Genomic DNA, 71,653 nt, shown 5'->3' with positions numbered 1-71,653 from the left:
AGGATCTTTTTTTTTTCTCTCTCCTGCACATTCTGGAAAAGCGCAAACAATGGGACTTATCAATCTGAATTAATTGCAGAGGCTCGGAGGTCGGGGGGGGGGGGGGAGAGAAAACTCGCTCGACCGGAATGTCGATCTCATGATAGGCGGGAGGAGTAGTGTATAGCCACGTTACCATGGCGATGACAGAAAGAGAGAAACAACCCCCGGTGTGGATCTGGATCTGATTGGTCCAGACAGGTTGAATTACACAGGCTCTACTCCTTCAGCGAGGACGTGCCTGTATGACAGACTCCCAAAACGTGTGTGTCGAATCACCGGCCCACACGACGAACCAAACACACGGCTTGTATTTTCCTCACATGGCAACTGTGCTGTATACAGCCGTAGTCATGGCGAGTCGCGAGGCAACATCTGGGTAGCCACGGGGTATTTGGTTTGGGCCCACTCTGCTGCAGCCCGCATGGCACAGGCACAGTCTGGTGTGGTGGGGGGGGCCCTGTTTCCCCCCGGGCAGAGCCACCGTCTGCCGGGCACCGGTTCGTGCCCACAGATGACGGTTCCAGCTGGAGGGGGTTTACGAGGACATGTCCCAGCTCGGAGCAACAGCGAGGCCGCTGTGAGAGGGTAGATGAGGGAAGGGAAGAGCCACACCTAGAAATGTGACAGAGACACTCTGGCGGAGAGCAGACGTAAGGAAACAGCTGGAACGGAGTGGACAGACGTTGGAAATACAGAGGGAGAGTTTGGGAGGGGGGGGGGGGGGGGGGGGAGTGAAGCGTGTTCCAGGACCTTTTATTGGAAGTAAATGAGAATGAGTGTGTACCACGGCTTCCTATGAAGATGTCCATGTGGTCTAACTTTGATCAGTGTATTTCTCAGGCCAGTGTTACAGACATTACAATAACTACAGTTTGTCTGTTGAACATTTCTAATAAGTTAAAGAATAAAAAATGATGACATTTTGTTTCTTATTCTCATCAAATTCTACGAACAGGCTGAGTCCGAACACACTCACGGAAATCATTAAATCCTATATAGTGAACTCATCGTTTCCCACAATGCATCGTGAAAAGTAGAGCACAACCGGTGGTCACTAACCACAAGCAAGAGGAGAGAGGGGCAGCTAATCTCCGCCTCTGGTAATTCTACTCCTTCTTATTAAAAATGTCTGAATTATCATGAGGATAAAAAGCGACACGTTTATATTTGCCGGCCTTTTCACAGACCGATTTGAAAGCATTCAGGTTTTCTAACGTACGTCCCTAATTTTTCCGATTGGCATAGTTTGCTAGATGTCTAGACCAATCAGAGTTGTGGCTGTAAACAGGTAATAGAAGCGCAGAGAGAATGCACTGAGTAGTGTCCAAAAGATCTGTACTTAGAAGTCACTATATAGTGAAGTAGGGGATTAGTGAATGAGTGGATCTCAGACACTGCCTAAAATCAACAATGCTGCTATAACAGCCATTGAATCCCAAAGGCACAGGACTTTACAAAGGATTCACAAGTACATACTTATAAAACTTATATATATTTTTTAACTACTTTTACTCAAGGAGTACAGGAGAGCACTGGATGTGTCTCAGTTTAAGTGCTTTTCATAATGTTTGGATAACAGTGGCGGTTAATAGCACGATTTTAAATACCAGAACTCTTGTGACTGACCCTGCTGGGGTCAAACTGTCTGAGATGTTTGTGGTTGTGGGAATAACACATAACACTAACCACTTGTTACTACATTAAAGAAAAAGTTCTTTGAGATGGTTCCACAATCATCGTGGTTTTTGGTTAGAAAGATCAGATTCTTGTTGGTTTTTACTCTTTCATGTTGAAGATAAGGAAAAACTAGAGTCGTTCTTAAAGTTAAATCATTACATCATTTCCCATGTGGATGCTATTTTTAGCCAAAAATGTCCCATGAGCACCCATTGTGTAACTGTTTCTTTAGAGTTCTCATTGTCAGTGGCACAGTCTGGTGGGATTGGCGGCTGGTGTGGCGGTAATTCAACCATGAAAAAAACTGTTCACTATCTTCGTTATTAAAAGAATTTTCGCAAATTCGTTTCAGTTCAGCTGAAGCGGTTAAGGTGTGGTCGCTTCCCCCGGTGGTTCATAGGGGTATCACTTTGAGCAGAATCATGTGTCCCGACACCTGCTATTACCACCAGTCACCAGAGGGGTCACCACATCAACCAGGAAGGAAATCTTGATAAGTTAAATTGATCGGAAGAAAGATTGCACTAATCTGACTAAATGAGGGCAAATAGTGGGGAAAAAATTCCATCTCTCTAATGACCTGGAAAAATTTGGCCCACCCGAGCAGGTGCTAGAGACATGTCCTACTTTAAGTGTAAAGAATGCAAGATATGGCTGAAAATAGAGATATAGATTACAACAAGCCCAGTCTCCCCCCAAATCTCCCCCTTGGTGTAGTATCAGCTGAGAGGAGGAGACAAAGGCTGTGTCTCCCACAGCTGGGCATCACACCCCCGACTGCAGCCCTGAGCCGCAACAATGAAAACTAGACGGAAGGCGATTCGGACTCGCACACACACACACAAGAGGCAGTGGGTGAGGTTTCTCTGCAGTTGTAACACACACCGACACCCGGCCAGCTGACTGTGCAGCACTGCAGGGCTGTGTCACCACTGATGGCCGGTCCACCTCCACCCTGGATGCTGTGACAGGAGTCCTGATGCTTTCTCCTGCAGGAGCGGCCTCACTACAAGGCTGGCTGCTCACAGCTCATGACAAATGGGCGTGTACACCCCCCCCCCCCCCCCCCCACCTACCAACCACCACCCTTCTCCTCTTCACTCTCCTCTGCAGCAGCCTGCATCATGAACAGAGGCCAGTGTCTGAGGTGTGAAGGGGGGACAGGTTTATTCTATTTATTAACCTTAAAAGAAATAAGGTGCTGTTTGGAACCAATGGGCCCGATGCATAAGAATTACAAATTGTTTTTACTTTTGCTCAATTATTTTCTAGCCAAAATTAACATCTGGCCAGCATAAGGTTATAATATCATTAAGATACTTTGAAGCCTGTTCTATGCAAATTATGTGTGCATCAGGGAAAAGCTCAGTGAAAATGAGAGCAGCGTTAAATTAGGCCCAGATTCATCTCCACAGAGAGAAAGGCCTGAGCACGTTCTTGTCAAAATGGCTAAAACGTTAAAACAAAGCCCATCCATTACGTGTAATAAGCACAGGCCACCAGGGCACATGTAAAACCCGGTGACTGAGCAGCATCACGTCCCTGCAGGAACCTCTCAGTGATGGTTTAAGGGCGAGCCGGCTCCTCTTGCGCGCAGGGATCCGCTCAACAAAGAAGATGCAGGACACCTTTAAGAAAACGCCTCGTCTCCCTGGCTGGCCGTCTCTATGGCAGCGGCTCGTGCCTTTTCATTGTGCAGCATTTTGTTCCCCCCCCCCATCGGCTTCCTGCGGCCAAGTCTGACAATGGAGAGGGAAACGCACCCGCCCGGTTTCTGATCCATGGCGCAGAGAAGCGCAGTGATTTTTATTCATCTTCCCCCCCCCCCCTCACCCCACCAACAGAACAGCATCAAAGTTCCCACAGCGGACGACTAACTCTCTCTACTCACTGTGATCTTCGGGATGTTCTTTTTTCCTTGATAAGACATGTTTTCTTTGATTCGGTTCCACCTTCACAGATTAAGCGGTTCGAAAATGGAGATTCCCTCTGTGCGGATGCTGCAGCCCTCGCCTGGATGGGAGCTTCAGGGAATGGTGGCCCCTCTGTCAGTGCGATGTAAAGTGGCTCAGAGAATCAGGAGCGTCTCTGCTTCTCTCAGCACGGCCCCTCCCTCAATACGCTCCACTGGAAGAGGAGCAGTGTGGCGAGCTTTCCGCTGGAGGGCGCAGTGGTGCAGCCTGCAGCGCTTCATTCTTTATCGATCAAATTGTGGTAATTAGTGAGTCTGGCCAATCAGAGGTCGTTCCTCCCTCATTAATAAATGAATAGAGCTAACCTGAACTAGCTGGTTTAAAAATCCATCCACACGGTGTCTGTTCTGTGTCTGTGTCTCACTGCTGGTCACTGAGAGACTGATAAGGAGGCAATGTCTCTGTGTGTGTGTGTGTTATATTTGTTCCTGCTTTTTATTTATACAAAAAAAAAAACATTTACCTCATTACTGCTCGACAAGGACTCTAGGGCAAAAGAGGTGTTGTGTATCATACGTACCTCTAGGTTAAATAATAGATAAATGAAATACAAATACAAATACTTATTATTGATTGACATCGACATCCGGTGCTGAAATGATTTAGCGTGTTGATTTATAATAAGAGAACAAACTTAGAATAGACAGTATATGTGACCATTAGATAGTTTTTAAAAGTAATTATTTCAAATCTTAGACAAAAAAAATCTGTCTTGTTAAAGAACTATAAAAGAATAACCCTTATATTCAAGAAAGTAAAGAGACTCACACTTCACCAGTCATTCTAAAGTTTTACATAATATATTATTATTATTATTATTATTATTATTATTATTATTATTATTATTATTATTATTATTATTATATGCTATCATTATCGTGGAGATTTACAACTGGTTTATGTTTTTCTACAGAAGGAGGGAAGACATGGTGGAGCAGCTGTCACAGAGGCTGTCCACCACATTACACCCCCCACATGTCTACCCCCCCAACAGACACACACACACCCACGCACACAAAAAAAACCACACACACACACACACACACACACTCCCTCTCTGTGCATGTCCCCACCCAGCCATGTGTCTCTATTGTTTGGACCTAAAGTGGACGACCCCCCACCCACCCCTCTTCACTCCACCAGCCATTTCCTCCAACACTCCCCCCCTCAGCACTAATGCACTCCCAATGATGTGCATGTCAGAGCAGACACGTGACTTAGGGTGTGCCTGTGCATGAACATATGTATGCATCTACACTCTAAAGTGACTTTTGGAAGTTTTCTACAGAAATGTAAACAAGAGTATACTTGTATTTGTGTATATTGGGAGGAGATAAATTGCATAAACAGATAAACAAAGAGCCACTGGTTGTTTTCCTCTCTGCTGACATGTCCTTTCATGGCAGTGAGGCAGCAAGGCATTACCTCAGCATTCCCCGGCAGTGGAGAATGCGTCAACAACACAGTTGAAGTTTGTACGCCTGCTTCCTCTGCAGATCCCATTAACCAGCGGACACTGACAGACAGATGAGGGGCAGACAGATCAAGGATGCAGAAAAAAAGACACTGTCGGATCATCAGACCTGCACCAGCACCCTTTGCACCCCGGTGGCCCGGAATGATCACGTTTAATACTCCTGCTCATGTGTCATCACTTCTTACCCAAGGATGACCCAGAATTTATGAATGCAATGGTGAGTGCAGCCTGGCTGTCTTTGCTGGCTTAGAATTATTCTTGGTGAAAACTAATGAAGAATTAAATTTGGGTTTTGGGATAAATGTGTGTTAGAATTCAAAGGGTGCATCAGCAATTTAGCAACATATTTCCAATATAAACAAAGATTGAGCTGATCCCTGCTATGAGGAGGTGGTATAAAAGACTGGATCCTACATTTCCCACAATGCAACTCAACAACTCTCTTTGTTGTTATGTGGTAAACAAACGTTTTTCACAGCCCTCGATGTAACAGTCGGTCTGATTATACCACCACCACAACTCATAATAATATTTCAAATCATAACTACACAAGTTAAAAAATATATTTATCTACAAGCTAATATATTTGGTTTTATAAGTTAAGGTTCAGGTTTTTTTTAAATATTAGATAAGGACCCTCTTCAGAAAATAGTTCAAAGCTTTTAGAAGTTCAACTGGGAAAAAGACACATTCTTATGAAACAACACAAAAAGGCAGTTTTTTCGACTTGCCATTACTTTGTATGTGACGCTAGACTTAAGTTGCATTATGTCTCTGTTGTCGGTCCAGTGTCCTAACACACTTTCTATACAAACAGAAAACACACTCACACAGTCTAACTCGGTGTCTGGGGATTTCTGCTGAATCACCTTTTAGCTCAGGAGCTACAGAACTGCAGTTCGGGAGCAGGCCACCAGGAGGGAAACAGGCCACCACACCGAAGACAGGCACATTCACACTTAGTGGATAAGATAATAATGTTTGACTACAATGGGCTGTGACATTGAAGGAAAGCTGCAGTTCAGATCCATTGTTCAGAAGAGACAAAATGAATATATAGTTGAGATGACGTAATGATTCAGATTCAGACTCAAAGGTCAGTGAGAGAGTTTGTGCAACAGCAAATCTGGGATCTGCCATAAACATCAACAGAAAGGTTTGTTTTACTGACACTGCGCAATTAGACTTGAATCAAGAAGAATTCAAGTAAAAACACAGAATGTGACTTGCCAGAAATCCATAGAATGAGAACTTTTAGAATGGACCATGCTGTATTCATTATTTCGTTGTTTTCAGTATGCCTACACAGTTCGAATTTCAAACACAGAAAAACTGAATTTATGACATTGGCATTAATATCCTCCAAGGCAAGACAAACCATTTAGCTGAATTAGAGCTAAATGGTTTGAGCTGACATCAGGCGTATCAGCAGACAATAACGTTTCGGTAGATTATATTAACTTCAATATGACGTATTGTATCACAGCAGATGATTTTAATGTTGAACTCTTTTTGGCTCCCACACATTTAAACTTTAAATTGCTCTTTCATTCTTAGGCTAATTTCTAACACTGCACTGTTATTTTCACTCTTATTTCTCATCTTATTTAGGTTTTTATTTTTATATTCAACTCTTTAAATTTCCTTTGAAATGCTTCTTTTATGTATAATCTTATGTTGCTTTTACAATTTGTCATGATGCCTTTTATATTCTATGCCTTTTATATTCTATGCAAAGGACGTTCAATTGCCTTGTTGCTTAAATGTGCTAAACGAATAATCTTGAAAGAGAATCTCCATTTCATCCAGAACGGCCTGAAAAAAACAATTCTCTGCAGCAAAAAGGTAAAAAGAAATCTTGAGGTTTGTCATATATTTTGTTTTTTTAAAGGGTATATAGATTTACAATCGCCCACTCGCTCTTGATTCTATAGAGCTGAAAAGGTCAAACCCTGCCTCCCTCTCCATGGTGCTGAAAGACTAAACCTCGACCTCTCATTGAACCGCGCTCCACGGTGCCACACATACACCAACAGAACATGCAGCTCACTGAACACACCTGTAGCTTGAGCATGTTGTCACAAAGTCATGGTTTAGTGGGATTCTGTAACTGAAGGGAGTTAGATTTGATCCAAATGTACCACAAATTTAATCAGAAATTGCTGAAAATCATCAAAAATAAGAATAAATGTACCCACTGCTGTTTTCTTGGCCCTGACTCTCCCATCAGGTGTCATTAAACTCAGCAGGAGAACAAGGCGTAATGAGATGATGGAATTAACAGAGATTTGTCGAGTCGGATGGTGTCGCTTACTGTTTATCTGAACTTGCTGCATTAATGGATCAACAGTCCGTCACACAAAGATAGCGAGTCAACATAGTTTTAGTGGTGACAGATATACTCATTTGAGGTTTCCCAGGGTTCGATAACAAGATAACACAAGACAAACTAATATTTCTGTATGTTGGCTGTGTCTGTCTACTCCACAGCCATTTTAGCAGACGTGTGTAGTTTCTATCTAAATAAAACAACCTTCAACTTCACTCTCGGCTGCTTGCGTTTGTGTTTCCTACTGTTTGAGATTCTATGACCACGATAGTAAGGCTGGACACATTTTTTACATCAGTCAATATCAATATTATCAGAAATAAATGTCATAACATTGTTTCTTTTGAATTTAAAACTTGATTTTCTGAGTGAAGGTTGGGGTTTTAAACTCTTCTTCATGAGCAGAGAATGACAAACTCCTGATTAATTGAACCTTTGTTGAAAACTATACATACTTATTGATTGTTTTGTTGCTCATACTATCTACTCTGCAAACATATTCTCTGAATTTAGGGATATTTTTCTTCACTATCTGTTGAGTCATATGGTGATGTGCCAGATTTTGGATTTTTATTAAGGTGTGGTCCACAGGATCAGAGTAAATTGGCACAACTACACAGGGATACATTACTCCCATCTTCGATCACAATCTCATTTCATTCTACTTGACATTACTGATATGTACCCGTCTTTAAACCATTAAACTGAGCCTACATGAGGTTTAACAGAGGAGATAGAGCATAATACTTTCACGCACGCACACATAGTGGACAGCAGCCCTGTCATGTTCACATGTCGCAGGGGCACCAGTCTGCAGCCGGTGCGGACAACTTCATCAACTTTCAGCCTCCTCACCTTCTCGTCCTCCAGGTTCTGCAGCACTTCTTTACCGCTGCTGCTTCTTATCTCGACCCGGGCGGACTCTTTACCTCCTCCTTTCTCAGAACCGGTACGGCTCCTGTCGTCCCTCGCCGGGCTCCTCGACTCCTCTCTGCCGGTCCTCGGGGTCCGGGAGCCCCTCTGTCCGACGCTCAGCGCGTCAAAGTCGATGGTTTTACTGTCGAACGCTCCCTCGACGCTGCTGAACAAGCCGCCGTATTTCTGCCTGGGGACCTGGTCGGCCGTGCCGGGCCGTGCGAGGTAAACCGGCAGCAAGTCGTCCTCGGCCCGGTCCCGGTTCACCCTGCGCTCTGCCATGGTGGTGGAGCTCCCTGTGCAATGTGGAACAGATAGAGACGGTGAAAGTGCAGCTGAACTGGAGTGTGTGAGTGTGAGTGTGTGTGTGTGTGTGTGTGTGTGTGTGTGTGTGTGTGTGTGTGTGTGTGTGTGTGTGTGTTTGTGTGTGTGTGTTTGTGTGTTTGTGTGTGTGTGTGTGTGTGTGTGTGTGAGGCAACCAGAGCAGTCAGCCAGGCAGGAGTTGAGTTGAGGTGGCACTGCAGTCTCTGTGGTGCCTGAAACACACAAGTATTTGGTTTTGAGCCCGATCAGTACAATTAGTCCAATTCATCGGATTCATTCATGTTCAGTTTGTTATGACATGTTCATGCTAACATGTGCAGAGGAGCAGTGGCTTGGCCAGGTGACACTTTCATATGGACACAGATAATCAGGATTTAGATGAACGTTGAATGTATTTAAATAGACTGCAAAAGCCAAGTTCATTGATGTGGCTTCTATATCAATGCCGCAGAAATATCTACCTGTTGTTTTGGATGCATACTTTCCCCCTTTGAAAAAAATATATTGTATTCACCTTTTAATAAACCACATTTACCAGTTGCATTAGTCCTGTGACCTCATGTCAAAATGAAGTGTGAAAGGAGCTGTCCACTTTGTCGCTGTCCTTTCAGCACCACATTAAGACATGTCCCCCACCTGCGCTCTCCCTTAAAACCCCCTCGGCTGCCGGCTGAGACACTTTCACTCAGCGGTGGGATAAAAAGCTGATGCTCCCTCCAGCAGCGACACCCTGGGGCGATTAACTGATACGCCAGCACAACTGAGACAGGAGCGCGTCAGCAGCCCGAGGAGACGGGCAGCTTTCAGGCTGCAGGTCTCTTAGAGCTGAGAGACTGCTGAGTCCGGAGTGCAACCGAAGAGGAGGAAACCGGAGTCAACACAGTCTGTAAACAGGGATGTAAGGATGTGAGGCCCATTAATCAGCATGTTTTACAAGAGTGTGAGTGGGACGAGTTCGAAGGAGCTTTGTCTTCCTCTCACCTCCAGAAACTAGACTAGACTTCTGGAGATAGTTAAAAAATAAGAAGAGGAAAATGTTTTTCCACTTCTAAATAAAACAGAAAATTATAATTATAAATAAGTTCACTTTGTGTGCCTTGTCTTCCTTCTCAACTCTGAAACCCCGCTCATAACTGTTGATGCAGACTGTAAGAATAATGAGATACAGTTGTTTTAAAATAATACTGACCAGGAGCAACACTTTTTATGACTCATTTTCCTCTTTACTGATTAAAAGCCCCTCATTATATGTCAGACTGATTAAACTGTGGTAAGATTAGTAAGAGTTCAGTCTAAGGATATATTTGGTTTAACCGAGGAGGGGAACGGCTCGGGGAGATTTGTAATCGGGTGGATCAGAAATAAGATCATGTGGCTGCCGTTGAGATCCCAGTGAAGTGCTAAGTATGTAAGAGTCTGCACTCCTGTTTCTTACCTCTTAAGAACTTTTTCCAGAAGAACCTGAGGACCTCATGGAGTCCAAAGCCGGGTCCTGATGAGGCTCAAAGTCTTTTCTAACGTCCTGGTTAAGTTATAAGTGAATTGTTGTTAGGTTAATGTTAAGGACCAGGTTTTGGTTCCATCAGGTTGTCATCACTGAAATGAAGCATGAGTTGTTTTTACAGGAAGGAAATTCACTGTTTTAAGTCAATATTTGTATTCAACAAATTAAACAAATCTAAAATGTATGTTACCATGAAGGGAATTCCTTCACACCACAATGTCCCATTTGGCTCCAATGTCAAATGAGGCTTGATATGCAGATTTCATTATTTTCTCTTATCTCCTGTGTGGCTGAGCCACACAGAACTCTCAGAGGAAGCCGCAAGTTTGAATCCTTGCAATGATCAGGCATTAAATTCTGAAAAGGAGGCTGGAGTCGGATACAAAAAATATGATAAGCAACTCTATTCCACACATTCCTCGCTGAATACCACTGTCCCAGCTCCTGTCGCTCTGTTGGAAGCAACTGCAGAAATTTCCACTCACATGAATGTGATTAAAGCATCAAGGCTTGTGGAGATGCCAGCAGAAGGAAAGTGTCTTCATCTGTAACTTTCTGAGTCTGCGTTTCTTTAAGCCGTCCGTCCTCTGATACATTTGTTATTCTGTAAATAATGTCGAGAGTAGGAGAACAAAATATATTTAAGATGACCTGCAAATAATAAAATATTGTGTGAGTGAAGACAGACGGTGCTCAGAGGCTCATGCAGAGTGTGTTGGGAATAAACTGGACCCTGTTTCCCTGAGGAAGAGACAAAGCAGACTGGGAGGCGGTGGAGTCACCAGCTCTCACTGTCTGGCTTTCAATGTCAGTGATGTCATAATAGCTGCAAACCATAACGAAAACAATAAATTGCTTATGGCATTTTGGGCGCAACAGAATTTTCCACTGTCACTGTCAAAGCGAAGAAGGAAAATTCACCCGGGGTAGAAGATGATTCGAGTATTACCCCGCAAATAATGAGAAGATTGGAATGACGTGCACAACCCTGCGACACGAGGCTGTCTGGCACTCAGACAAGAAGATCACTAACAGGATATTGCTCTGACTTAATGAGGCTTTTAAAGAAATGACAGCAGCAAGACTGGAACAAAGGAGGAGACCAGACCCCCCATATTCATATTAAATATGTATGTGCACTGTAAGGTTTGGCCAGCTAGTAAAAATGTGTTTTATTTTGCCGCTCGTTCAGGCTCGAGGAGCAACGGCAAAGTTTGGAAAATTCGAGTCTGGGCGTCATCATGGATTTGGCACCAAAGGCCTCATGGCGAGTGAGACGTTTGGTGAAGTGGGGAAGTGGGCCACTGTTCCACAGGCAAGTCAATATGAGTTAATCCAAACAGTCATCGGAGACGCAGAAGGTCTGAGAGACACAAAGTGGTTTCTGTGTTCACTCAAGATAGTGGTTTCTGTGTTCACTCAAGATATTAGATAATATGAGATAGTTCAGAATAAAAAGACAAAATCATCTCCATCCTCAGAAGAAGAATGTTTTTCTTTGAGTTAATGTAAACCCTAAGATTTGTGTTAGTATAAAAACGATTTTGATAAGTCTCACTGTAGATAGAGGTGTACGACATGACAGCTTTCCTGAAGTAAAGCCAGATCATCTGGATCTCCCCCTGGTGGTTGGCTGCAGTATAGGTCATAAACCCTGCCTCCTCTTTGTTGGCAAATGAACATTCAAGTCTTCATTCTTCAGGTTGGATTAAAATTTGCTGATATAAAAGCAGGGTGGGAAGTCGTGTTTGACAACTGACTCATGATGGGTCAAATGCATGTCTCACAGCTCACCTGTCTGCCCTCAAACCTCTGGAGGCTCTAAAGTTTTTTTTTAAAACAGACATCAAACCTTCCCCTTCATAATTTGCAGCAACATGGAGCAGAGGGAGAGCAGCCACAGCAACAGGGAACTTTTGGCAACAAAACGTTACACGATAAAGTTTACACTGTTTCGCAAAATGTTGTCACATATTTAGATTTAAACCAAATCATTCTGGTCCTTTAATGGACCGTAAGAATGGTGCATTTAAAATGTCAGTGTATAGAATTTAGTGACATCTATCTGTGAAGCATAAGAACCATTTTGATGTTTAGTTGCCCCCCCCCCCCCATATGTCCAAACATGAAGGAGGACCTGTGGCAGCTTTTAGTTGTGACACGTTTGTCCAGTCTGGGCTCCTGGCTGACCTGCTCCCAATGTAAATATAAAGTATTTAAATACAAAGGGCCCATCGGCTAAAGAAAACAACAAGTCATACAGTTCGGATGAAACACTTGAGAAAACATCGCTAGGACTATTTCATATTCAATTTCTGCCAATACCGGTAGATCCTTTTCACCTAAAACTTACTCACTGAACCTTTCAGTTGTCCATTTGTTTCTAACTGCTGTTAATAGACGATGCAAACAACTGAGTTTCCATTCTCACATGTTCAATAGGAGTGTGTGTTACTGAAGAGCTGAGGAGAACAGGACCGGGCAGCTGCTTCCGCCTGAGACGGTTTGGCTGCCGACCAGCTGCTGCGGTAACAAGGTTAAGAGCCTCCACGGATGTGCTGTGTACTGTACTCCTGAGGATTTCAGTTGTGTATCTCTTACAGCCAGGCGGGGGTCCCTACAGAGGTTTTCACGTTATCCACAATGACTCATGATTAAAATATGACGCTTTTTAAAACCGTCCACCCTTTCTTTCTCAGCTCTGTCGAAAAAAGGTTTTAGCTCAAGGTCTGCAGCTAGTCAATATTCAGCAGGGGAAGCGGTTTCCATTAGCACACGATGAATATGTCAACGGGGATCATGCGTTCGGAAAAGCAGAGAAACATGCAGAATTTATTGCAGATTGCTGGAATGATGCTGTTCCAACACAGTTCATCAACATTTTTTACATGTGAATAAGTTTTGACAGGCGGATCATTTAGCCAGTAGACACTGTGACCTCTGTGATTGACCTCTGTGTGGACAGGGGGGACAGAGAGAAGAGCTTTCATGACAGACTTCCTGTGGCAGGACTCATCACAAGCTCTGGCTCGGTCCCCGGCTCTCGTCCGGTTTGGCAAGGACAGTCGTGAACAAAGTGAAAAGACAGACTTGTTATCCTGGACTGACTCTGCTCCGGAAAACCCCGCTGTTTAATAATCCTGTGAGATAACAGAGGCATTCACTGCTTCACTGGAGAAAGGACAGTTTTAGGAGTCTTAAAAAGGTTTTATTAAACCGACGACTTGTGTCACTCGGCTGCACTTCTACGAAAAGGTCACACAAATTATGTTATTTCCTTTGAAGAACACAACTGACCTTTAACGGCAAAGGACACATGAGCTTCAGTTCCTCAGGTTCTAAAGCCCATTGATTATGAAACATGTGCCGAGAACATCAGACAGTAGAGGAGCAGATGAGCAGCCACAGCTCGGCCTGTTTCCCTCTTCATGACCTGAACCACACAGGAGAACACAGGCTGCAGATACACACGGACCGGAGTCAATAAATACAAATAAATGGGTGCATATTAAATTAAATCATGTACAGAAAAAAAGAGAATGATATAATTTGGGTGGAGATTTAATTGGTAACCTGGAAAACATGGTCTGTTTAGTAGCTTTGGCTTGTATCACATGATCTTCATCAGAAGACCCTGGTAAATGTAATCTAATTACATCAAATATTTCAGGACAGCAATGAGAGCAAGTCCTTGAAAAAGATTGTTTTATCAACTTCTGCTTCCACCGTCAATAATGCCCTCATAGGTTCAACATCTCAATAAACATAAATTAAAATGCCTTAAAGTGCTAAAATTAGAACTTGTTAATATTCACATTGTCATAACAACAGACCAATGATGAGGCATTTTTAAATATAATCCTTTAAAGGGTTAATTGTATAAAACAATAACTAAAATTCAATGACAGTAACGAATAAATCCAACATCCAACATCTTTTAATGGCTATAATACAAATTTTGTACTTGAATATTTTGCTTTCTTAAACTAATTTATATAATACATAAATTACATTTAATATTTCATTTTGAACTGGAAGATTCCAATGAATTGCTTCTAATTTAAACTCCTGTTCTTCACAATGCTGACAGTTCTATGTGCTCAACATCAACTTTACTCATCGTCCCTGTGATAAAACATGAAAAGATGACGATTTAACCTTCAACGTCAAAGCCATCATTTTTTTTTATTGTTAACAGCATTTCTCCTTTTGTACATTTTATTTAATAATCTAGGCCATAGAAGGGTTTGGGGTTAAATTCTCATTGGAAGACAGACGGGGTAAAGATTTAAATAAAAAAAAAAACATCCTCTGTGAAATAAAAACAAAATATATATATAAATATATACACAATACATTACATGATAAATCAACCGCCTGAGAAAAAACAACTGTTACAAAGGAACATACGAGCGGAGACGAGAGGGGAAAGATCTTTTAAGGCAACTGCATCGTTTTGCTGAGTTTGCACAAAAATAGTCTCCGTCCTTCCCCTCGGTGAGTTGAAGTGAGCGGGTCGTGGTCACCTTGTAATGAGACGCCACCGAGCGGCGCCGCCCTGGACCTGTGAGTGGAGCCAGACGGGGGGGGGGGGGCTGTGGTGGCAGATGCACCTGCTCGGGTACACAGGGAACAAGCGGATTGTAAATATTGCAGGGACTACAGGCTCGTCAGGAGAGAAGTGGAGCGGGTGTAGTGTTGCACTCACTTTCTCCTGTTTCCTTCTGTGGCGGCTGGACGTCGGCACGGTCAGTGATGTGTAGTAAAAGATGAGCGTTAGTATCAAACACATTTTGGTTAGTAAAAAAAGATGGCTCGAGGGGAGAACCTGCAATATTATGGCTGAAATCATGTTTTTTTTCTTCTGTTACATCAAATTTCAAATGATTTTGTACTTGGACTCGACATCACTGATGACAAAATTAAAGCCGACCCGATTGGATGAAGATCATTTTGAACGTTGCTCGGAAAGTATTTACAAGTTGTTTTAAAGATCTCGTCTCTTTAATTAAAGGGCAATTTTAGAGTGGCCCTGGGTGATGACAGCGACACCTGCTGGTCACCAAGAGCCACCACAGATGGAACAGTAGAACCCAGTATACTGCATGTGGGAGAGAGGGAGGGGAACACAAGGGGAACGGGGGAGGAAAAATATTCCAGTATTCCACATTCATATTCCAACGACTCTTCAGTTTTATAATTGAAGGAAATTAAATTGATCTTTGCAGCCGTCACCACAATGAAACAGAGCAATTAAAGTCACTTACGTCAACTGTTCAAGCTGCTTCAGAGAGGAAAAGAAACTATTTACAGAAATAAAAAAAGGGGGGGGGGGGGAGACTACGTAAAATCATTCATTTACATATCAACAAATGTATATATTAGAGTACAGAATAGGGATTTGTTTTTCTCAGTGGAAATCGTGAGACACAGTATCAGGTTGGCGGGAGCTGTAAAAAATAAAAGAGACAGTAAACAGTCCGTTGGAACTCGAGAAGAAGCGGTTTGATAATCTGTAGATAATCTTTTTCGGTGAAGATCCAGGTGGAGTGAAGCTGAATCGGAGAGCTTGACATCTTTTCGCTCAATTTGTGTCCGGAGAAGCCATGTCCCCCTGAGTGTCCTCTACCCCCCCCCCCCCCCCACCCCTTATACTTTAGTGTCTGTACACACCAGCCTCTGCAGTGCACGTCTGTCTTTTTCCAGGGTGTAAACTCCGGGCAGTTTGGTGTGTAGAGCACCGTCCTGGGCCAGCCGGTGAGTCCGGAGTGTTCCTCATCACAACCAGACCCGAGACCAGCACTGTTCAAGCTGCCCCGGCACCCAAGGGCCCTGAGTTCGGCTCGCTTCGATTTCGCCGAGAGGTTTTTTCACTCCTGAATAATGTCCTCCCCGGTTTGAAAGGTAAAGGAATGAAGAGGAGAGACTAGGAGAGGTTTGTGGTCCGGTGGTTTTTGTTTTCCTCGTTGTCTGTGAGTTCTTCTGTCTCACTTATGTCCCCACTGTGGCTAAATGGCTGTGAATGACATATCATTACCCTGCATGGCAGAGAGAGCATTTCCCAGGCTTTGGTTTGGATTTGTCAAAGCATATGTGTGTGTCGAGTGTGAGTGAGTGTGTGTGTGTGTGTGTGTGTGTGCATCTGCATGCTTCTGTTTCCGCATGCCTGTCCGTAACCTGTCTGTTTGCGTCTGTAAGTGTATATGTTCTAGTTGTGTGTCTGTTGCAGTACTCCCAGCTGATTGGAGAGATGTGTAATGTCCAACACGGCTTTAAAAAGTAGATCGTCCAGGGCAGCGTCCTGAGAACCCCCGTGCCCATTTCATAAAAAACACAAGAAGAAGAAAAAGTAAATCTGAAGTGTGAACATCCACGGCCAACGCACGACACATCCACCTTACACTGACAGCAGCCACTGATGTAGTGACACCAGCAGCCACTGCTACACACACGGTTCCACGCTGGTCCAGAAAATAAATAACACTGTGGTCACGAAGGAGACCTCCACGCCGACACACCACCTGAGAGCGGCACACAGAGGGAGGCAGAGGAGTCACGAAGCGAAACACAACAGTCACAACTATTTACAAAACTTAAAAAGAACACGAATGAGAGTAAACATGGGTTAAAACATCAGATGTGACTAAATAACTAAAGTGTGTCGGCGAGAGAGGCTGCAGACCAGGGTCAAACCAGGACAGTATTTTACTCAAATTTGTCTTCATTTAAATGAGATTAGGTGCAAATCCCGAAATTAAATTAAATTAAATATCAACTAAAATTAAGCATTCCTAGTTATTCTAAAAGGTCAGACGTCCATATCGGGAGGTTTTCACAGTTCTGACTACTTGTCGAGGCCGATTCACGCGGAGCAGCCTGAGTGTTCCCACGTTTGAGTTTGGCAGCCGCCCAGAATCGAGAACACTCGCCGTGCCGGTTCCGCTTTAAAAGGGAAACTATTTGACCGAGGTCCAGAGGAGGGAGGGCGGCGGTTTGAACTTTCTACTTCGAAGCCCTCGGGACTCACCTCTGCTACGGGACACGCCAAAGACTTCAAGGCCAAAGGATAAAGGCAAGAGAAAAGAACAAGAACAGAAACAAAAACTGTGGGAAGAGAGAAAGAAATGAAGGAAGAGCAGAAGAAACAGTGAGAGGATTAGAGGAACACTCAAGGTATGTTAGCAGACAGGAACAGATATAGAGAAACTGGAACTGAACCTTATATCTGGATAATACTCATATTGTAGGTTGTTGTTTTCCTTATTCCAGGGCTCATACACATTTTGACCAATGGATTTTCTTGACTTTTCAATAACTTTAAACCAAATTTCCATGACAGAACATTTTGTGAAATCTCGAAAAAGTGACATAATGTAGTATTCAAACTAACAATGAGAATTCTAAGGCATACAGTATACCTTGAAATGAAGTATAACTGCTTACATTTTGAGCGTATTTCTTTAAAAGCTTATGAATTATTTAAAACTCAGTGTAAATGAACGACATGAAAATATGAATATAACAAATTTCCATGACTTTTCCTAAACTTTTGGGATATGATTTTTTTTCCATGACTTGTCCAGGCCTGGAAAAACACATATTAAAATGCCACGACTTTTCCAGGTTTTCCATGACCGTAGGAACCCTGTTATTCCCATTTCCTCAAAATTCTAAGTTAAATTCAACATTGATTCCACAGTTTTTAGGGGAAAATAGCCTTAAATGTGACGACCTCTTAAAACTAACAATTTTAAGCCTTTTATTGTGAGTTTTACGTTGCAGCTGCTGATCTTTAATTATCGTTCGCACCAAACATACCTTTTCCTCCAGATCTTTAATCTGCCTCCTCTGGATTTCCGTCTTGTCTTCGAGGTCACGAATTCTCTACAAAAAATCCAGAGAGAGAAAAAGGTCACAAATGTGTTTCCTGGTTGCAGAACATCCAGAATCCTCTATCGCTGGTGTGACGCAGACGGACCTGGTGTGCCTGGTGCAGCAGCTCCATCCTCTCCTGGAGGATCTGGCAGTCGAACTCGCGACTCTTCCTCAGCATCTGCCTCCTCAGCTTCTCCACCGCCGTCCGCAGCTCGTCCCGCTGATGCTCATCCAGAGGCTCGCCGTACTTTATCACCTGGGAGGAGCAAGTCAGGCAGAGCAGGAACCACGATGAGTTTATAAGAACTCTCAAAAGACGCTTTAATCCTTCTAGAAGTCTTAGAGGAGTTTAATACTGGATTTCTTAGCACTAGTTATAATCTTCATTTGAAAGATGACAGTTTGAATATTATTATCTATTTGCACCCAGATGAAAATAGTCACCTGGCAGCTCATTGCGTTCCAGTCAAAAGATTTGAAATGATTTCTCAATGTTAACAACATGCTATAAACACCTTTCTATCAGAACTCGTCTCATGCACAGAAGTGGTCCAAGTGTTCCAAGTCCAACTAACATTGCTGGCTTTGGACACCTGGCTGCACATAGCACCTTCCTGAAAAGATATTTTGTGAAATTGAGACTAAAACAACCTTGTCCTGCTGCAGGGAGTTGTACAACGTAGCTTCCAACTCCTGGATTTGCTGTTGAGAGAAGAAGAGAAGGGATGTTATTAACTTTAATGTCACATACTTAAAAATATGGGCTGCCTAATGTGATGTGTACATGACGGGTTAACACACAGGCATGCTCACGTACCATGTAGGCCTGGTCCAGGGCCTGTTTTCTGTAGTCCAGCTCTTCTTCTAGATAACCTTTCTGTTTACAGAACATCTCCTGCACAGAATTAGAAGATTGCAGATGTTTAGGCTAGTTACCAAGAGCAGAGAACTAGTGAATGAGCCCTGCCAGACACATTTACTGCACATGTCTGGAAAGCAATGAAGTGCAAAAAGTGTTTTCTCCAGCGGAACCATAAATATTAGTCATCATGATTGTGTATGTTTACTGATCGACATGCGGTTTCCGGTTGTGACTCACCATCTCGATCTCCAGGTCGATCATCTTCTGGTGAAGTGCTGCCTCCGTCCCCTCTATCTGCTGAATCCACTAGTGGGCGACACACAGCAAAACACGGGTCGAGTCAGCCCAGAAATCTTCTGTGTGTTATTTAACATGATCTGATATATTTCCGAAATGTACCTTTTCTGCCAGTGAGAGAACAGTGCTGGCCTGTATAATGGCCACTTGCTCTTCATTCCTTAAGTTCTATACAAAAGGAAAAACAATTAAACTCATTAATAATGTGCCTGTTACAGCATCACAGAATGACATATTAAAATCCATAGGAATTACCCCGTTGTCTCCCAGGATGTCGAGCAGTTTGATGAGATCTGGTATGCACACATCCTGTGAGGAGAAGAAGTGAAAATCAAGAAGAAACTTAACTTTTATTGAATTCTTATAAATATTTGCCTTCCTATCTATATATTTTACTTCAGCTCTGAAAACTGCAGGACGTGTACTAGCCAGATAAGTAAAACCTGCTCTACTTCAAGATAATTATCGACGATAAAGCAGAAGAAGGATTTCCGCTGTGTACCTTCACCCCCTCCTTCATGCAGTAGATCTGGAGAGCGCTGACTCCCTCAGAGAACGGATGCATCCTCAGGTGGTTGAACGGAGGCGACCTCCTCTCACGCTCCTACAGCAAGAGAAAAGCACATTTATCATACAGCGCTAATAAGGGTAATTTGTTTAATCTCTCATCACGAGTCATTCTCCCTCGACTCTGTAGCAGGCCTGGATTAAACTGTATCTTCAGACCGATCACCTTGATTCACTTTATGTCAGGTTTAAAACATATCGTACGGTAAACGACCGAAGATGTTTCAGTTTTCAAGACAAACTGCTGATGCTGCATCAAACACCTGAGAGCAATAGTAAAGGTTTCAAATTCAAAGCAATTTAGCACCAGTTCAACTCAACATTGCACAGAACGCATCCGAGTAACCCCTTGCCCTGTGTGCTCACTAGGTGGCACCGTACACCCTCTCTATAGAACATGTATCTGTTCTTCATCCGAAGAATGTGTTTGTGCATGAATCAGCAAATCCGATCACTGCAGCTGGAAGATAGTTCAAACTTAAGCCAAAATCTGATCTGTTACAGATTTTGGTTGAATTTACTTTAAACAGAATCTCTTTACGAAATAGATAAAAATAAACCATTAAATATTATCAGACATTTTCTAGACTGTCTCCACTAGACTCATTTATTGAGCTATACAGATTTGAAAGGATGTTGAGCTCAGTGTGGAATTTTTCGGATCTCTTTGGCAGGATTGTTTTTTGATGCAATGGTAACGGAGGCTTAGCATGAAACTCACCTCGAGCTCCAGTATCCGGAACTCCAACAGCTCATTCTGGTCTCTGGAGTCTTGAAGCTCCTGCTGCTGCCGACTGCTCTCAGAGTCCAACTTATCCATCTGGACATGGATGAAGAATAAGTGCCGACAGGTTATTGACGCTTAAACACACAGGTTTTCAGCAAATCATCAAGGAATTATTATAAGGAAGAAATAATCTGATCACAGCTCAAAACAATGATTATTTAATACACTTCATTTTCCTTTGATTATTATTATCATCTCCATATTTTAATGTTTGATTATTGGAAAACAAACTAAGTCCAACCTTGTCTAAAAGCTCCTGATTCCTTCGTAAGAAGAGCTGCTTCTCCTCCACCCATTTGGAGTCCTGTCACAGGACACACACACAAACAGTTGATGTTTAATTACTAATACTATTAAATAAAAAAAGCAAAAATATATCTTGATATGTTGAGAACAAGAAAACCTGACCACCCTCAGCCCCACGATGCTGACAGTCAAACCTTTATCGATATTCTCACACATTTGAACCCATATAAAAATAATTAAGCTTTTAGAAATTAAACACATATCATATTTGATCTTCCCCCATGTGTATATGTGAGTGATTGTGTGTCCTACCTGTCCCCTCAGGGTCAGTTCCTTCTCCAGGTCCTCTATTTTGGCTTTGTACCTGAGAACGTCTGCATGGAGCTGCTCCTGAGCCTGAAACGTGACAGAACAGACTCTTAAAGGCAAATAGAGCCCGGCCTCTCTCCACAGATTTGCAAGAACTTGAGCTGAACATTGCTTCGTACATGAGCTGTTAATGTGTTGCTACAGATGTGTCAGGTTATTCTCTTGCTGCACAGGAGAGCAACCTGGTGCAGTTGAAGCTGCATGAGTTTGGGTTTCTCACACAACAAACCACTCCGACTTCCTCTGCATTACACTGAGCAATAAAGATGAAACGCCACAAAACATACTAGGATGAGTCTCACCTCATGAGACCCCTCTCATAACAAATACATGACAACACTTATTATTAAATCATGTGGTAGTATCAGTGTTTCCGGTTTAAAGCTGAAACAAGCTGAATAAATTACCTCAATTCCCACAACCTTATTTGCAGCCATATGACACAAACATAAACATTCTGTGTCTGTACTATGACCTTATAAAAACAATTAATACATATACAAACTGTACCTTACAACAGGGACTGTCAAGGGATTGCCTAGCCAAGTCAGCGTGGGTAAAAATATCTTTAAAGTTTCAGAAACAGCTGTTTCTCTATTTTTTAGAGCTTTATGTTACCAGGTTTTTCTGATATATGATGACTGAGCCATGTTTGTACCTTAGCTTCCATCTCAGCATCCAGGATGCCTCCCTTCTGTTCCTGCAGCAGGGCGTAGGCTCGCTGTAAGGCCTGGTACTCCCTGGTCAGCTGACGGAAACGCAGCTCCGACTCCTCATTGGCTAGACCCTTGTTCGACACACACCCACAGACACACAGCTTTAGACGCCGGGGATGCAGCGGGGTGATATAGGAATGATAAAGGATAAAGGACACATTCTCAGTGACGGACACAAGGGGGAGCGCTCACCTGATCCAGGTCTTCATCAGGAGTAGCAGGAGTTCTGTCCATCCGGAACGAAGCCACCGAGGACGTCTCGGAGTCCATGGACTCCTCGTCGTATCCGAAGAACGTATCTACCACGATGTGCCTCTGCAGAAAGGAAAGAGTTCCAGATGAAGTCCAACAATCACTATGCCTGGTTCACATCACCTCAGGAAACAGAGTTGTCTATGTCCTCACTCTTATGTGTTATATTAAAACTTTCTCTCATGTCCTTGGTTTCTCAAATAATCCTGGGCTTGTTTTGAGGGTAACATCCTCCTCATAATCCCTTTTAGAAGCCAGTTGTACTCGCACCTCTGCAGATTGCGATGGTAATTGTGGTTTTATCCGAGTTGTGCAACCTCTAATGTGGTTAAATATTAATACCATCACGATAAGGAGTCTTTGATATAATCATATTACTTTTTAATAAGCTTTGTGCACCTTAGGATAAAAGGCCCCTGACATGTTCAATTATTTTTACCTTTATTGGCCTGGAACTTCTTTTATGCCTTTTCTTTCTTAGTAGTTTTTCACGATCCTGGAAAAAACAAAAGACAAATGCAAAGAGAGATGACACACGACTGTGAGACTGACTTGTCCTTTTCTTTCTCATCTATTCAAACTAAATAAAAGACAAACCAAAATCTCAACCTCACAGAAATAAGCTGTTGAAGATCAAAACTGTGGACCAAAGGACAAACAGATGTTCAAACACATCATTCACAGAGAAGAAGAAACACACAGACACGGGGAAACATGTGGATTTGATGCAGAAACCTTCCTGCTGGGATCCGACAGAGCTAATGTCCACACCAGAGAAAACCTTAATTAAAAAATGTTAATTTGCACCCTCAGCTTATAATAAATTTAAAAAAAGAATGTACCCTGGTCAGTTCGTCGATCATGTTTTGCTGCTCCAGGACTTGGAGCTTGAGAAAGGCTATTTCCTGGTCATCATGGGCTTGGTCCAGGTCGTTTAGAGACTTGAGCTTCTTCAGTGGAGGATGTGAGCTGATCTTGTCCTTCTGCAGAGACGCAAAGACAGAAAACCTCTCACGTCATCCATCTGTCCCTCTTACAAAATTAATGTTGCTGACGTGACTTTGTGACTGACCATCTCCATGTTCTCCTTGGCCAGGATCTTGAGTCTCTCCTCCAGCTTCTGGATGGTCTGGGTCAGGTCATCGTTCCTCTTATTCAGCAGCTTGTTCTTCTCCAGCAGGGGCTTGCACTGCTTCTCCGACTCTCGGACTCTCTTCAGCTGGTGGACACAGGGACATGTTAAGTGGTGGCCAACATGAGGGAGGTGAAAAGCAACAACAACAAAACAATTATTTTGATCATACTTGTTCGTTCCTCTCGTCGACCAGCAGCGAGTTGCGGTCCTCCAGTTTGCGTATAGTCGAGTTGAGGTCAGCAACGCGCCTCTGGTTTCTCCTCATGTCCTGAAATGAACCAGACAACAACTGTCACCAGGTGAAGAAGATAGAAGAACAATCTTCACAGTACAAACAATGGAATGATGCACTTTGTAACCAAAGGTCAGTGCAACGGTTACTTACTGTGATCAATATTTTGTTATTTGAACCAAAACTACGAAATCAGCTAATGTGGAGTTGGGAAATTAGGAACTAGAAAGTTGTAAGAAGCTACTAAGAATAAATAAAAATTGAAATTAGTACATCTGCTCCGAGCCAAATAACTTGTACTTTATTGTGCTCGGATATCTAGGGCAGTGAATTTAATAGAATAGAAAGTTAAATCTAAATCTGGAGATTCAGTTCACGAGTTGACTTCTTTTTCTGTGTTATTAGGGCTTTGGGTCTATTGCCTTTAAATGTGTTGTGGGTTCTTCGTCTATTAAAACGAACGGAATATTGACACCTCAGCTACAAAGAGAGAGATTAAGGCTTTATGATCTCAAATCACCTGATTGATATCAGTTCTTTGAAAGATTAAGCAGCGTGAGCATGAAACATGTCCTGGCTCTTCTTACCGGGCTGCCGCAGTGCTCGGCTCCGTCTCCAGCTCTGCCTGGGATCTCTCTCTTCGGGCTTCCCAGGCCGCACTCGGCCTCCTTGACGAGGAAGAGCTGATCGTCCAGCAAGTCCTTCTGAAGCTGCAGCTTCTGTAGGTACCCTGATGTCGACTCCAGTTCCCTCTCCATAGAGAAGATGGTGCGGTCTTTAGATTTGATTTCATCCACCTGCAGGGAAGGAGAGAGAAACAGTGGTGTGGTTAAGAAATTGCAGATTTTTCTTGGTGGGTCAATTTTTCAGGTGCCAGTCTACCAACAATCTTATAGAAAGACAAGAACAGTTATTATTTTAACTCTTTAAGTCACTTATTATGTATAAATACCAAATATTTTCAATGTCTGGCTCCTAATTTTTACGCACAACCTTAACGGCTGAAATATTATTTCCCTAAATAATGAACTTAAAGATAATTCCTCATCATATATTGATCAGCTATATCGTCGAAACTTTAGCAGGTCACTGGGGGACTGAATCAAATCCCAGGTGACAACGGGCCAGAGGCGATAACAATACATTTAAGTATTCAGTATTGTAGTATTCGGTACCAGTCTGCGGACGTCCTTCTCGCAGTCCCACTTGATCTTGGAGATCTGCTCCTGGTGCTGCTGGTGCTCGGAGCGCAGGTCCCCGGCCTTCATCTTGTCGGACTGGATCATGTTGCTCAGGGCCTCGTCGGTCTGCTTCTTAACGCTCTTCAGCTCATGTATCTCCTGCAGGAGCTTCACTCTCTCCTGGTCAAAGAAGCGACGCGCCTCCTCTTTGGCTTCCATCGTCAGAGCGGTGCGCACCTGAACACAACGGAGTTAGTCAGATTATTTTTTATTTTGTATTAATGTATTCAGGAACGTGAACTTCCCCCTCAATGCCTTAACCTCACCTTCTCTCCGCTGCCGTCGCGCATGGCGCTCAGTGCCGCCTTCAGCCTCTGGTTCTCCTGGTCTTTGATTTTGGCGTGGCGGGCCAGCTCCTGCTCATGCTGCCGGGTCAGGTTCTCCCTGAGAGCCTGGAGCTCCTTCTGCTTTTCCTCGTGCCACTTGGCCCGTTGCTCTGTCAACGTGGCGGTGTGACGGTGCTGCTCCTGCTCTTTCACCCGCTTCACCTCCTGCACCTTGTCGCGCTCCAGCTTGCTCACCTTTGGCGTGAAGAGGAGAGAGGAATGAGGTTATGTTACCACTGTTTTTTTACCATCCTCACATATTACATCTGTACAGCACCATTATGAGTTCCAGTTTAATTCCACACATACTCCGTTCTCTCTCCAGGCAATACCCAAGGTCAGGTTATAGATAAAGGGCCAACTAGCAGTACATTGTAGCACCAGTGGCAATACTGGGACACCAGTGGCAATACTGGGATGCTGTGGGAGACATCTTCAGACTAAGGAGGGGACAATTGCTAATTTTTCTCTGTTGGCGTTTGTATATTGTTTCACCTGCTGGTCCCATTGATGCAAGTCTACATTAAAATGTTCTGCATAAGACACCAGCTGCTGCCTAAGTTCTACTTTCACCAGCTTCCAAAAAACTTCCACTACAACAAGTATAATTCACTTGCTTACAAACATGGTTTAACTTTATTTGAGTCTTTATTTATGTGTAATCGATTTAAAGGAGTTTAAAGGGTATATTTTATTTATATTGTATATTACATCAACGTAAATGTGTAAGCTTGATTTCAGGTATAAGGTGGGAGGGATCATTAAATCTTAAAAATGTTTAAGAGAAACTAAAACTCAAATTAAATATTTATTTTTAATCCCAACAGGTCTTTTTCAGCCTTGAGTGTCTGTTCTCTCTGGTTGTCTGTAGTCCTCCTACAACCTTCAGAAAAAAGGCTGAGACCAAATGTCCACCCTGCCGACACGCAGAACCAACCCTCACAGACATGTGACCTGTTCCAAGACATGGTCACCCTCATCACGTCAAGTCTGCGAGAGCACAGGGCCACAGGGACACCGAATGTGCCAAGACAGCAATTCAGAGCTCGACCGTTCCATGGATATGAATTGAAACTTTCAAATTATTCAGCCTGTGAAAAAGCAAACCTATCTATCTATAAAGCAAACGTATACATGGAATGAGGAAAATGACAAAATGGCTTATGGTGTGAGGACCTTTTACTTGAAGCCCCTTATGGACCTTGACAGCTCTCTGCACTCACACGGTTCCCAGGAATACAACAGTTAAGCCCATTAGTCGGTAAGCGCTGGGAAGTTTTAGCATCAGGATTCAGATTCCTCAGATAGAACAGCGAGCGTGTTAAACTCAGGGCAAACATTCAAAGGTGAAATTTCCCCTTTAGAATTGGACGAATGCCCTTAACTCAATTTAGCACAAACTCATGATAATGTCAAATAACACAAAGGAAACTAATTCAAACGTTTATTTCTGTACATGTGTCTTATGTACAATGTCTGTATTTAAGGTCATCAGCATACTTCAAAGGGAATAAAGATTGATATTGGCAGAGGCATAATACTTAGAATGTGTTATAATATGTTATATAAACTCCTTCGGCAATATATTATAGTTTAATGTAGGAAGACATCTCAACATAAAGATGTTACACATGATTTGTGATGTGAGCAGGTTGAATTCTGTTATAAGTATTAAAATACTTTAATAAACTTGTTTTTTTAATTAATGAGCCAATGTGTGAGTCACTTTTAAGTATTTTGGGTTATTAAGTTATGCTGTACAGTACCTTGCATTTTTCCTGGTGAAGCTCTATCTGAATGTCCGTCAGCTTGGACCTGAGATCCTCATTGGCTGCCTGCAGGGCAGAGATGAGCGCTTCGGGCTTCTCGCCCTTCGTACGCCCTTTCTTGGCCATTGAGTCAAAAACTAGTCAGTCTCCTCCGATGCTTTCATTGAGACTGGACAGTAACTTTCCGAGGTGCTCCTACGTTCTCCAGATCCTCCTCTTCCTCATTCTCCTGTCAGACAAAAGGGCTGGGGGGGAGAGACAGAGAGAGAAAAACTTAGACGTAGCACAGAATACAGAGGTGATCTAATCGAGTGCATGAGTTTAAATGTGGTAACAGAGAAAGAAGACAGATCGAGAATAATAACTCGATGATTGTTGGTTTTAATTCCTTGGTTACAGCCACGTTGCACTAAGGTTCTATACAATGCTGACAAGTTAAAAAGGACAATGTTAACATGCTAATGTTGAGCAGGCATTATGCACTGTTCACTGTTATGAATTTTATGTGTAGACAACACTAAATCCAAAATAAGTTACATGCTAACGCACATAGAGAGTAGCTGAGGCCAGTGGGTCCGTCAGTAGGTTTGAAGGGATTAAGTCGTCAACAAACTACATTTGAAGGAGTTAGAGTTCATACTGAGGGGAACATACTGTCTGCTCCAAATCGTATGGTAATCCTTCCATTTTTTGAAAAAAACAAAATGTCAACCTCATGGTGTCACTAGAGTTAAGGTCAGAAAATCACTAAAGTCAAAAGGATTCTTCCTCTCGAAACAATAAAAGTCTGTTGGTGACTCGTTTCACCTTCAATGACCTCGGGGGGGGGGGGGGGGGGGGGGCAGGCGACATAATTGAGCAACTCCCGTTTGGAGAGTAAAATTCACAAAAGCTTTTAGCGCAAATTATTGGTTGAATGCGAACGATTAAAGTAATAAAAAGACCATGGCAGCACAAATTGGATAACTTTATTTGAATTTTGACCAATTTCTGTCTCGGCTTCTTTGATGCATCTTTGAAGTCAAAAAAATACATCACATACTAATCAAGGAAACTTTCAAGAATTTGAAAACTAATGATATTTGTATATATTTTATAGGAGGGGAAAAAGGAAATTTATAACATCTATCATGCTTTTTCGAGTTAACAAAAGAATTCTGGATGATTCAATGGTTCCACAGAGATGAGGTCAGAAGAAAAAAACAAAACAATTCATCAACACAAGACATTGTAAAATACATAGATTTATTTCTATAACTCATTGCAGGTTTATTTGGTACGAAGTTGCGCAGTGAAATATACTTCAACTTAAGGCTCATTTTGGAGGCTGTACTTGATGTGATGCTGTTGTACACTACAGCCCACTGGGTCTTACAATCCCGAAAGATGTATTTTCCATTCAGTTGGCCCACAGCAGAAACACCCTTCAGTATAAAGTAAAACATCTGGATGGCACCACAAGCCAGGGCCTGCACAACAACAAGCTCAATCAACACCAGGTTCTTTAAAATCGGAACACAGTGACGTTAAAGGTTAGAGGTGCTACTGCAAGACTGCAGCAGCCCTCTGTGTTTCAGAAGGGCCTCAGACAGTCACTGTTTAAACAGTCTTCAACAGAGGCTTTTCTGACCTCAGGAGGGATGTCATGATTGTGACTAGGAATGTCAAAATAAAGGCATTATGGCCTTTAAAGCAATGCTAAGCTAGAAATTACTACCAACACAAAAGAGCTCAAAAATTGTTTGATGCAAGTTCAAGGAACATGCAGATGGAGGAGCAGATTTGGGTTACTGTGTAAAGCATAATCCCAAAACAACATCAATCCTCCGACTGCTCGGGGGGCGGACCATGAAGTTAAATATAAACCAGCTTATTCATCAGCCAGAATAACTTCATTCACGTCAGCATGGTGAGGGGACACTGGTGCTGAAATATACTCTTTTAACCTTCAGGCTTCAGAGTGAAATTTCTGAATAAAATCAATTGATGAGTGCAATCAACCAGAGAAAGTGATGAACGGAGTGACAAGTTAAATATATGAATTATAGACCATAAATTGACAGCAGTGGCTAATTTTAAGCTATTTTGTGGAAGTACTGAAGGTTCTGGTTCCAAACCAAAGAGTGAGCGTCCAGAAGCCACAAGAATGTTGGTCTCACTACCAGTGGTATGATTCAAATAATTGTGAGGAAGACATCGTCATGATCATTGTGTCAGAGGGATGGTTCTTTGTGGAACAGATGGTTTTCTGGGTAAATGCAGTCTAAATCTGTCCTCTCCCACCATTTGCCTTTTCTTTGTGTATTGTCAACAGAAAGCCAATGACCTGCTTAAGGTCAAACAGGAGGGCTTTTGTTCATCCAAAAGTTACAATTAGCCCATCATCTACGCACCATTATGTCTATGGAGGGGTGGGTTAAGTGTTGGAATCCACAAAAAATTGTGTAAATGTGAAGCAGAAATTGCCTTCCTCAGTATAAGCTTCTAAATTCATCTCCACCTTGCCTGGATCTCTCCCCCACCTTTTCTGGGCCTATCTAGTTTATACTGTTTAGAAGGAAGTAATGCGGGTAAAGAAGTTATAAAAAAAAAAAAATCCTGTCTTTGCAAAATCCATTACAGGTTTGTACATTAGGAAACAGCAGAGCCTGATTTGTTTGAAGTTATTGACGTTTCAAATATACTTTAGCTTTTATCCTTTGGTATTTGTTGTCTGAAACTGGATGCACAGTGTTTGCTGTAAGTGATACTGCTCTCCCCGAGACCACGTCCTTCCACTGAACTTACAGCAACCTTTAAGTCGAACCTGTGACTGTGATCTATGGATAATGTATTTGCCGCAATAAAAGGATTAAAATGTATAGGACTAGACTCCGCTCATGAATTAGCTGGAATTGACCTAGTAAAAAGCATCAGTGATTCATTTTTTCTGCATTTAACCACCTGACACTTCTTTTCTGCACAAGGATATAAAGAAGCCGGTTTATAGTTTTTATAGTTGTTTCCACTCCAAGCAACCAGGACAATGTTGCGTAGACCAGAAGTGGGCAAAACTAATTGTGATATTGTATATGTGATGTTGTTGGCTCTACTATTCAAATGGCAACTTGATTCACTTGTGTTTCTGCTTGTGTTTGTCGAAGCCACTATCCTGGGCTTTGCAACACTATAGGCAGCACCCGCCATGAAGATAGGGAGGAGGTGTGTCCATGAAATATTCGATTTTGTTCCGAGATGCATTTGCATCCTCGGGGCAATGAATAACATGTACGTAACCTTTAACAAACACCACATGTTACCTTGTTCCGCATTGTGGAACATGTTCTTACGCAATGTACAGTACACTAAAGGTTACATGACCCGGACAACAAACGCAAGCTACGGCTGGAGTTTGCCTCTTCAGTTTGGTATTCAAAAAAAGTGAACACAAACACAGACATGTCTATTTCAGGTCACAATGACAAACTCTATAGTTACTGTTTTTCCGCTACAGCAACAGTCGATTGAGAAATGAAGCTGAGCTGCTGTAGCTTGGACATTCAGTTTAGAAAAGGTTGTCCTGACCTTGGATGTGGAAAAATCAGATTGGACATTTATTTCAGTTTATCAATTTTAAACAATTATTAATTGCAGCCATTTTATTTTGTCGTTAATATTGTGTTTTGGTATACTCGGTGGGTTGTGATTACCAATCTATATTCGTCTAAGCTGAATACACAACCATGACTATTAATACTATGTTAACCTACAAACCATCCATGGCAGCCAGATACTGCTCTGCAGGGTGAGGCCAGATATGAACTTGCTGCGAGCCCAGCTCAATCTGATTACTGTCATCATCAATTTTCATACTGCACAGGGAAATAATCCCCTGTCTGGCCATAACACCCCCACACGCAGGCACAGTACTGGGCCGTGCACCGGATGCAGCCTCAACTGCCTAACCTATCCTGACATTCAATATACATTTTTATATATGTATGAATTTCCATCTATCACCCTGCTCTTTGAAAAATTAGGGTTTCAGGATTGAGGCCAGTTTCACAGGGTTGTCCCCTGGTCGTGGAGATAAACAGATGGAATCCTACTTAACCCTTCCATGTCCTGGGATTTCTGTTTACGCTGGAATATCTTGGAAATTTGCTTAATCAGAATTCCTCTCTTCTAAAATGACAGGCATGTATGGGGATACCTTTAACATTTAAATGGAAACTGCGTCTTTAAAGCAACTACTACTGCCACTACTGTAGCAGGAGAAACACTACTTAACGAGATTCAACCTCAGAAGCGTCTTGGCGATCTTCATCCCACAGACGCCATGGTTCTCGTGAGACATCCAAATTGACAGCAGCATACAGCGTTTAATCGATTTTATCTTCCTGTACATTTCAGAAATAGCAGAGTGGTTGAAAAAAACATTCAGTAAGTGCACTTGGAGAGCACATATCTCTGCCAAGTCTATGGTCCTATCTTGCCATGTTAAAGAAAGGGAAAATGAAACAATTGGATTCAGCCCATTTATCAGGACCAACTCGTCATCAAGCCCCAAGCCTCCACAAAACGTCATGGAAATCAGTCCAGTGGTTTTTGAGCAATGGTTATACTGACAGACAAATATACAAATGGTAATGAAAACCACGTAGAATCCAATGATGTCACTAATAGTTAACTCCTCGTCAACTTTTGGGAATGAATTCAGTCCCGTAACAAGGAAACTATTGGCTAAAAGACAATGATAGTGTGAATTAGGCCTATTGATCACATAAAGCAAATGTATTTTAAGACTTAGTAAAACACCTTCAACATCAACCAGCATAGAGCACAGCACCAAAAGCTAAATATTTCCGTCAACAGCAGTGAAAGACTAAAAAAAATTGGGAGACACCATAGTTAAAAAGAGGAATCACTTACACGACACTGCTCGTAGCTGTCAGAAACCCTACGTGTGACACCCGGCACCGCAGAGCAGTACAACTCCATCCGACAAGAAACCAACTGACAAAACTGAGGAGCATTTTCTATAGCGACTCCCAATAAGTCTGAGCCAATTTGAGGACATTGCTCGGCCGTGACAGAAGGGGTTTAAAGAACTGGATCGACTTGCTAAATCTCTCTTACTGTTCTCTTCTGAAAAAATATCAAGCGGGCCATGCCTCCACCCCCCTCACACTCTTTGAAGTCACACTAACTCTAAGACACTCGAGAACCCGGATCCACCCCTTTATCCAGATCCAATGCGAAAGTGGATGGGTTCTTACTTTGGTTATGCCTAACCCATCCATGGAAGTTGCTTAGGTAGATTTAAAGCAATCCTGCTAAGGACAAACAGCAATCAAAGCATAACCTCATAAATTCATATATTATAAAGATGTAGCTTCTATGTTTGAAATGGCATTACCTCTATAATGTTTAAACAAAGATTCAAAGGCCAGATATATTAGTATTTTAAACTGTATACACGGTTTTGAGATATCTTCAGGGAGTGTTGTTGCCCACCTTTAACTGGACTGATGTTAATGTGCTTCTCTATAATGTACTACACTGGGTTATTGCTTGGTGTAGCGAGCAGGCCGAGTTAGCAGGAGATGTCTTCACACAACATGACAGTCCCTTGCTGAGCAGACTGAGGAGATAAATCAGACAGAGACACTGGTGAGCACAGTGGCCCAGTTTCGCTCTGTGCCCTGGCGATGACCGTGTTGCGTTCGAGTGTATCACAGTGTTTGTGTAGTAATGGGATCTTGTGTGTATTAAATACTACAGCATGAATTACCCTGGCACCATGACCCACTCAGACATGAAAGGTCAGTGTAGGCACTGGGTCTTCCAGAGAGTCTAGCAGGAAGGGAAAAGAACCGTCAGCTGTGCTGGTGCCTGTCTGCGTCTGCTGATGTCGCTGAGGACTTAGAGACTGTTTATCGATGATTAGGACTTGGTTTTGCCAAATGTGGCTCATTCACTGTCATGAGACAAATGAACAGTCCGCCTCCGAGTTCTACATCAACATCAAACATTTAGGAGATTGGAAGTGGGCATCCTTCCTTCTTTCTGCTCATAAACAAAAGGCAACACTGAGAGGGCTCATCTGTTTTTCTTTTCCAAAATAAATAATGGGGCCAGTTTTTGTTCTTCTATATCTGGACCTAGCATATGTAGCTCACTACCCAGTGAAAACACTGTGCAGGCCACAGTCTGCCTAGGGTTAGAGAAAGAATCAAGAAATGAAAGTCTGGTTCACATTAGGAGTTTGAATCTGCTATTTCTTCACTCTCTTTTTTCCAAGCATTTGTCTTTACTCTAAACCCTTTTTTGGCTGAAGTCATGTAGAGGACACATGATGTGAAACCAACATTCTGGAGTCAAGGTGCTGCACTTCAATATATTTTTATTTGATATATATATGAGACTGAATAAATTCATGGTACGATTTCTATGTTTAATGCTACACAGTATATTTTATAGAGAATGCATCAACATTAAAGTAAGGCCATTTAATGTGCACAAATTAAGAGTTTGATTTATCATTAAAAGTCTGTTTCTAAACCATAAAGTGCTTCACAGTACGGCAGCAACCAAATTACATGCAATACACTAATGTTAAGATATGATAGCACGTCGAGATTACTGTATCAGAGTCCCCCAGCTCGGATAACAGCTTTATGTTACTCCACTTGGTCAAATGGAATTAGACCTGCATGCCAAAAGACTAAGTATCTCCAAATCTGTAATCTGGTTGTGACTCGAGCAATTGGATATTATGTAAAAACATTTCACTCAATAAGATATTACATCAAATGAATGAACCCGCTGGATTTGCAGGTCTCTACATGAGGCCCTCTTATCAATGGGCACAATTTGTATGTTTGGTGTGGTCGTTTTTCTTTCTTGAAAACAAGACCTTCCAGTTCAGGACCATTTGTTGTCCTCTCCCTGATCCGGGTTCTGCAACCCAGTCAGCGAAAGGGAGTCATATCGATGCCAGCGGTGATGCCAATGTGCGAGAGCAGCTTAAGTGGAATCAGTCTGGGACGCGGTCGTGATGTGAGTTGGTTCAAAGTGTAACTGGAGTCCAGCAGGGCTCTCCTGCATGATTTTTGGATTACATTATATTTCAGGTCAAAACACCAACCCTGTGTATTAAGATATTTACTAATGTTGGAGATACTTCAGGAAAGAGCATCTCAGTGGTCTGGCTTCACATCTGGTGCAGGTTTTTCATGTTCAAAAGGAATGTTTGTATCGTTCAAGTAAATTAGACGATCTCACTCTAAACACGAGCAAATATATAAGTGTATATATATATATATAGCCTTCCCTTATATGTACATGACAATTTACTATTTGATTGATCGAACAAATCCACATGGATCTTCTGGTTCAAGCTGTTCACTTCTGATGTAATGTGGAAAATCCAAACGTTAATTGAAGTATAAAATTACAATGTTGACGAAACAGCTACAGAATGAGACGGACCAATGATGATATGGGAATATATGGATCAATTGAACCCTCATCAATGTAAAATGACTTGATAGCAGATATAGAAAATAATGTACCATCGTCTTTAAACCATTAACCAAAAATCTGATCATAGCAGATGTGAGGGGCAAGATTACAATGTCAAACACGATCATTTATACTATGTGTGAAATAATTACTTTTGCTCTATCGATTGGTATAATTGGATGGAACCTGCGACTGCAAGAGCAATCTATAAACTATTAACTCGTGGGGCCGTCACTGTAGCCTCCATCTGCGCTGACCCTAAAACAACAGGGTGACAAATGCCTTCCCAGCAGGGGTGATGTGTGTGAGTAACCAGGCCAGTGTGACACCCCGAGGCAGGAGCAGGCTGAGCAGAGGCCTCCGTCAACCGGAGCATCCTCTCTGCAACATCACCGCAGCATCCTCTCCAAAACACAGGGCTGATGGTGCGATGGGCTGAAAGATGCACATAGACGGTGCACATCTGGATTCACCTGAAGCACCAGCAGCCTGAATCTCCACTGCAACAACAAGTATGGGATGTAAACCAAACACCTGCCGCTGCCACCACCACCACCCACATGCACATGCACACAGATGTGCATGATGCTCGATGAATTGTGAACATGCGTCGTGTGCAAGCGTGTGTGTGAGGCCCCTGCAAGACGATGAAAATCCCCGGGGCTGGATCATCATGTTTAAGGGGGGGTGGCTCGTGTAGGCCGAGCTCGACCACTTCCGTCATGCAGGCTACAACGATGCTACACGACCCAATGTGGACTCAGATCCCGGTTCTGCGTTAAAATACACGACGCTGGCTGTCATCGCTTCGGTGTTGTGGTTTGGCGTCAGTGCGGCGGTGGAATTGGAAACGAGCATCGATGCATGTCACGCCGCTTAGCCGGGACTCGAAACCTGCAGGCCCGCTAGTCATCGCCTGGTGAGAAGCACATCTCCGCGGCTTACCTCGTCCTCTAGTCCCGTCGTGCGTCGCGTCCTAACCGGTGTGAGGCCGTGTCCATGGCATGCTCCTGTTATTTCTTATTTCTCTCGCTCTCCTCCGGCTCCGATCGCAGCATCAACCCCACAATGAAGCGGTGATGGCCGGTGGTGATGATGCTGGAGCCCCGCCCTCCTCCCAGTGCAGCCAGGATGAGCTCACTGGTCTCAGCACCGCAGTCCGCCTCCAGCTCAGTGCGCAGGGCCGCTCACACATGGGGGCCGTCGGGGGGACATTTTATAACAGCATGTCTCCTTTACGTTAAATTGTTAAAGGGAATGAGCTGAATGAAGAAATTATCCTGCAATGTGACGACAACCTGCTTTGCACCGTCTGTCAACTCTGTATCTAGCACTGGCTACAGTTTGCAAATTTATTGATTAAGTCTCATGAAATTACCATCAAAACATTTGGAACTCTGATTAATAATTAAGTTTATAACTTTAACCCAAATTACCCACGTCAGTATTTAGTCAAGTTGAAGGATATGGAGTTATTGACAGTGTAAAGATTGGTTTAAATTGCATTAATTGCTCAGACAATAACTCATGGATCTCGAAGTGAAATCAGGAATGATAAACAGAAACAAAACCACAAAATCCCAAATACACTCTTTATAAAAGGAGTCAAAGTCTAGAATCATGACATATTCTAAAGCATACAGACAGTTTTGTGAAATTGAGTCATTTCATATGGCAATAGTAATTGAAAAATGAACATAAACATTTGCTTGTTGTATTTTGTCCTTGTGTTGTCTGGGAGCCTTCACCGGAAGTGGCCCCACGGAGGCGGCTTTGCAGGCAGAGGGACAGACAGACAGTGACTATATAAGAGCCGCTGTCACGTCGACACTCTGCACAATTTCTACTTCTATGATTGCGCGCAGAAATAAACTCCAGCAGCAGAGCGCATTTGGGAAACTCTAAGGAGCGATGACACAGAACAAAAATAATAGAACTTGTGCGTACGCCGCCGCTGTGCCAAATGGCGCACAGATCCACAAAGAGCTGGAGGGACGGGGGCACTGGGGATCCAAGGCTGAGTACATCCTCACTGTGATGGGCGCGATCATCGGACCTGGGAACGTGTGGAGGTTTCCCTACCTGTGCTACAGAAACGGCGGAGGTGGGTGTTTTTACGCAGCAACTTTTACGCTCACTTGTCAAGTGCGCATTTCCTGAAATGGAAAAAACTAAAACCGACTTTAAATGTGTTGTGCAAACAAGAAAAGATCCTCTCTGTCTTACAGGTGTGTTCTTCATCCCGTACGTCGTGTTTATGTTTACATGCGGAATCCCCCTCTTCTTTCTTGAGACTGCACTAGGACAGTACACCAACCAGGGGGGGATCACGTGCTGGAAAAAGATTTGTCCACTTTTTCAGGGTAAATAAACAGCGATTATTTCCCCCCTTGTTGTTCACTTTTGAAAAAATCATTGTGATACTATAATAAAAGCATCATACGTGTGATTTCTTTACACCGGACCGTGTGCGTAAAAACGCAGTATCTGGTATTGTGACTGCAGCATCGTTGAAACTTGAATCTGCTCAATAATCGCTCCTCATTCCACAGATGATAAATCCCTGAGTCACCATATTTCACCCTTTTCTCAGGCATGGGCTTTGCAAGTCACTTAATAATCGCATTCAGCGCAACCTCCTACATCATCATCATTGCGTGGGCGTTCTTCTACCTGTTCTTATCATTCAGCCAGGATTTGCCCTGGGCCTCATGCGGACACTACTGGAACACAGGTAACAGAGGGATCTGGAAACTTATAGGGATGTGAGGTATTGTTGATAAAATCATGTCAAATTAACCATGAGTTTTGTTTCAGACATTTCCCTGAATGCCTAACTTTTTTACAACGTGATAAACGATAATAAAGAATTGTCATGTTATTATCTCAGAGGAAGGGAAATGGCATGTTTTACATTTGATATGGAATAGGACAAACTTTTCTCCATAATTGAGCATTTTTACATTCCCAGTGTTTTTTTCCCTGTCATATTAGACTCGTGCTTGGACTTCAACAATCCAAACCTGAGCCTCAGCATGATGGCCAAAGAGAACGGCACTCTTCCTGTTGTGGAGTTCTGGCAGTAAGCAAGGAGTCAACAAGTTGAACTGAATTCTATTTAATGTACCTTTTTTATTCTTACCTCATCATCTGTTCCTCCTCATCCAATCCCACACAGTTTTTTTTTGTTATACCTGCCTTCGATTCTGTCCTCATCCACTTTTTCATCCGGAAACCAATTCCCCCCACTCTCCATTATAATTCACCTCCTTCCCCTCCCTCTCATTTCCCATCCCATCCCCTTTTCTCTCCAGGCGGCGAGTTTTGAAACTCTCCAATGGAATCGAGGAGGTGGGCAGCTTGAGGTGGGAACTGGTCTTGTGTCTCATCCTGACATGGGTCATCTGCTACTTCTGCGTTTGGAAGGGCATCAAGTCCACAGGAAAGGTACGCTAACACGGAGCAACATTCAATAACTCTTTGTTTTTTTCAAATAAACCCAAATACTGGATGTTCAGGAGTTGTACGTGTGGACACAGGCGACTTCTTTCTTTTAATGACACCTCTCCTCCAGAGGCTTCTTTACTTCTAACTGAAGAGTGGGAGTTTTCAGGTTAGAAGAGGAAAACAATTTCAATTGGACTAAGACTAGGCATCGCAGTCAAGACAATTGAGACCACAACAGGATGAATGAAACACAGAGACCACTCACTTGTCCATTATAGAGATTAAATTAAGCTTCGATGCAAAGAATTTGAAAAGATCATTTTTTTCTAATCAAGTTATTGGAGTTATTTGAGTAACTGTTTCAGTTCTATACTCGTTATGTTAAACATAGTGACCATGTTTACATCCAAGTTTGACTGAATGTCCTCTGATGTATCTAATGTCCATGTGTGTTTTCAGATGCACCTCAACTCTGCACGGAAGCGTAACAAATGTTCCCTTCCTTGTGTCAATTTCACATGTTGTTGTTTTCTTTATTTGGGAAACTTACAAAGCTCCAATGCTTTGCAAGAAATGCCCTTCTATGCACACACACACACACACACACACACACACACACACACACAAATACACACACTCTCCCACACACACTCAGAGTCATGTCTCCGTGAGTAAACTGGATTGACTTGTATTGATTCACAAGGCTGAGCTGCAGGCGATTCCCACTTTCCCACGGGTTTAGCTGTTCAGGAATTCCTCTTATGATTTTTATGAGTTGTTACATCAGATGTGCCTCTTTGATTTTGTGTATACTGTTTCTGTCCTAGACTCTAGGCTGAATGTGAACAACAATGCATATCAATCAAGCTGTTAAAGTTTTAAAAGTAACTTGTTGTAGCTTTTGTTGTATTGGCAATAACAACAAACTGAAGATAAAAAATAGACTTTCAGATGTTTACAAGAGGCTCATTTAATTTTTTTCAGGGTGAGCTTAGACGTTGTCCATCTCTACTCATGTTTGTCAGGCATAGAAGATAAAATCATGAGAGCCACAGGTGTGCTAAAATGGTTTGGCCAAAAAGGATTGTGAAAATGAAATGGCCGAGGGGTCAGGGTCAGGGAATCCATCATAATTCTCATATCTTTCAGGACCCTCATTCAAAAAAGGACTCGACTACGACGTCCTGCTGCTCCAACATAGATGGGTGGTGGATTCATTTGAGCTGGACAAAAGAAGACATTTGAGAATGTCATGTCGGTAAAAAAATTGTGATGCTCTTTTGTTCCAGGCAGCCTACTTCACAGCCACCTTCCCCTTCGTCATGCTGTTAGTATTGCTGGTCCGCGGGGTTACGCTACCTGGGGCAATGCATGGAATCATTTACTACCTCTACCCTGACATCTCACGCCTTTCAGATCCCCAGGTAAGAACAGATACAACAATCTAAAGTCTGGTACGGCTTCACAGATTTCTCACATTTGTTTGCTCTCTTCAGGTGTGGATGGACGCTGGTACTCAGATCCTCTTTTCTTACGCCATCGGCCTTGGGTTCCTGACCTCTCTCGGGAGTTACAACACTTACAACAATGACTGTTACAGGTAAGAGGACTACTAATACACCTCTAAAATACCCTGCTGTGAATGAAATGTGCCCCTGAATCCTTTATAAACATTTTGAGGAAATATAATTATATCCGTGGGCTTTTTATGGGATGAAACATAGACAAGAAAAAGAGTTTGATATTGACATTTAACAAGATCAATCATTTAATGACCCTGTGATGAACACAGGGGACAATACACATTTTATTCTGTTGGCTGGTAAATGAACATTTTCTATCCATGCATCCACTCCACACTGTTGTGTACACGTTTCTAGAACTGGATTGATTTTTCTTTCAGGGACTGTCTGTACTTGTGTCTGCTGAACAGCGTCACCAGCATCGTGGCAGGCTTCGCCGTCTTCTCTATTTTGGGTTTTATGACATATGAACAAGGAGTGGATATTTCAGAGGTGGCAGAATCCGGTAGGACATTGAAATTTTACCTTTAACTTGTGGCAAATGGAACCATGTAATGTTAATTAATTTAGTTTAATTTGGCTACATCATCATCATCAGGCCATTTGATGCTGTGTTCGTCTGATACCTGGTTTAAAACTTTAATGACATTACCATCAGGACTGTTTTCTGTCAGTCCTTGTGTTTTACTTCTCCCTGTGTTTCCCCATGCAGCCTCAATATAATAATAATAATAATAATACTTATAATCACTTTAAATTGAATGGGTATCCTTCCTCCATTTGCTTACTTTGTCAAGTTTTTGTAAAGTTTTGTGTGTTCCCCATCGTGTTTTATTTATTTGTTGTGTTTGGTGACGTTGTGTGTTTTTGTGTGTGTGTGTGTAGGCCCAGGGCTGGCTTTCATTGTCTTCCCACGTGCACTCGCCATGATGCCCATGCCTCAGGTGTGGTCAGTGTGTTTCTTCCTCATGATTATTCTGCTCGGACTGGACAGTCAGGTACTGGCAAAACCCCATGTGAATGATTGAATGAATGGTTGAATGAATGAACGAAGCTCTGACGCTCTCCTCTCGATGACCCCCCCAGTTTGTTGGGATGGAGTGTTTGATGACATCACTGGTTGATCTATTCCCAGCTCACCTGCGCAAGGGCTGTAGGCGTGAGCTGCTCCTGCTGGCCATCTGCACCTCCTGCTGTCTGCTGGGACTCTTACTGGTAACAGAGGTAAGTGCAGCACAGTCCAATCTTTTACATGACCCTTAGCAATTCATATGCTTTAGAAACTGGTCAATAGTTCAGAGGGCGACGCAGAGAAAAGAGGGCAAGAGGCATAAAATCACAGCAGCTGAAGTTAGCTCTTCTAAATGTCAGATCTTCGGCCAACAAATCATTCCTGGTCAACAGTCGGATAAATGATAATAATCTGGACTGTTATGTTCCTGGTTGAGACATGCCTGAAGAACTATAATTTGTTGTGGTCATTTTCCAAGTCTCATCCAATTAATCACTAAATCCTGTCATGTGACACTTGTCCTGTGTGGAACCGATTGCATTCAGACTGCAACCGCCATCAAGAGTCGACTTCAGTTACTTAGTGATGTTGTTTTTTCATTCATGTTGTTTCATGAGACACACTTGGACTGAAAACCTGCAATTATTATAATTACTATTATTAATAATATGGCATTCCTGCTACAGGATTGATATCCAGCAGAAGAGCTGCTTCACAGCTTTTTCTCAGTACTAGTTACCAAGTGTAATTATTATTATTATCTACATATGATTCAAACCTTTGCTCTGTTTCTAAGGTGGAAAGAACAAGTTTTGGTCACGTTGTTAATGTGAGCCTTGTGACTCAGATCAGAGTCGAAGATAACACAGAGACTTGTCACATCTTATTTAGTCCAAGGAGATTGCTGAACCAGATTATTTCCCAGCGTTTCTCCCAAAGGATTTCTGTTTTATCCTTATTAAGCTTTGGGAAACATTCAGTGATGGACCGCAGAGCGTTTTCATCATTTTTGCTCCTCCTCCCTTCAATCATGTACCAGTGAAGGACACTGTCAGACAGACCAACCAACTTCTCTAGACAATTGTTAAGGATGTCGTGGTCAATCGTATCAGAAGCAGCACTCGGGTCTAGAGTAGATTAGAATTGAAACCTTGTCTTCAGAGAGTTTAGTCTGAGGTCATTGATTTTTTTAGTAAGTGCAGTTTTAGAGCTGTGATGAAATTCCTCCAAGATGTTATTCTCCTGAAACAAATTTTACAAGTAATGAAGGTGAATTTTGCCATGGTTGCATCATTTTAACAGGATGTGTTAAGATGGTCTCTGATGGTCTGTGTCAGGTCAGCAGTAATACCTGCTCTGATTGAGGGGACTTTTTTTTAAAGAAAAGGGCCAGTTCTTAACATTTTGATGAATAGAAGGTGAGTATGGCTGGTGGGAAGCCCTCTGGAGCTCCCAGCATTCTCTGTAATACTCTTGGAAAAGTTATCCTTCCTTGCCAGACATATTACTCTGTTATAGCAGGTCTCTTGTTCTCTTTCACACCTTTGACGTTTAACCATGGAGAGATTCTGCCAGCTAAAAATGTCTTTCTAACCATTAAGAGTGCATCAGTATTTAAGCTGTCAGGACTGTTTTGTTCAATGGATCTCATGATATCAGAGAACTTAGCTGCAGCCTGCTCATCAAGGAACCTCTTTTCAGACAGAATTTCTCTTTTGGTCTTTGCCACATTATAAAATACATAGTGATGATCAGAGATAATTAATTTACAGTAAGTGCTGAATTTCTCCATGTTTAACCCTCTTGTTATCACTGAGTCAGCTCAAAGCAATATTTTGATCAATAATAATCTTCACAAATAGCTATAGAACACAATTTGATACGTTAACAAAAAAAACGTGATGCCGAGCTGTCATAAAAAAAGCTTCATCTCATGTAGAGATTTCCACTCACATTTTACAATACTATACCATCACTTCAAGTATCGGAGATTTAGGTGGAGCCACCGCTGAATGCACCTTTTTGAATTGAAAAGTAGATCAAAGGATAATTGTTTGCTTTTAATGATCGATTTCAAGAATACAGTATTTGTGAGGGAACCTGTTGTTGATGATGAATTTGCTGATGCAGCCCCTAATATTTGTTGATTTGTTTATATTGATGAAAGTTGTAATCGCTGCCGTTGTTTCTAGGGAGGGATGTACCTGCTCCATCTGTTGGATCATCACGTCTGCAGTGGCACCACGCTCATCCTCCTCTCTTTTTTTCAGTCTGTCAGCATTGGCTGGGTCTATGGTAAGTCACACACACACACACTATACAACAGACCTAGTAAAGACTAGATTCTTCAAATTAAGAGAACATTGGGTTAAAAGTGTTTTGGATGGGGTCAAGACAGCCCTATGAAGGTTTGCTATGCTGATGGATTTCATCTCATCTCAGGTCTTCTCTTTAACCCACAGGTTCTGATCGTTTCTATGAAAACATCACAGACATGATTGGTTATCGTCCATACCCATTAATGAAATACTGCTGGTGCTTCATTACTCCCCTCACCTGTATGGTGAGTCCTTTGAATCTCTGTCATTTGATTGCTTTGTTTCCAAAATGCTTCTTGCCATCTCTCTTATTGGATGTTCAACATTTTATGCAGAGAAAAGAGACAACCACCTCGGCCCACAGTCACAGTTATAAGTTACACATAGTAACATTTCATGTAACACTATTCCACGGTGTCTCCTCCAATCACAGGGCACCTTCATCTTCTCCATTGTCAAATACTCCCCGCTGAAGTTCAGTAACACGTATGTTTATCCATTCTGGGCCAACATCTTGGGCTGGTTCATTGCCAGCGTCTCCCTCTCCCTCATCCCGCTGTTTGTGTTGGTGAAAGTGTTGCAGGGAAAAGGCACTCTACGACAGGTGAGCCCCATCCTCCCTTTTTTCTGAATTGTTTTGAACACTGTGAAGTAAACCACTGATCAAACTTTTCATTTTGTACTTTTTGATGATAAAAACATATCTGTGCAACTTTAAGGGCTAGATTTGTTCTGTGGAGACCACACAGGTAGCTGGAACCAATCGCTCGAAACATCCAGCTTACAAATATACAAGAAAGGGAGAGGGTGGGGGGGGCACCTACGCCATCAACCATGTGTTAAAATCATGCTTTGGTTTGTTACGGGATTTGTTGGGTCTTTGTGAAAGTCTTTTTTGGCCCTGCTCAAATCTCGGGTTCATCGTGGGACAGGCGACTGTGTGATTCTCTGTTTGTGCCTAACTTTTTCCATATGTACAGTTTTGCAGAAATCGCCCATTGGATTAAATCATTCAGACATGTTCACTGATAGAAATGCATTTTTCCTGCCATATCTGCATAAGTAATTTGATGTCCTGTTTCTGGTCTTCACTCAGCGGTTGGTCTTCCTCTGCCAGCCTGTGGATGACCTCCCCTGGAATCAAAAACATCCTCCTGCACTGGGAACCAACAGCACTGCTGTCTACACAGCAGAGCTCAAATCTTTTTCCGACACCGAGGAAGTCACTAAATGAGCACACAAACAAGTTGTCTAGCTCAGTGATTCTCAAATGGGGGTACGCGTACCCCTGGGGGTACTTGAAGATACTCCAGGGGGTACTTGAGATTTTTTTTTATATATATTTAAAATTAGCATCCATTCAAAAATCCTTATAAAAAATGGTTATTTAACAAATATTCAATAAAATATAATTGTAAGTTCATGAACTAAATGTTATATTCAGTAGGCTTTTCAATTTAATTATCCTAAAAAAACAGAGTCTCCCCCATACCGATGGTTTGACCCAACCTGGCACACGCCACCTGTCATCACTTGTCATCACCTGCCTTGAAAATTTCAACAATGGAGTTGAATTGAAGTGCAGCAGCAATACTGCTGAAACACGGAGGGACAAGTTCTTAAGAAGGCGAAACCAGAGCAGAGAGCCTTCCCTAAACAACACCGTGAGAGCTTGTGCCTCTTCGGAGGGTCGCTAAAACGTAAAAGTTTTCCGTTGTGAAGTTAATGATTCATAACAAGAAGTCCGCGTCTCTACCGGTACCCTTTCAAAATAAAAGCATGTAATACAAAAGCGGAAATGAAATTGTATGACCTTAAAGCGAGCAAATATTTCACAATAAAATAACAGAAAGACACTTCAATAATATTAACAATAACATAGATTGGGTTATTTACACTTTTTGTTTTTTCTGTGGGGAGAGATTAGCCAACAGTGGCATTAAGCCACCACATCTTCAGCGGTATCTCCAGACAAAACATGAAAGTCCTGAGTTCTTTAAGAGGAAACTTTCTGAATTCAGGTCATCTCAAGACATGATGCGAAAAGCCTCCCCGAAGCAAACGGCAACATGCTACCTGTCAGTATTCTTTTCGATCCTTAAAGAAGATATTTTAAGATGATAAATATTAAAAAAATATGTTTGAGCTAATCTTTTATTTAAAACTAAGTTGATGATTTATTTTTTGGGAAGAAGTGTTTAGCTATAATTAGGTTAATGAGTTCAGTTTGAGAACATATCTTTATTATGATCCCAAAAGTGGTCACTTTAAGTTGATAATTATTTTTTTAGGTGCACAAATCTTTATTTATATTGAGATAATAATAAAAGTCTTTAGTTATTTTTATATCTTTTTATTTCCAAATAGTTCAAGAGAGACCATGACAAATGAGCAATGTTATAGACATTGCTCATTTGTCATTAAATTTGAATGTGTCTAGTTACAAGGCTTAATAAATCACATTACATCTTTCTTTCAACCAAAAATGCTTTGCGCTGGTTAGGGGGTACTCTGCAGAATTTTTTCTTCGAAGGGGGTACGTCACTGAAAAAAGGTTGAGAACCACTGGTCTAGCTGAGTGCTGCTCTGCTTTTTCCTCTGTGTTTGGGCCAAACTGCACCAATGAACGTCTTCCAAAGTGCGAATTGAAAATGTACATGTAAAAACTGAACATTTGAGACATTATTATGTCACCACTAACAGCATAATTGTTCTTCGCTGGTTTTTGACGAATCGGGAATGTAGACTTTATCGCCATCCACTGGTCCAGAAGTCTTGGTTGAGCATTTGTATGAATTTTTTGTGTTCTCGTCTGGACAAAGATATTTGTCAAGTAAAGGTGTATAGACAAGGACTTTGAAGTTGTGAGAATCAGCAATAATGTCTCGAATGTCAACAATGGTTTCAACTCAGAAACAACAGACAGGCAGACAGACACTCTCTCACTAGTGTCTTACAATTGATAACGTGCTTTTTTTGTTAATACTGAAAAGGTGCTACACACAGTCAAAGCAAGATAACTCAATGTGGACTTAGTTGATTACTTCCCATTCAATGACAACTTCTTTCAAGATTCAACATCTTTTTTCTCATTTCAAGTTAACCATACCTCAATATTTACAACCCATTTTAGATTTTTTTTACTTTACTGTTGTAAAACACAAAAAACTGTAAACTACATTAAAATTTGCTTTCTATAACTGCTAAGTGGGCCTCACAGCTCCAAGCATTTGATTTGATTTCTTTCTGAACTCTGTGACTCCAATGAAGTAAGATTTGTGCCAGATGAAAAAAAGAGTGTATGTGAAGAAATATGCAAGGTGTTTTGTAATTTTAATCGATTGTGACGATGTTTCACAAGTCTCTTGAATTGCTGCATTTCATGCTCTTGGAATCACACTCTACAGAGATAGTGTAACACTGTAGGATAAGTTTGTCCTCAGGGGTTTCAGTTGGGTTAAGTTAGGATAAACACAAGGTTTTAATTAAGATAGACCATGAAACCATGTTAAGCACATGAAACAGCTTAACGACAGAAAAGCCTTGAGGGCAAACTTTCCCCATGTGCGAGGGTAACTAAGGTTATTCTATATAGCTACACTTTACAGATGTCTCCCATATGGCCATGGGTAGAAGCAACATCACGTTCTCCAGGAGTACGGTGGACAGTAGATGGATAAGGACAATTCGAAAAACATTCAGCCACGGCTGTTGGGTGCATTTTGACATAGAAGCTAATTGGGTGAGACATAAAAATGTCTAATATCATGATACATTACCTGCATAAGGAATCATTTCATACAGATCAGGAAATTCACCACAGAATATATTTTTTCAGGTTAATGTTCCAGCAGTCTGACACATTGGGGAATGGGTTGCACCAAAGCAGAGAGTAGGACACTATTTTGTATATTTGAAGTAGAAACATGTTTATTCATATTCATATGAAAGTTTGCCCTTACCCTAAGCCAGAAATCGTATTGAAACATAGAACTCTCCAATGTTGGTGCTATTAAAACAGCATAGTTTGAGGCTAATGCCGGTACACACCACTCTAAAAACCTCTAAGTGACCATTTAAAAACTACTTTAAAGTCTATTAAGTGATTAAATGGCTCGACTTCCACCACGTTTCAACAAATAAACAATAACAGATGACGGTTAATGAAGCCAGATTTGACTCAAGACACCATCAGAAACAGAATCAGAAAATCCTGGCAGTCCAATCTAATCCTAGTTAATGTGACTGGTTATATTCCAAACGACGTTGGAGCTTTTGATGCAATCCTTCTCCTAAGCAGTTGATCAAAAAGACCAGGGAACAGTGAACTCCATCGTGACCTCAGTGCTTTTGTTTTTTACAATGGATTTTAAGTCTATAACTTGCAAGGAGCAGCTTCAAGCTTAAAAACATGTGTGGCTGTATCATGATCCCTTTGAAACCACTGTTCCTGGTGACCATTTTATACATATTCACATAGTTACAATAAAGATGCATTACCTTTGTAGAGTAAAAATTAAAGTATATAGAGACACTGAGCTTCAGTTAAATTTGTTACGACTTATATGAGAATTCTGGATTGCAGGAATTGGATCAAATAAAGACACATTTTTATAAATCATCCTGGATAAGAAAGACATTATGAGGACAGAGTGACGAACCATATATATTTTGATACAATACACCATTTATTGACTTGCTTGTTTGCCATCTTAGAGAAAGCACACATGTAACAACAGTGTAATAAATTAAACACTAGATTAATTTAAAATGTCCTGGGCAAGATTTTGGAGGAAAATCCTTAGATGTCTGTAAATTGTTTTGTTAGGTCTGACAGAGAGAAACACTTTGGATGCAGCTGAATGGATCCAGGGTGTTTTTCAATGTCTGCATTTCTGTTCAGACACTTGTAAACAACCTGATAATCTGCAAATACCATAGATATTACAAAGTATAGGAGGTGGTGGTGTAATTTGCCAAAAGCTAATTTAGCACAAGGTCTACATTTGGGTCCAACGAGTCCATTACCAGAAGCATGTAGTATCTTTTTATTGAGAAATGTGCGTTTATCATAATAACCTGCCCTGACACCATTTGGCCACATTATCCATGTTATCTGTGTAAGCATTAATTCTAATGCTTTTATTTTGAAAAGTTAATTATAAAAGGGTGTTGACACAAGAGCCAAAATACACAAGTTTCTGGCATCAATGGAAAGATTTGAGGTTGGAAACTTTCAGATTTAATTTTGGATTTGAATTAGATACTATTCATTCATATATAAAACCAAGATTGAACTGATACAGTTTTGTGGTTTTATATATTTTAAAGTTACTCCGAACTACAATAACATATATTTTTTACTTTTTTTGTTTGATCTTTATTCACTTATTTTATCATATGGGTCATGTGGCAGATGCACAACTCAGAACTGACACCCACAGCTTCTGGTAAGAAAAGAAAAAGAAAGGATATCATCCAGCCAGATCTCGCATTCCAGTGTCATAAAATATTTGTCAATTATGGAGAGAAGGGTTAGGGTTAGGGTTGAGGGAACGAACACTTACGTAAGGTTTGTAAAAAACGTGTCAGAGTTGCATGTATGAAATAGAAATAAGACAACAGGGAGCACGTTCAATATGTGCATTGTTATTTGTGCATCAAACTTCAGTCGACTTCTGTGAGGCCGCAGGGTCTCCTGAACTCTTGTCCTCGCTCGTGAATCCACTTGTTTGACACTGACGAAATGGAAAGAAGGACAGAAGAAAAGCATGTGAGGATCATTAATAGCAAAGCCATTTTCTAAACCAGCATATGGTAAACTCATTCTCTTATTACAGTTTAGTGCCCTGGATAGAAGCTGAAATGTGTTGATGATGTGTTTCACAACCTGAATACCACAGAGCTGCACCCCTGCATCTGTAGTTATTACAAAGGTTTTTAGTTTGTCCAGTCTGGACCACTGTAAAAAACATGGCTGCTCCTAATGTAAATATAACATAATTAAATATAAAAGGCTCATTCTAGGGTAAAGAAAACAAATACAGTTAGCTTAAACACACTAGGATTTTATTATATTCAATTTCTGCTAGTAGAAACCTTTCACCTGAATATTACACACTGAACCTTCAAATGATAAAGATGCAGTGACAGCAAGGACAGCCCCTTATTGTTTACTTTTATTCCCCACCTAACATGATATATTACTATTATAACAGGAGGAACATGTACTCTATGCACTGCTGCTGTTATGGTAACGCAGTGCTTGATCTAACATTACAAACGTTATATATATTTTAACGTTGATGTATGAGTATGAAGCTAACAAGGATTCTTTGGAATTGTGGTCCAATATTTTCTGACTAGGTACCAAAAAATGTGGTCTATTATGACAACAATAATTATAATTGCTGTTGTTATAATATAACAGTGATTTAAAAATTAGATAAACATATATTCCTGTACCATGTCATTTAAACAAATGTAATGGGAAATAGGGATTCTAAAGAAATTTCCATATCGGTATTTTAAAATAAAAATAGTTCCAAAGGATTTTGTCCAATGAAATGGATAAACAGTGTGACACATTTCCTTTGCTTAGTGTCAGTTATAAAGTACCTGTTCCACCATTGAACATGTCACTACTTAAACATGATGAATCTCAACTCTGACTCACCCCATTTACTTCCTACTAAGACAGGACAGGCTGCATGCCGGGTCCTGTAGTCTCCCTCTCCGCTCTTGAACAGATTATACCAGAACACTGCTGTTCCCTGTGGAGAAATGCAACACATGATAAAAATGATGGTAACATCTGGCTTCACGAGAAGGAATGTGAGGATCCAACACAGATTAAGACAGATCTGCAGCAGCTTCAAGCTGAGCAGCAACTAACCCACATTTCCCGCAAGAAGACTTTTGTTTATGCTCGTGCCACATTAGAAAAAAAGCACACAAAAATACCAGGCTTATTTTATGACATTGATACAACTACAACTGTTGTGTGGATTGATTTAAATTCGATGTGAATTTTTTTTCCATGTAATACAGAATAATATATAGAGACTCACATGTAAGATTTTCCATTATTCAGCCTCGATCCATAAACTGACAGTAACACTGTTAGGATTAGATTTGTTTTCCAACCTTGGAGACATTTTAAAGCACTTTAAACATGCTCAGTTCTCACATGCACAGAAAAAGACACACTCTGCTCCGATCACCTTTCTCGGCACGATTGCTGCTCCAAAGTCAGGGAAGACCGTAGCACCTCCCGCCTCAACATCACTCATCTGAGAAACGAAATAGAAAACAAACTGGTTGGAAACTTTATCTGTATTTTCTTTCCAAAATAGTGTTAGGTGATAAAATCTAGTTATAATCTTCCAAAAATTAAGGGGTTCAAAATTTCATTTGAACTGATATTTTCCTTTCACACCTTTTTTTACTTCCAAGCACATGAACACACTGGAGTCAGAACGACAATTTCAGCAAATGGGATTAACAGCTCCGCGATTCGCCTGTTATTTTCCAGTCAGATTTAGAAGAGTGAAAAGACAGGATCAAAAGTTGTAAATTTAACTTCAGCCTAATTCAAATTTACAAACAGTTGCTTTGTTCCTGTACACAGATGTTAACAGAAGTACTAAGAATTGTTTGTGAGGTGTACATTACAAGCTCAAAATCCTAAAGACTGAATTTAAATTTGAGTCCATATATCCTGTAATACTCTTCAAATCTTTTACTTATCTACACTGTAGATTACTAATCTAATCAGGCACATTCACATCATGCACCGGAGTCAACACTGAACTTTAAAGGTTTTAGGAAATATGACAATTCAAATAAAACATAATTTAAACACATCACGTTGTGTTTATTTTAGGGTGAAAATATATTTTATATAAGTCAGTGTTAACCAGGGTAAAATAACCCAACAGTCGTGGCTAAATGGAAATGGTGTAAAAAAAACTCTCCACAATATGTACCGGAACTGATTGACAGAAAAAAATTATTTTTATATTTGTCCAGTCATTCAGATGATGGGATTTTTGTCCAGCATCATTTTTAGAGTTTTCGCTTTCAAAAATGTTGTCCCATCTTGTTCCCTTACATCAAGCAACACAAGGTTTAAAACAAAAAGGACATTAATGCCAATCAGTGCATCTGTGTAAAAGTCAATCAATCCCAGTCCAAGATTGAACCAGAGCTTATACCCATGAATCTAAAACGTGGAAGTATGGCAGGAAGCGTCGATTTTTAACCGCAAGCCCAGGCCTTCACTGAACGGCGACTGGATGCACATACTTACGTAGTTCAAAAAAGTCGCCACGCGATTTCCCGTGCCTAATCTTTTGAACGCATCAGGCTCATCTTTCTATGAAGATAAAATTCAAGAATAGAAATACAACATGAAAAAACTGTACGCTAGAACAGGCACGTACTTACGTAGTTTAGGAACGTAGCAAGTCTATTTCCATCGACCTTGAGTTGGCTGTCAAAAGGACGCTGCAACAGATGTTTATAACATTTATCCCACCGCAAAACTCAAAAAGGAGTCCTCCTCTATGGCACTAAATACGCTCCACATGAAATAAACTACCTGTCAGAAGCATTAGTTACAACTTTTATCTGAGTTCCTAATTTAAGAGCATGACCTTTCATTTTTAGATTATTATTTCTTCATGAAAAGGTGAACATGAAATAACAAAAATGAAAGACTTTACTCTTCAACAAAAGTTAGGAAATAAACTCCATGATATGATAAAGGCAGACAACATTTTTATTTGTAACATGTCAAATTAGATCAGTCATTCCGTACCAAGACAGCTCCACATAATGCATAATGTAATATGCATCACAAGAATTTCATCAAGGGTTCCCAGATATCACTATCAGAGAGAGCACACTTCACGGTAAAAACAGGCATACTGTATTTCAGAAGAACATAGGAAGTGGGTTAGGGTTAGAAAAGTATTCTCAAAGACATTAGATGGTCTTACATTCATTTCAGAGGACTAAGCCTAACACCAACTATAAACTATACAGTTGGACTGGCCTCACCTCAACTTTTAAGGATTCACGTTATGTAGATTTGGGTTTTACTCCCATTAGGAAAACAAGTCCCTATAATGTTTAAAACACATATAGGTCCCGAGAACGCAAGTGATATCTGAACCTCATTAACACACACATGCTTGTCTTACATCAGTTAAGAGGACACTTACCCTTGAGAAGTCATAATGTGGCTCGTACTGTCCTCCGACTCCATAGTTGGCAACCTGGTCAGCATTTGACAAAAATTATTTACATGCTGATAAACTAATATTATTAAAAATTATTGTTAAAATAAAGAGTATTTGTGTACATATTGATGTGAGATGGTGAATACTTATTTATATTATTTACTTGGGAAAAAATAAAACCCCACTGAAACAGGCACCACTATTAGCTAATACAGAAAATATTCATCATGTTCATTATACTTATTTCAGGAATCGCATCTTTGATGCACAGTGAAGGTTAAGTAGAGAACTATTGATATATTGTTCACAAAATTAACTGGAATGGGGACTATTCTTGGCCAAAAAGTCGTTCCAGTCTGTCATCACTGTGACTGTGGGTGTCTCTGGAAGACACACTGCTGCTGAGGTTTTCAGAAACATTTCAAAGCTTTAAAGGCCACTGGCAAGAATCCGGTAATTTCCTTTATACTGGGATCCGGAGATGAATCTCAGATGTGGAGTCAGAAAATCTGTTTTCTGTTTTTCAATTTTTCTTTGGGAAACAGTGCAACTGAGTTCAGACAATATAGATCAGGCTAAATGATTTGAATCAATTTGTCCAATGTTCTTCTTATTTTTGTGTCATTGGGATATTTGGTACAACTGTTTGTTTTAGTACTTTCTGTTGTATGCATCACATTACCTGAAGTAGCTCTGCAGTGTCGACTTCGAGGCCTGTGATGTCTTCTATTCTCTGATTGACTCTGGAAATAACCGGATCGTCTTCTTCTTCCAACCATGCACTGAAAGAACAAATACACTTGTGTGTGAGCATGTAATAGAGTTACACACTAAAATTGTTTGAATATCTTTTGTTTACTAATAAGAAAACACGTTTTATAAATTATAAATACTAAAAATGGGTAATATTGAGTTACCTTTTTGATACTCTGTAGTTGGCTGTGGTCAGGACTCCTGTTTTGGGATCACGAACGGTAGCTCTTGAAAGCTTAAAAGAAAATAAACACACAAAGAAGTGTTTGACATTCATATTATTTCACAAAAATATCAGTATTATTCATACGCACATCTAATATCTGTTATTTCCTATGTTCATTTGCTCTAAGAGAATAGCTTTATTCACTTTGATGTACAAATTATTGTTCTGTACTTTCTGCATTTTAACACTTTCTTAGACGGATTAACCATCACACAGATTATGCACAAAAAGAGCAACTGACATACCGAGCTAATGCGACAAATGATAGTTTGGGTACAAGTGTCTTTGGAGGTCAACGTGTCAAGTTTAAAGTAAAACAACACTGTTTCACACATATTCACAAAGTAAAGCCAGACACCTTAAACTGCTGGCTTTCTTTCACTGTAAATATATGATGTGCAAAGGAAGGCGAACATCTTCAGCAATAAAAGTGAAATCTTAACTTAACCATAAAAGTCCACTTGCTGTAGGTAAGTTATACTTGTTGCAATACTAAAGCTTAATATTGACCCTTTATCTGTGATGCCCACTAGAAAAGTATTCATGGAATTCATAAGCTTTATCATTTGTATCATGGTTTGAGATGAACCAGTACATTTTTTCATTATTTTTGGCCTCACCCTGGGTTTGGACAGCTCCTTAATCTTTGCAATCTCTTGGTCTGACAGGACGTTCAGGTAGCGTACGATGTGGGGGCTGTCCCACTCATCCACCTCCTTCATGGGCTTCAGCAGGAGACGAGGGTTTTGCTTCCCATCGTGGTAGCGACAGAACAAACGGCTCCGCTTTGCTTCGTTCTGGTGAAAAAAGGAAATGATAAACCCTCAGTATCAATAGCAGGTATAGATTGAGGGTTAAGGGCAGAGGATGTCACACCATGTTAAAGCCCTATGAGACAAATTGTGATTTGTGAATATGGGCTAAAAAATACAATTTTATTGATTGATTGATAAGGAAAAAGGGCAAAAAAGTAATTCTTGTTCATCACATTACAGCAGAAGATCAAGAAGATTTAAAGTGATAAAATCCCAACACTTCTTCGGATATATATAAAAAGATCAAGTATCGTCTGCCTCAGGTCCTAACATTACATTCCACCTCATTCCCAACATGCCTGTATTTATAGTGTCTCACCATTTGGAGCCCCTCTCCTCTGCAGAGCGCCTCATAGATCTCCCTCTCTGGTAGATGGTCTTTGGGTCTAGTATAGGTTCCCAGCTGGATAGGCTCCTCAGAGGCCGGCTGGTAGTCCTGGTTCAACTCATTCCGCTGCTTGGCAAGTAACCGCTCAAAATAACGGAGGTTTCCTCCTGCCCTCTGGTGGTTGGCATCTGTAAGTACAAGAAAATGAGGGTTGGTGGTGGCTCAAAACTTTAACTGAGAAGCAGGATAACCTATAGCGTTGATGAACATATTCACCAAGTGGCTCTGAGAGGAGATTGATTCCAGTCTCATACCTGTGCATGCTATAACACTTTTTATTTCACGTGACAAGTAAACAGGGTCACCACAGCTCTATTAAAAGACGGCAAGCAGCTGTACACACAGGTCCTGATGCGGACACAAAAGTAACAGTTAGAAACCACGGGCCCTTTGGTCTGGAGGGACTACACCCTGCTGCTCTGGCAACCGCTGCAGTGAGAGTATGGTTGACTGTTGTGATTAGTAAAACAGCAGGAAGACAAACCATAAATTACCCCACTGTAGGAGTCACAAGTGCTATTTAATTACATGTTAAACAGACTTATTTTAGTTTCTCAAGAATTGACGGCAGGAACCCATACACCCATCATACATAGCAACAAGAAAGACAAATAAAGAGGCTCCTGCTGAGATAAAGGATTATTAGATTACAGGCTCCGTAACTTTGTGAGTCTCAAGCCATTTTCAGAAATGACCTCCCGAGGATCTCCGAAATATTGGTTCGGAACTCTCTCCAGAAGTCTCCACACATGAGTGCAGCAGCAGGAGATTCTCTGCTCATACTGGTTCACTACAGCCCTGAAATCTCCAGACAGGGCCTATGCAGCCGGCCGCGGATGTAACATAAATACTCGTAGTGATGCGTGTTTTTGTCTAGAGCACATTATCATGAAATCTCCCTTGAAAATGATAGCAGTGTCTTCTACGTGTATGGCACCACTTTCTCATCCAGATATATTTGTTTTCTTTTTGTTGGTTTCAGATTTGGATCTGTCAAATGTTAGAAAAATCATCAACACACAAACTCGCTTGAGGTGAATCCTGTAGGTGATCCTCTGCTATATCAAATTGGCATTAAGGCAGAAGGGTTTTACTTGGACATTTGCATATAACATACAGCTCCTCAGGAGCCAGGAGGATCTCTGGAGTTCAATGCATGTCTGAAAGCAGCTTCAGATTTTCCCGTCCAGCAGCCCCGTTGTAAAGTATTTAAAAACCTTTTAATCGGCCTGGTGCTCAGAGTAAAAAAACAGAAGACGTTTTATAACCTGTTTGGACACAAACTAGCTGCACTTGTGGTGTGCACTTGAGACCGTTAAATGTGAGCCTTGTGTGTAAATGTAATGAACCTTTGCTCATGCTGCAGCTTACCATTAGCCACCAGGCGGCGGGTCAGCTCGATGGCTCGAGGCAGGTCTCCCATTTGGTAGACAGAGTAGCTGAGGTAGTCCAAAATGTCCGCCTTGGAGACCACAGCTTCCTCGCCGGCATCCAGCTGCTTCAAGGACTGCTGCATCCACAATACAGCGTGATAATAGTCTGCGTCGTTATAGGCAGTTTTCCCCATGTCGTAGCAGTCATCCACCGTCAGAAGGGCATTGGAGTGCATTCCTGTGACAAGATTCATCGAAGTTTAAACACTGATCATATCGTACTGTACTGCTGTTGAAACATTCCTGGATTTTATCTGAATGGAAAGAAAAATTCAGGAAAATATATATTGGACCGTATTTTTTTTCAAATAAACAATCTAATCAACAATTTTTGATAAGGCTACGTACAATTACAGGCTAGGGTGATGTGATAGTCTGGCCGCACCCGCACCCACACCCACACATTTCCATTCTTCATAACATTTCTTCACTATTGTTAATTTCTACTCCTTAATTTGAAAGCCCCCAAGGATCAAGTTGAGGGTTACTAAATTCTGTTTCCTTGTAATATAAAACACGACCACGGTGAGTCAGTGCTGTTTAACACACTAGATCTATGAATAGTTCAGTAATTATACCCGAACCCACATCCAAACCTAATCTTCAATCCAGCCATTACCCACATTCAAAGTAATGATAATAATAACTCTAAATTAACCTTGTACTTAACTCCAGGCCCACCTTAAGCTAACAGCAATCCCAACTTTGAATTTCAAACCAGTTGAAGAACGCTAAACGTTACTTCAATCTGAGGGACGTCCAAAACTCAAACGCATTTTCACAAGAAGCAAAAACACAAATACACATTTACACAAAATCACTAATGGTTGATGCACCTTTTGTTCTCCTCTTTATTTTATAAATCTGCAAATTACTCTACCCTTTTCGTTAGATGGATAATCTTTTTACATCACTGCACACTCCCAGGTTACCTGGCAGCTTTCCTCTTGAGAACGTCTCAGAATCCAGTTGATACGTGTCCTGAAGACGCATCAATGCCTTTGCTGCACCCGTCTCATCCTCCTCATCAGGGAAGAATTGTCTGTGTATGGACATGTTGGAAATGAACCCTGAGGAGAAGGTGAGAAGTTTATTGATAATGAATAAAAACAGAAAAGTGTAAGTGAATGTTTGAATCAACCAAATGAACTATGCAACTTTAGGCTGAAATGATTTTTAGCCTGATCTTAAGATATCATGCTCAAGAATAACTTAAAGTTACTTTGTGAGGCCAACATGACCTTTGACCTTTGACAACACAACCTAATCAGTTATTTCTAAAGTCCAAGTAAATATTTGAACTATATTCCCCCCCAAGGAAATCTTGAGATATTGTTCACGGGATGAGACGGACAGACAACCCGAAAGCATAATGTGTCCGACCACTAGATGTCGCCGGCGCGGGGGCATAAATATAAATCTCTCACATTTTTATGATTTTCAAATTATCAAAAGTAAGTCTTGCGATCACTAACTAAAACAAAATGATGATAATTCAATAGACCACCTCAATATCTGTTTAACACACTGTTAGCAAAAACTTTACTGACACCGCAGTTCTAGACTTCTCTGTTCTGACCTCAGAAAGATCTGAAGGACCACTGCACTGGAGAAACAGAGAGTCAGAAACTCCCAAAGGCAGATTTGACTATTTTATTTCTTCCTCTCCATAACGTATATGTACTTATTCAGTATGAATATATTCATCTAGATACAAGACCTGATATTTCTTATAATGCATGACTAGCAAAGGTTTAAATTAATTTTCCCTTTTACTCAGTGTCCCTTTGTATTTTAACTTTTAGCTTCACCGCGAGTGAATACATCAGTATTGGAGAGACAAAAAGAAATCCGGGTAAATGATAGGCTAATGGATAAATTGGCTTCGTACAAGACAATCTGCTGATGTAAAGAAACAATGCAAACATTAAATTCAATGATTCTGCATTATCCACTTAAGTTTATAAGGTTAACATCCATTCTCTCTACTGTCTCTCTCTCTCTCTGATGGCCACGTATACAGATTTACTTATGCACACTCATGCTCAGTTAATCTGTCTCCCACAGATACAGACCCAAGTCTAAACATGCGCACAGTTCCAAACACACAGACACCATGAGAGAGAACATGGCCAACACACGCAGAGATGAGGAACAGCTGCTGCAGCTATTACATGACGGATCTGTTCTCCCTCTGCTCTTGAGCGAAGCAGCAAAAACTTCTCAGATCCGCGCTGCATTTTTTTAATCCGACCGCTCGTTCTCCGCTTTTGCCCAGACACGGTTCATAAAAAAAGAAAAAGTGGTAAATGCTGCTCTTTCAGATGCAGTATACGACGTGAAGGGATATTTTAAGGTGGAATGAATGCAAAGTCAGCCGAATGGTAACAACAAAGGGCTAACAGGCAGATTTAGCCGAGGTAACACAAAATAATGCCAATGCACATATGATTAGATTGAAATATTTTTGACTTGCGCATCCGTTTTAATGAAAACACATAAGAAAGAAGGAATGAGTCAGAAATTAATAAAATAAGGTGTCTTGGTATTGCTTTGGTCTGAGCTGTCGAATACATACGGCCAGTGCAAATATCTGTGTGCTCCTATGTGCCACAATAATACCAGCATGCAGCCGAAATTACCCAGACTCGTACACAAGTAACGCAAGATGCATGTTTTTCTTGCCCTGGAGAGAGCGGTATCACGCAGAACACATTACAACTCCAAGCAAAGCTATATCCCTGCATGTCCAGTCTGCATTCACCCACAGAGTGTTGTGGAGGGAGCTTACCATCAGAGGGGTTCTGCAGCACCAGGCTCTCCAGCTCAGACCACTCCGTGTTGAGCCTCTTCATCAGTTTGTAGGCGTTCACCGGGTGGGCCAGGTAGCCCTCTGGGTCTGAGGTGGACACTCGGGTCAGAGCGTCCAGTTTTTTGGCCCAACTACGAGACAGGACAAACATACGCTTTAAAAAATGAATAAACACTCTTACAGTGCTCGTGATAAACCACCACAGCTCTAAACACTTAAAGGTTTCAGGACTGTTAATATGAAGTAATCGCTTTGTTTATAACTAATGGAATAGATATGAATGTTTCATTTCATTTCTCAGTGATGTTATGAAACAGATGTTTATAAAATGTGTCAGGTTTTTTTCTATTGACTCACCATGGTAACTTAATAAATTAACACACAGGGAAGAATGTGGGCAGTGGCTCAGTAAGAGTACTAATTCAACAGTGAAACATACTTTAACCTCACAAGTAGAAACTCTCTATTCAAAGTTAACAAATGAAATGAAAAGTACTTGTTGTGATAAAAATGACTCCAGTGATGAATAGCAAGAGGAGACAGAAGGAAATACTTCTGTTGCATAAATATGTATAAATCTTTTTGTAGTTTATTTGTGAAATATATGTGTTTTGTAAGTTACATCTTGATTTGAAAAGTAGATTGCAGAACATTTCTGATAATTATAATAGAAAAAAAACAAAATGTCCCTTTTTAACACAGTGGAGTAGAAGTAAAAGTCAAGTACACATACTTCAAAAGCGTTTTTATTACGTCACAGAGTTAAGAATGTACCTTTTGACTTCAGCCAGCTTGGACTCCTCTGCTTTTATGTACTCCCTCAAAGACTGGACCAGCTCCTTCTCTGTGTGGATCAGGTCTGTCATCTGGCCTGGGGACAGCGAGACAGAGATAAAGAACCCACCCACCAATTAAAGCTCGTAGTTTATATCTGGTCTGGTTAATTCAACTTCACAGTGTGAGTGTTTCTGTTTGTGCTGCTTTCCGCCTCTGCTTTAAAAAACTATAATCCTATAAAATGTAATTTTGGTAACTGCTCTTCGCCCCAGCCACAGACTGTGGGGCTTTGATTATATGTTCTTCCACAGGGAGGTGGCTGGGTTCATAGTAAACAACTCCATGGAAATGTTCAGCTTTGATTCATTCACAGGAGTTGCCAGGGAAGAGAAAGAATGAAACACTTTTGTTGTTTCTGCATGCAAACGCAAGTAACCGACCGGCCAAGTGCCATCAATCATCAAGATTTAAGTGACTGTTTGACTCATGAGATGCAACCTGTTGACTAATGTGGTGCTTAATGTGTATCTGAGCACTTTGTGTAAATCAGTAATTTTCTTCTCACATATTAGACAAAAGCAGGTATTTGCTCCTTACTTAAAGAAGCAGTTTATCTTTTGTCTTATTTACAGTGAGGGCATCTTAATTTTTTATTTAGGCAAAACTCTTTGTCACAGATTTTTATCTACAAGAATCCGTGGACCACAATAATCTATCTTTCATTTTATTCAGTGCACCTCAAAATGTATCGATCTGTACTCTGGGGCTTCAACGTGAAATTTACCAAGGAACCAAATTTAAACTGGGAACAGATAAAGTGGAAATCTTATGTTGTCAGATTGAATTGTACCTATGGATGTGAAGACCTCTGCCTGTGTGGTCCAGCAGCAGAAGCAGAGCAGAGTCCAGGAGATGAAACACAAGGATTTCCTCATTCTGTCTTTTTCAATAACCTGCAAACAGAAACATAACAACAAGGTCATACAATCTATGATAAAAGTTTTTCTGCAGACAGATTCCTCTTGAACACTCTTCAGGTCAAACTGTGGAAAGCTCTGGCTGTAACCATATTATTTCCATGTCCATCCATAATTCTCTCTTTGCTTTGCTTTCATATTTGCTTTGAATGGCTTACAAAGAGTATTCTGATCCCAAAAGACGTGATACTGGGTTTCCACACTGAATCAACTGATGGTGTAACAAGATTCAAAGTTTCCAGTACGTTTCCTGTGAATGAGTCACCAATGTCTGCTGCCCAGTTATTCATTGGGAAGATTAAAACAAGGAGAGTGCGGAAAATAATGGTGTTTTTTGTCTGTTTGGACATTGCACTTTAAGAACACCTGGCGGACTCATCCATACAAACACTTATTTTTATATGATCATATTAAAAACATCTGCTTGTAAGTTCTTTGTTTTCATTGCTCTCGTCTGGAGTTCAACGTGGCCTCCAGATACCTCATATCAATTGTCATGACTAAATAAATCCCAGCTTGATCTTCAGAAACTCAAAAGTAGTCCCTCAACATCCCTCAACAGCTCAGCAGAGCACTCTGTTTCCAGGTGTATTATGACCGCCCTGCCTGAAGCTGCCTCCAATGACATCCATCCTTTCAAAAGACTGATAGTGTAATCTGGGTCGAAAGGCAGATACAACAACAGGGCTGAAAAACAAGACGACCCAAAGATGGATCACGTGGCAGGAAACTCAGTCCTGCACTGAGACCTGCTTTGTTTCAGACGAAAAGTGACACTGTTCCACTTTCCCTTCATGGGTATGCCACATCACTTCACAGTAATGACTGCTTACTGCTAGCCGAGTGCACGTACAGTACATACACGTCTCTGAATACAGGCCCACGTGCACAGTCTCATCAGTATCTTTCCAAAGTGTATAATCAAAGGCTTAGTGAAACCGAGGTCCTGAAGCAGAAAAGTGGTTCCTTAAATGTAAGCGTCCCCGTAGTGGTGCTGAGGAATCTTTCTATTGCTGCTTCTAAAATAAATTTCGACAAAATAAGTTTCAGTTTGAGCTTTAAGACACAGAGAAACCAACAAACTGTCTACACACGTGAATATTCCAGGAAAACACTGCTTCAGGTTAATAAGGTTGAACAACAACAAATCACAGAGGTTCAGGAGATCCTCTGTAAAATTCTTCGTAAAAAAACAAATATGGCCCAAGGTAGAATTTCATATATTTGTGACAAACGGAAGCTTGTAACGAGGTAAACGACCAGGACGACTGCACCGTGTGGCGCCGATGAATCAGGGAACCTGTCAGCGAAGGGCTGTGAAATGACCTTAACACATTCAGCAAGTGACTGAGAATTCTATTTCCACTCCCCAGTGTGTTGCACTTCTGCAGGTCCTGCATGCAAAGGCAGGGTTTCTTTAAAAACCATCAAATAAATCTTATGAGGGATGAGCATGTCTTGTTTTCAGCACTTTCTTGACTCTCTCTTTACTTAAGCGTGTAAAATTACCCTTATTTTCCTGGCCTATACCACATTGGGTTGTGAGAGTCTGGGTATGGGTCAGTGTATTCAAACATTTCACAATATGCCACATTCTTTGCGTTGCTTTTTGGCATTTTCCCAACACAGAAAAGTCGTCCCGTGTCCTCGACCGAGCAGGAGAGCTTCAGAGCTGTCCTGACATGTTGGGTGCTGCCAGCAGTATGACAGGCGAACATTCTCACGTACTACAGAAAGGAAGACTGCTGCATTAAAAATAAAACCAAGCATCCTTGAAAAATTGATGGAGGGCAAAATTATTTTCGAAACCCACTGAATTAGACAGAATAACATAATACGATGAAGAAACGATCATATACCAGGCATACTTGTTTTGCTCATTGCATAAGCAAAGGGATCAGATGGGGTTTGATCATGGAAACAGACATCAGGGCGTGGTCTTTGCTTTAATTATCAAACTTTTTCAATAAATTATCATATTTAGGTCTTCCTATACAATTGACAAAACAGTCTCTCATAAATTCAATCAAACTCCACCAAATTGCAAACACACATAGATCTTGGTCCTTTAAATGTACCTTCATTTATTTCATCACGATATCTGCATTATTTCTTGAGATTTTCACAAAATAGTGAAAAAGCATTTTCACATACTATTGAAATATTGAGGGGGGGAAAAAACAGAATTGACCCTTTTCATGAAATCTGCTTAAAAAAATAATTGGGTTCGTTCTTGGCTCGTAAACCATCTTTCCTCCGAGTTCAAATCAAATCTGTACAGAAGCTTTTGGATGATTCTGTTCAGATAAACATCAATGACGAGGTGACCTCCTTGTCAGAACTAACTATTCATACTGCCTGACGCAGAGCCGGGCTGAACTCAAAAAAGCTGGTTAAATACACAACTATTTGCTTGTGATTTGCATGTGTTGACCACAGATTTAACTTTGAGGTTAATTCCCTCATTCTCAAAATACAGCAAATCCTTTTCTAAGGGAAACTTCTTCCGTCCAGCGTGTGACCTAGAAATGCTTTCTGGTTCATTCAATAGCCAGCCTATGCAACTATATACCCAAGTCAGAAACTACAGACAAACAAACCTCTCTCCTTATAATTTACAGCCTGTGTGATTGCCAGGCTCAAACACGGTCCAGTCTGTTGCTGCAGGCTGCAACACCCTGGTCACATTCCTGGAAAAGGGGCCAGTTGCATCTACTGACCAACACTCCCCCAGTCTTGACCCCAGCCTGGTGCTTCTGACAAACATGGGGCACAACACTGAGGAGAACAGGATAGGTGTACCCTATAGGAGAAATGCACTCACAGCCAAGAGGGACATCTGATTTTTTTTCAAAACATGGAGGTGTGGTTCCACACCTGGAGGTAAGGATCCAGAGAAACCACGCTTTGCAAAGCAGTCAGGATCCAAGGTCTGTAACGGGGCAGGGGTGCACAAGTTGACTCAGGGAAGAAATTGTCCAACATCTGTGTTTGTCTTGTAGTTCTTCTGCTCTGCTGTACCTCACTCAGTAACATATCCACAGTGAAGAACAGGTCCGAGTAGCAGCTGTCCTGGCTCAAACAAGTTCCAACTACATGGAGAAGAGATTAAAAGGTCTCCATTCTTTCTTTGGAGGGAAATCTTTCTTCAACATCAGCCAAAACTAAAGGATTGAGTCTATTATTGTTCTCATCCTTTTTCCCCCCCAGACAGTTTTGAAAATAATTAATTTCATAAGAGATGCAAACAACAGCAACGACACACTGAGGCTAATGTGGGGGGGGGGGGGGGGGGGTATCGTCAATTCAACTAAAGCAATAGGCTAATGTTCCTGCACAACAACGATTTCAACGCTTTTCAAAATGTTTCAGTATTATCCAACAACACTTGCCTTTCAGAATCAAATATTAAGGAAAATATTAATGTATTGGATTTGGGACAGTTAGGAAAAAATATTCAGATAGAGAAAACAAATAAAGACCAGAATGCGTCATTGACAAAGACAAAGAATAAGAGAAAAGATTGAACTACAGCCTGGTTTTTGACAAAAAGCCATGACCCTGTATACTCAACGTTTCCCAGAGGAAATCATGGAACTATTGAACTCACAGCTGACGAAGCTACACTTCAACAAGCAAAGTGTGGAATCATCGCGCTTGGTGTTTTTTCTGAGGGATCATGGTCGTTCATCTTGTCACATTTTGGCAGCGGAGGCCAAATTCCAGTATTTTTTTATCAGCGAGGAATGAAAGCAGCCATCTACAGATAAAGGAGAATGGGAGCCTGACATTCAGATGCTTGACAACAGGAATTTTTCAGTGAATAGAACTGGCATGTATGTATCTACATGAAGCTGCAGACTAAATAATGATGCAAATGTGCACTGAGTCATAATATAAAACATTGTGTATGTGCATGTAGGCTTGAAGCTCTAACTCTCCTCCAGCAAACAAACCCAAAAGAATTTTACAATTTGTTTATAGTTCAATACAAATTTTGTGTAGTTACTTGGGAATATAAGCTTACCCTGCACGTCTGAAAGAAAAGGAGGAGGTTGGTTTCATGGATGGGTTCAGTTTTCCAACCATTAATAGACAGCTTACCACCGATTGGGTAGTCTATTGTTAGTTTTTGTTCGATTGAAGAGTATTTTCATAAACCTTGGGTTAAAAAAAAAAGAGCCTTTATTAATTTAGATCGGCAGAAGTCTAAGTACGTTTTTGGATGGCGTGTTGTTAGGCCTCCTTAAGCAGTGTTTTTATACATGGATCCTGGAATTCGCTGAAGCACTGCAAAGTTTTTCTTCAGTTAGAATTTAAAACAATTTGAAATGTTACACTCAGAGTGATGTTAGGCTGTGCTGGCAACATCATGACATTCTAGGGAAAAGTTGAAAAGTTTGCTTTGACTTTCACTTCCTCTACACATCACAAGGGCCGAATGCAGAACCAATAGAGGACAAGCATTTCCACCACAGTTTAGCTGACCCTGTGCATTAGACATTATCAGGAAGGAAGGTCAGAGTATAAATCTCTAAGAACAGCAAAACCCCCGCTAAACAGTTGCTCTGCCAGATTTCTGCTCACCATATGGTTTTGACGTCAAAGCGAAACTTGGACTCAGATCCAAGGGAAAGCTAAAGAACATCTGAGGCTATGTTGCTTTTAAAATAAGTTATATAATCATCTAAGCATTCTGGTGTGTGCGCGGTTAAACCTGTGATCTATAATCAATCACTGCTGCAAACGGGTTTGTCTGGAACCGGTAGAAGAGTTTGTCCATATTGCACAGTCCCTGTTTACTGACCTTTTTCAGACTAAGTATTGACATAGAGACACAGGTGCAAGTATTAGTTTAACGTAAGCAAACGTCCACATGGTCATAAACACACAGGATTATACACAGATGATCGACTTCCAAACACTTCTCCTGATATGTAAACACTTAAGAATCATACAAGTAATGTTAAATTAAACACAAAACGTAAATATGAATCCCTCATAGTTTGGTTTCAATATTTAAGATAAAAAGATACAAGCACATAAGGAAAAGACTGTCGATAATAGTGGATATTAAGGTTTTAGTACTTTCATAAAACTTAATAAAGCTTCTCTACGTTCCTACTGCATTTCGTAGATCATCCTCCGCTCCACCTGCCTCCACAAACACAGCGACTGCTGAGAGATTTATGACATCCCCCTATTTGCTCCCAGCTCACATTAACACAATCCAAAGGCTGCCACTTACAATTACTGCCATTAACTCCTGTCTCCTGCTGTGCCTGCAAGACTTCACACTGGGCCTGGGTAACCGGGACATTCTGTGTGGTTTGTTTGTGGCTTTTTTTTACTGATAAAATAACTTTGCTGTTCATCAACCACAGTGTATCCACTTACACTAAAGGGTCAGTTCTTAGGTAGAAACTATTAGTTACTTAGTTATAGACTGAATAGACAGACAATTAAAAGACAACTTTTTTTTTAAATTCAGTTTTTTGTATCTCAAATTTCATTTAGCTGAAGACAAGTGAATACATCTGTTCTTTGACATTCTACAGTGCAACAACTTCACTTCTGAAATTAGTAATGGATTGAAATGTTAATCAATTAAATAATAAGGTATTGAATGACTAATCTGAGTGTTCACCGCTCACAAATTATAATATTAACAAAATCATCAGCATCACCTCCAGTACGCAGTGTCCTTGTTAGGTTACTGAAGAAAATCCACAGACCGTACTTCAATGTGACTCGGGAGGTATAAGCGAGTCGTCCACTAACCAAAAGGTCGGTGGTTGGATTCCAAACTCTTCCATTCCACGTGCCGACGTGCCCCTGGGCAGGACACAGAAGCCCAAATGGCCCCTGAGGGCTAATGTGTGAGAGATGTGCGATAGAGAAAGTGCTGCACATGGATGCAATGAATGAATAGAAAGCAACTGTCCTGCAAAGTGCTTCCAGTGGCCATCAAGACTAGAAAAAGCTCTTAAAGGGATAGTTCACAGAAAAATGAAAATTCGCTCATCGTCTACTCACCCCTGTGCCGCTGGACGGGTGAGTGGTTGAGTCGTGTAGGAGTCTCAGGGGTGTTACAGTGTTACAGCCAAATCCAAACAAATAACATGCCTCCATCCAAGTATCCGCGAGCCCCGACATTCATATTCGACTCAACACAGTGTTCACTTTCACCCTTAATGTCCACTGCCGGAGGTAGAGATGCTACTACCGCAAACCCTTGGGCAAGAGCTCCTGTGTCGTGTGTGGGTGCTAATGTGGACGTGGCTCCAGACAAGGATATCAGAGGAAATTTAGGCAAGTAACACGTAGAACAGGAAGCTGTTTCGAGTTGAATTTGAATGTCTGGTCTTGTGGACACTTGGATGAAACCACAGGAGCAGTATGGAGGCATTTAAGGGTTTTTTTGCCCGTCTTTTGACGTTTGAAGAAATGGTCCCCAGTTCCTCCAATTGTAATGATTCTACTCTAACACTGTTTACCCTTGAAACTCCTGAGAGTGTTTTGTGGACTCAAACTCTTCGCCCCACCCCACCATCGGCATAGGAGTGAGTAAATAACTGGTGAAGTTATATTTTCCGGTGAACTATCCCTTTAAGTTGGAAGTAGTTCCATAAGAACCGATTTGTTTTGTCTCTTTTAGGGAAACAAACGCACTACATCTGAGTTTGACTTCAGTGAACTTGAATAAACCTGGAGCTGAGCAGGAGCAGTCTCCTCATCTTCCTCCTCCCTCTCCTCGGTCCTCAGCTGGACAGCAGCCTTGGCTGGGTGACGTCAGCTGAGGACAGTTGTTTCTAGAAAGGACGAACACTTTGAGGTGTCCTCCGGGGGGACCGAGGACATTACATTAAATGGCATTACATTAATGACCGAGGACCGCACGTCCACTGAGACAACCCCCCACACATGTCTCTGTCTGGCCTCAGAGAGCGAAGGGCACAGAAACAACAACATGGGGGAAGTTTCAGAACTTTCTCCTGCTGCTATGTGGAAACTCTGTGACCCTCTGTCTCACGTTACTGAGCAGCGGACATGTCGGAAATAAACACAGACACTCGTCGGTACTTCAGCTCAAACACACACACACACACACACACACACACACACACACCTCTGCGGCTCCTCTCTTACAGAACCAGTTCACCTCAGAGTAAAGTCCCGTTGGAGCCAGTAAGTGACGAACCATCACTGCATGTTCTGCACGCGAGCTCCTCGTCCTCCGCCGGCGGATGTCCCACGAGCGCTTTGACGCCTAATACGCGCGAGATCGAACGTGTTCTTACCGTTAATCACCCGGGGCTTCGAGCAGTACCGACGGTCCGTGGCTCGCACACGCAGTTGGAGTCGCCAGCTGGAGGGAATGATCCGCACAGAGAGGGTCTTCATCGGCTGCCACGTACAGAACCTCCTGCAGGACCCAACCGTAATACTCAGAGCTGACGCGCAGCCGCATTCCTCGCAGGGGTTCATCACGTTGCCTTCGCGTACACTTTGTAAATTACGTCTCTTGGGCTTTGCGTTGTATAAATTGTACGCAGCCCCTGACGTCCCAAAAGATGATATATTGTTTGTGTCTTGTGCACAACATGTTTGTGTTTAAATGGCTCAGATTCACACAAGATTTGTACCGTAAGCACGGAGAAAACCGGAGCTGATCAAGTTTTATTTTCACCTGTCATCGATTAAATTGTTGTTGCCCTTTCACAGAGACACAGGATTGTCAGGAATCATTTGCTGCGCATACTGAAAGAAAACAGGCTCAGCCGACAGAAGGACCACATTTCAATCATAATAATGGGGAAATTCACAAACTCTTAAAAGCAATGAATACTACTTAGTGTTGTCTTTAAAGCATATACCAGTCCCCTCTTTACTGGGCACATAATAACTTTGTGCACAACTTAGATAAAATAAAGAAAATATCATCTTTGGGGACTTCAGGGGTTCTGTACTTTCGATTCTTTGCACTCAACAATATAGGACTACATTTGGCAATGTCACATATTATCAAGCACCAGTGTTGTAGTGTTAAATAGCAAAGTCTCTTGACAGATAGAGATTGACAGCAATAAACAGATCTTTTGTAATTGAATAGGAATCCAATGTATTCGTTCTGATGTGGCAGCGACAATGTTGTAACACCAGTGATCTGTAACAGGTTAATCTCTACATTCTTCGATCATCACAAATCTAGTCTTGTTTGACACAACAGGGCGTCTCTGCTCTTGGCTAAAAACGGAGGCATTTTTGCTTACTTTGCAGTTAAGCTTGAAGAAAAGCACGCCATCTGGTCATTTTCACACCTGAGCAGAAGCTTTGAGGTGAAGCTGAGATTTAAAACATTACATATTGAAAACACATATATTTATTCTGAAGTGACAGAATACATATGTTTTTTTAGTCACTGAGGCAGTTATGTTCAAATATTTGTATATTTATATATTACAATATATTGTAATATATATTTATATTATTTATATATTCACAGGGGAAATGTACAAAGGACTTTCTAATGCAACTTAATCTATTATAATGTAACATTGATGGCTGTAAACATGTGTTCCATTTTTTTCGTGAAAATCCCTTAAAGATTTGATGAGGTAAAGGGTTAAAATGTCAGCCTTACATGTAATTTCGTCCTTACCATTCTGCAATCTTTTACAATACTTACGGTAATGCAATCCATGCATTCCGTCACGTTCGCAGTTTATTCCTCTTTCCAGGGCTCGTTCTCTAGATGGACTGAATACGACGTGTTCAGACATTATCTCATGGAATTGGATCAATTTCATCAAAATTAGATTGTATCACGAAATCTAGTTTTTGTTTTGAACTGGGTTGAACCTGGAGTGTGAGTTCAAAACTTCAAAGTGAAATCATTCCCATCAGAAGAAAGGATCCTGGTCTAAGCAGAAAGGTGGATTCACGAGCAAATGTAATTAACCAGAGAAATTGGTTAATAATCCAGCATTTGTATTTTATGTTCATATATTTGGACAGGTGGGTTTTTTTTTACATCTGATTTGCCTAATACACATTGATTAAGCATAAAATAAGACCGAAAACTGCTCTCGCTCTAAAACAAAAGCAATAATAATATATAAAATGCCCTTATTATGTTATAATCAGACTTTCAACAAGCTCATGGGCATCATGAACATCATCACAGTGAGGGACGTTGGACCTGGTAGCGATGGGTGTTGTGCAGGACTCTAGTCTGTAACACGTGTGGGAGGCTGGGACACATCTGATGAAACAACCCCTGCTCATTGCAATATACACTTGCATCATCTCAACCATAGACTGACACAACAATTTCTATCTGATGATATGAGTTTAGCAAAAAACTTTGTTTCCTCAAAGTTCACTGATCGTTTTTTAATTTTTATGATACTTTATAATCAATCTTTTAAAACAGTCAGGATTCCATTGATGATATGGTACATTGTACATGTTGTCATTTGACTGGTCAACATATATGATGTTATACTTATAAGAGAGGTTTAATTGATTTTTCCGATTAACAATGTATTCCATTTATATTACTGAGAAGTGCAACATGGCGTCTGTACAGTGATTTCACCAGAAGGTGTCAGTGTGGACCAGTGAAAGAACTCCATCACCAAAACCAATTAACAAAAACCATTGGTTCATACACTTAATGTATAACTTGCAACAGGCCTTTGAAAAATTCAACAGCTTTGATCATTTATTAATATCCATGAATCATTTTCCTGAGAGCCTGAAGGTTCTTGTTCCATCCCTTCGACATCATGACTCATCATTACTCACATGAAGAGGAGGCTCGTTATGTTTAATGACAAGAGCAAACCAAACATATTCACATTATCCATCTTTAAATAATATATTAAAGTAACATATATATCTCCATATGTATTCATACTGTTTATCAGCATGTGCAGGGTGATACTGAAACTAAAGTAGATAAGGAACATATCAACATGGTGTGTTAAAGAGATGACTGCTGTACATGTTGAAGAAATGGGTTTGGAAAAAAAGACAATGTCCACATGTCATGCATGTATTAACTACATAATAGTACAAAAGCCACAGATTTTATCTGAAATGTTAACAATGCTATGTTCTCTTCTCTGTACAATAAGAAATAATAAGATGCACCTTTAATGAAACAGATAAGAATATACAGATAATCTACAATTCGAAAGGAAAAGATTGAAAATACTACATATAATATTAGGCTTCAATATAAAACTCTTTGTAATATACAATATGTGCAGCAGTCTCTCTTGAATTGTGAACAACAGGACCTAAAATTAAGGTAACTAAGCATCTGTAATTTGATTATTTCCAGTCATCATTTTCCAATGATAAACAATATTCACTGGTTATTCTCTCATTTTATAATAACACAGAAAACTCCCTCTTCTCCAGTTCTTTTTTTAACATTTTCTCATGGCGCTGCTGGATGTTTAAACAGTATTTTCATTAACAGGGCGTGAACTGACTGGTGTGTTGATGACACACAATAGTCGAACAACAACCCCTCCTTTTATTATTTATTATTTTTTGTTTCACTTCAATCAATTCTTATGTTGCCTGTGGGAGGCGTTAGTAGACCAACTTTGTTTCCAGATTCAAAATCCATTGTTTTCATGCAGTTTATACTTAAGCCACCAGATGTCAGTCTTTGCCCACTGCCCATTCTAAATGTGAAGGGTTTATTGAACATCGTCATGTAATCACAGCAGAATAAATCTGTTTATTAAAGGATATCTGCAGCCTCCCCCCACACACACCTGTCCCACATACAGCAGATTATTCCACTATGTTGCAGAACAAGAAATCTTATCATGATTCCTGTCTTGTTGACTCAAAAGGGCGTCTCTACTCTCAGCTAATCAGCTATTATTGTTGCTTTGTTATGGTTGAAGGGAAAACACGCCAACCATCAGGTCATTTTTCACACCTGAGCAGAAGCTTTGTGGTAAAAGCAATTTTAAAAAAGCGTGTGAAACAGTGATTTAGTAATAACATATCAGGAGCTGAGTGTCTGGCATGTCACGCATCTCGACAGAAACCACTCAGAGAGGAGCGTCAACAAATTGTTAAACAGGGCGAAAGAATGCATCGCCCGTCTTTGATGAATGGTGTTGGCCTCCTTGTTTTGTGAGTGTGAAATTAGCGCTCAAAATATGTTTTCTGTCCGGAGCCAGTGGCATCATGTTGAAGAGGCTCACACGTTGACAAAGTGACAACAGAAAACCAAGCATCTACTTGCCCCCGTTCATTTAGGTGAGGTGAAGGTTTTCCAGATGTTTCGAGGGCTTCCTTACTTTAAAGGGATAGTTCATAGAAAACTGAAAAGTCACTCATTATCTACTCACCACTTTGCCCGATGGAGGGGTGGACCGAAGTGTTTGATTGAGACTTCAGGCGTAAATAAAACAACAGAAAAACATAGCATGCCTCCACACTGCTCATGTGGTGTACGCAAGCCCCGGCATTC

At 41.1% G+C, this 71,653-nt stretch overlaps 4 protein-coding genes across 7 annotated transcripts in view; 1 reads left to right on the top strand and 3 right to left on the bottom strand.

The window, feature by feature from the left end:
* Positions 1–8,735, bottom strand: part of dpysl3 (dihydropyrimidinase like 3) — a gene marked incomplete at its 3' end in the record, with an annotated part of 19,275 nt that extends 10,540 nt beyond the window's left edge. The window contains exon 1 of the mRNA XM_062406539.1: positions 8,354–8,735. Within this exon, the coding sequence (XP_062262523.1) occupies positions 8,354–8,695 (342 nt within the window). The remainder of the gene's footprint in view (positions 1–8,353) is intronic.
* A 7,161-nt stretch (positions 8,736–15,896) lies between these two features.
* Positions 15,897–35,514, bottom strand: jakmip2 (janus kinase and microtubule interacting protein 2). 2 transcript variants are annotated; one of them, XM_062405808.1, is made up of 24 exons: positions 35,367–35,514; positions 26,913–27,160; positions 25,087–25,341; positions 24,755–24,997; positions 24,167–24,376; positions 23,517–23,615; positions 23,285–23,431; positions 23,055–23,195; positions 22,652–22,708; positions 22,153–22,275; positions 21,903–22,031; positions 21,188–21,271; positions 20,871–20,933; positions 20,564–20,662; positions 19,778–19,879; positions 19,531–19,584; positions 19,378–19,443; positions 19,216–19,284; positions 18,934–19,011; positions 18,768–18,818; positions 18,220–18,372; positions 18,060–18,125; positions 17,269–17,345; positions 16,624–16,762 (listed from the first exon to the last, which is right to left on the bottom strand). In XM_062405808.1, the coding sequence occupies exons 2-23, from the start codon at positions 27,039–27,041 to the stop codon at positions 17,295–17,297; spliced, it is 2,469 nt and encodes an 822-aa protein (XP_062261792.1). In that variant the 5' UTR covers positions 27,042–27,160; positions 35,367–35,514; the 3' UTR covers positions 16,624–16,762; positions 17,269–17,294. The 2 variants fall into 2 exon arrangements, with proteins under 2 accessions (XP_062261791.1, XP_062261792.1); XM_062405807.1 differs by lacking the exon at positions 17,269–17,345 and having other exon boundaries at positions 15,897–16,762.
* Positions 35,515–36,062: 548 nt separating this feature from the next.
* On the top strand, positions 36,063–45,373 carry LOC133969377 (sodium- and chloride-dependent GABA transporter 2-like). Its single transcript, XM_062405809.1, has 14 exons — positions 36,063–36,525; positions 36,650–36,784; positions 37,015–37,155; positions 37,416–37,503; positions 37,736–37,868; positions 39,158–39,292; positions 39,365–39,468; positions 39,772–39,896; positions 40,277–40,389; positions 40,478–40,615; positions 42,596–42,698; positions 42,866–42,966; positions 43,155–43,325; positions 43,818–45,373. The coding sequence occupies exons 1-14, from the start codon at positions 36,333–36,335 to the stop codon at positions 43,953–43,955; spliced, it is 1,818 nt and encodes a 605-aa protein (XP_062261793.1). The 5' UTR covers positions 36,063–36,332; the 3' UTR covers positions 43,956–45,373.
* A 2,015-nt stretch (positions 45,374–47,388) lies between these two features.
* LOC133969378 (prolyl 4-hydroxylase subunit alpha-2-like) lies at positions 47,389–67,581 on the bottom strand. 3 transcript variants are annotated; one of them, XM_062405810.1, is made up of 16 exons: positions 67,449–67,581; positions 60,021–60,123; positions 59,168–59,264; positions 58,373–58,524; positions 56,514–56,651; positions 55,520–55,759; positions 54,080–54,276; positions 53,566–53,742; positions 52,884–52,954; positions 52,649–52,748; positions 51,949–52,002; positions 51,170–51,229; positions 51,033–51,098; positions 49,945–50,013; positions 49,398–49,494; positions 47,389–48,459 (listed from the first exon to the last, which is right to left on the bottom strand). In XM_062405810.1, exons 2-16 carry the CDS (start codon positions 60,103–60,105, stop codon positions 48,389–48,391), a joined length of 1,674 nt encoding a protein of 557 aa, XP_062261794.1. In that variant the 5' UTR covers positions 60,106–60,123; positions 67,449–67,581; the 3' UTR covers positions 47,389–48,388. The 3 variants fall into 3 exon arrangements, with proteins under 3 accessions (XP_062261794.1, XP_062261796.1, XP_062261795.1); XM_062405812.1 differs by lacking the exon at positions 51,033–51,098; XM_062405811.1 differs by lacking the exon at positions 51,170–51,229.
* Positions 67,582–71,653: the final 4,072 nt, after the last annotated feature.

This window comes from Platichthys flesus, chromosome 15, assembly GCF_949316205.1.
Source record: "Platichthys flesus chromosome 15, fPlaFle2.1, whole genome shotgun sequence".
NCBI classification, from domain to species: domain Eukaryota; kingdom Metazoa; phylum Chordata; class Actinopteri; order Pleuronectiformes; family Pleuronectidae; genus Platichthys; species Platichthys flesus.
The sequence above is the reverse complement of the archived record's forward strand: the minus strand, read 5'-3'. Positions and strand labels throughout refer to the sequence as shown.

Bases quoted from the DNA above. Each gene is read 5' to 3' on its own strand.
- LOC133969377 (XM_062405809.1), top strand. From the start codon at position 36,333: ATGACACAGAACAAAAATAATAGAACTTGTGCGTACGCCGCCGCTGTG. The intron at 42,967-43,154 runs GTGAGTCCTTTG...CTCCAATCACAG, and splicing joins TTACTCCCCTCACCTGTATG to GGCACCTTCATCTTCTCCAT. The intron at 43,326-43,817 runs GTGAGCCCCATC...GTCTTCACTCAG, and splicing joins GAAAAGGCACTCTACGACAG to CGGTTGGTCTTCCTCTGCCA.
- jakmip2 (XM_062405807.1), bottom strand. From the start codon at position 27,041: ATGGCCAAGAAAGGGCGTACGAAGGGCGAGAAGCCCGAAGCGCTCATC. The intron at 19,880-20,563 runs GTGAGTTTCATG...CTCTTGCTGTAG, and splicing joins TCCGGATACTGGAGCTCGAG to GAGCGTGAGAGGAGGTCGCC. The intron at 19,585-19,777 runs GTACACAGCGGA...TTCTCCTCACAG, and splicing joins GCATGAAGGAGGGGGTGAAG to GATGTGTGCATACCAGATCT.
- LOC133969378 (XM_062405810.1), bottom strand. From the start codon at position 60,105: ATGAGGAAATCCTTGTGTTTCATCTCCTGGACTCTGCTCTGCTTCTGC. The intron at 59,265-60,020 runs GTACAATTCAAT...CGCTGTCCCCAG, and splicing joins AGAGGTCTTCACATCCATAG to GCCAGATGACAGACCTGATC. The intron at 58,525-59,167 runs GTACATTCTTAA...CCTGTCTCGTAG, and splicing joins AAGCTGGCTGAAGTCAAAAG to TTGGGCCAAAAAACTGGACG.